Source organism: Lycium barbarum, chromosome 5 (genome assembly GCF_019175385.1).
Source record: "Lycium barbarum isolate Lr01 chromosome 5, ASM1917538v2, whole genome shotgun sequence".
In the NCBI taxonomy this organism is placed as follows: Eukaryota; Viridiplantae; Streptophyta; class Magnoliopsida; order Solanales; family Solanaceae; genus Lycium; species Lycium barbarum.
The window spans coordinates 18,181,435-18,253,523 of record NC_083341.1 but is presented as its reverse complement, the minus strand read 5'-3'; the positions used below and the strand labels follow the sequence as shown (position 1 = coordinate 18,253,523).

The 72,089-nt window shown below is 36.8% G+C and overlaps 2 protein-coding genes and 1 long non-coding RNA gene across 5 annotated transcripts; 1 reads left to right on the top strand and 2 right to left on the bottom strand.

Annotated features, from left to right (window-relative positions):
• Window positions 1–25,403: 25,403 nt before the first annotated feature.
• Window positions 25,404–28,303, bottom strand: LOC132639265 (uncharacterized). Its single transcript, XM_060355726.1, has 4 exons — window positions 27,578–28,303; window positions 26,991–27,197; window positions 26,255–26,750; window positions 25,404–25,486 (listed from the first exon to the last, which is right to left on the bottom strand). Exons 1-4 carry the CDS (start codon window positions 28,301–28,303, stop codon window positions 25,404–25,406), a joined length of 1,512 nt encoding a protein of 503 aa, XP_060211709.1.
• Window positions 28,304–47,275: 18,972 nt separating this feature from the next.
• Window positions 47,276–59,315, top strand: LOC132640616 (probable protein S-acyltransferase 12). Of its 3 annotated transcripts, none has more exons than XM_060357286.1 (8): window positions 47,661–47,800; window positions 53,094–53,290; window positions 54,153–54,405; window positions 54,958–55,049; window positions 58,020–58,146; window positions 58,265–58,350; window positions 58,514–58,579; window positions 58,951–59,315. In XM_060357286.1, exons 2-8 carry the CDS (start codon window positions 53,096–53,098, stop codon window positions 59,065–59,067), a joined length of 936 nt encoding a protein of 311 aa, XP_060213269.1. In that variant the 5' UTR covers window positions 47,661–47,800; window positions 53,094–53,095; the 3' UTR covers window positions 59,068–59,315. The 3 variants fall into 3 exon arrangements, with proteins under 3 accessions (XP_060213270.1, XP_060213269.1, XP_060213271.1); XM_060357288.1 differs by lacking the exon at window positions 58,951–59,315 and adding an exon at window positions 58,695–58,936; XM_060357287.1 differs by lacking the exon at window positions 53,094–53,290 and having other exon boundaries at window positions 47,276–47,800.
• A 1,116-nt stretch (window positions 59,316–60,431) lies between these two features.
• LOC132642349 (uncharacterized) lies at window positions 60,432–62,061 on the bottom strand. The gene is made up of 3 exons (XR_009583113.1): window positions 61,824–62,061; window positions 61,661–61,750; window positions 60,432–60,849 (listed from the first exon to the last, which is right to left on the bottom strand). It is a non-coding gene; the product is annotated as an uncharacterized LOC132642349 (long non-coding RNA).
• Window positions 62,062–72,089: the final 10,028 nt, after the last annotated feature.

Sequence of the window (72,089 nt, the reverse complement as noted above, 5' to 3'; positions counted from 1 at the left end):
TGTTAGTGCAATGAACCAAACACCCAATAAAAATAATCCCTGTATTACTAATCCCTACATTACTAATCTCTGCGTCATTAATCCATGTATAACTTGTCTTTGAGCCAAACGACCTTTACATGTTGAAGTAGCAGTTTACTATTTTTTTTTTAACTCCTTCAGGCATCACGATTCATGAGTAAAAACCTCTTGATTAACCATGAAACGAGTTTCAACAGTGCATGCTCCTAATCTTTGTGATATATGTTTGTATATTAATGCAAGGTATCTGTTAGTTGTTCAATTCTTATCATAAAGACTCTAATTAGCAAAACAAGAAAAGAAGCAACTTATCTATACGTTCCTTTTAGGGTAGCTGTAAAATATATCTATTTAATTTCTTTTTATATAAAAAGATGTAGTGTTTTGAGTATCATTTTCCACTTGCTCGAGTAATTTTGAAAGAAAAAGGCTCAAAACTAGACGACAGTTTTTCATTTTGTCTCATTTAGATCGCCACTCATTTCTTTTGTTCTCTTTTATCTGTCTTGAACTATACATAACCCAAATAAAATTCCTTTTTTGCTGAAATTTTGTTATTTAACATTTTAAATAAATATTTGCTTATTAAATTGACTCATTATTTCAATGTCATAGAATTTGAAAGGCAGTCCGCTGCACTAAGCTCCCGCTATGCGCAGACTCCGGGAAAAGACCAGACCACAAGAGTTTATTGTACGCAGCCTTACCCTGAGTTTTAAAAATAAGTTTTAGGAATTTTTCAAGTTTTCACTCACAAAAATGCCATTCCTTTTTCATGTCCAAACACAACTTAACTTCATACCCCTTTTCAGCTCAACTCCAAATAATGATTGAATGATTGAAATCCCTTGTGAGGATGTAACAACCCGAACGGTCGTTTTGAGTGTTAAGACCCCTGTTCCCTCAATGACACTTCATGTACGCTTAATATGTGATTTATGACTTGAGGGGATGGATGACACAATTCTCAAGGCATTAGGGTGAGAATCGGAGAAGAAAAACAGAAAACTAGAGGTCTTGAGAAAAAATAAACTAAGAGTTAACCAAAGTCAACATTCGTGGTAAATAGACTAGGATTCGAGGTTTGAAAGTTCCTATAGGTCCGGATGGAGATTTGTGACTTTGTTGGATAGTTTGGACGAATCCCGAGAAGCTCAGGAGTAATTTAGACACTTGTGTTGCTTACTAGTTGAAACACAGATTAAGAATTGGCCTCGGTCAAATATGTGACTAGACGGTCCCAGATTAATGTTTTGAGGGTTCCAACGAGTTCATAGGGTTTTTTAGGAGTGGTTTGCGCGTTTTGTTTGTATTTCTAGGGGTTCAAATGAGATTTGGAGGGTAAAAAACAGTTATGGCCTGTGTATATTTTATTTTGCTAGTGTGAGCGCAATCGCGCTTAAGGAATGGACCTTGGTTAGAGCTAACGCACTAGGACAGCGCAATCCCACTCAAGGATAAGGCGCAGGGCAGTGCAACTGCGCACAAGGGAAGGGCAAAAGCTAAATAACCTTAGGCGCTATTGCGCTAAGAGATTACCGAGTGGCCTGCGCTATCGCGCAACAGGCGCGCATTCGCGGTGTTAATTGGTGGCCACTTTGGGCGAATCGCGCAAAAAGTGTTTCAGTTGTTAAAAACAGACAGTGACAGGATTTTGAAGTTATTTCACCATAGTTGAAATTCTAGAACTCGAATTTGGGCGATTGTTGAGGCGTTCTTCTCGAATGGACTTGGAGTTAAGATTCTAACCTTTATTTTGATATCTCCACATGATTACTTTGGTTATTTAGCTTTTATACCCATGAAATTATTAGGAAATTGGGGATAGTTAAGAGGGTGTTAGTCTATGATTTGGGGATGGTGGATGATTTTTTAGATTCAAGACCTATGAAATATGAGTAAACTGATTTTGCAATATAATTCCAGATTCCACTCTGGGGCTCGAGGTTGAATTTTGAGTTGATTTTTTACTGGCTTAGTTATACGTCAATATGGGTGTCTATATATCATATATATGCTTACATAGAATTTATATTTGAATAGATTGGAATCGTTTGGAGGCGTTGTAGAAGGCAAGTCCATTTTGTGAGCTCGTACTTCGAATCTAAGGCAAGTTAAGGCTTTCTAGACTCTAATTGCAAAATATATTTTTGAATTAATAATTAATAAGGGGTGGAGCAAAGTGGGTCCCACACTCGTGAGGTGACGAGCACTTGTGCAGATATCAGTGCCATGTTATAGGTACTTAGTTGGTTATTTGATGACGTGTGTGATTTATTAATGATATCAGTGTTGACACCTAATTTTTGACCTCTCATAATTTATTTTAATTACCCAGAGTTCTTGGATATCAAACAGAGCGAAATGTGTATTATACAAGTCAAAATGATTTTATAAAATTATTCCGATAGTATTTCGCCATTTCATTTAGCATAATAACTTCAATAATATTATAAATCATTAGAAATCAATTTACACGTTTTATAAATTAATATGGAGAATTTGCTAAATTTAATCGAGGTAATAATTTAAAATAATTATTTATTTAATTATTAAATTTATCAAAAAAATCAATTAGCAAGCATTTTACTCCGTTTAATTCAAGAAATCTGATTTATTAAATGAATTAATCATTTTTACCTCGTAATTCTTAATTTTGCATAGTCAATTTGCATTTGTGCAATTTTTTGATTTATCATTATTAATCAAGTGTTTAATTGTGGTTAATTTCATATACTTACTATATGGTTAATTAGGGCTATAATTGAAATAATCAATTTGTTGCGTAATTCTGGCTTTGATTGAAATAGCCAATTTCCATGGTTTAAGTTCAATTGGGGTCATTATTACAAAATTAGCCTTTAATTGCTTGAATAGTTTGATTCTGGATTTAATTGGAATAGTCAATTTCATGGCTTAAGACAATTGAGGTCATTACTGCAAATTCAGTCTTTAATTGTTTGATTTAACTAAATATGTACATAATTGAAAATAGCCAATTCCATGGTTTAATTTCAATAAAGGCTATAATTTCAAATTAGAACTTTTTGCACAGTTAGCCGTGCCTTCATTGTGATTAATCATGATTAAGGATTTTTAAATCAATTCACCCCCTTAATTGTGGTTATTTATTTAAACAAGTGTTGAGCCTTCCTATCTATCTATATATATATATATATATATATATATATATATATATATATATATATATATATATATATATATATATATATATATATATATGTGTGTGTGTGTGTGTGTGTGTGTGTGTGTGATAGTTCCAAGTGCATTCGTGTTTTGATGATTGTTAAACTGTTTCATAACCAAATAAAGACCTCGTATGTGATCTGCTCTCTGTGCACCTTGCACTGTCGGCAGAGACAATTGTAAAGTTGTGCCACTCACTGCACACAAGTACAGCAGTGAGTTGGCCCATGCTTTAGGTCAAAACTATAAAGAGTGGTCTCTTTTCACCCCACATGCTCCCACTATATATACAGCATGATGGCAACATATTTAGCAGACTTGAAAACTTAATCTAAATCGTACAAAGCTGCCGACAAAAGTTCTCAAGATCTCACAAGTACAAAGTCACTACAAGTTGAAGAACCTGATCCAAACACAAGATTTAGTCTAAGTTCTTTACATTGTTGTGAGTCTTTGTTCGTTTGTACTTAAATTGTAAACCTACTCTTCTCTTTAAAGGAAGCTGTTTGTAGGTAGATCAAAAGTCTCAAGGATGCTTGTTGGAAATGTGTTTCCTCAAGCTGTTGAGTGGTACATTAGGCTAGGATTAGTCTAAATGTATTAGTGTCCTTAGCTAGAGTTAGCTAAGTGGAGTTGCTTGCAATCGGAGTATTGCAAGGGTTGAGGGACTATAAAAGTTAGTTCCTAGGTTGCAACTATTGTAAGGGTGAGCGATTATGGGAGTTAATTCCTAATTTGCAATAGTTTGTAATCGGAAGTTGCTCAGTTAGTGGAGTTGAAATCCTACTGGGGTAGGTCGTGGTTTTTAATCGCTTCAGCAAGGAGTTTTTCACGGTAACATCCTGTGTCCTTTACATACTGCATTGTATAAGGGAACTGGTACATAACTAGGTCCCTCCATACTGTGTTTGGTGAATGCATAGCCTACATCAATTGGTATCAGAGCAGGTATTTTCTAAAAGGTTAACACCTAGAAAGAATCTGTGAAATGGTAGCCCCACCAAATATGGAAGAAGGACAGTCATTCACCAGACCTCCCAAATTTAATAGAAAGTACTATGGGTGGTGGAAGACTAGGATGCACGATTTCATCATGTCTGAAGACTCAGAGCTATGGGATGTCATCTATGATGGTACCTATATCCCCGTTCACACAAATGAATACGGTAAAGACACCACTGTCAAAACGAGAAAGGAATACAACGAAGCTGACAAAACAAATTGAGGAAAAACTATAAAGCCAAGAAGAATCTCGTGTGTGGAATAGGACCGGATGAGTACCATTGAGTCTCAGCTTGTTTATCAGCCAAAAAGATCTGGGAAGCTCTACAAACTGCCCATGAAGGAACAACTTAGGTAAAAAAACTCCAAGATCGACATGCTCACCAATGAGTACGAGATGTTTAAAATGAAAGAGAGTGAATCCATTCATGAGATGCCCACCAGATTCACCTCCATAATCAAAAGCTTCACTCTCTCGGAGAAGTCATCACAACTAACAAGCTAGTAAGAAAGTTGCTTAATGTATTACCTGACTCCTGGATAGCAAGGTAAATGCTATCTCTGAGGCCAAGGATCTCATCAAATTGACAGTCGATGAGCTCATTGGGAACCTTAAGACTCATGAAATGAAGATGATTATGAAGAAGGAGGAAAAAAATGAGATAAAGAAGGAGAAGAGCCTAGTTCTCAAAGCTGCAAGAGGAGACTCAAGTGATGACGAATCTAAAATGGCCTATCTCAAAGATTTTACAAAATGATCAAGAGAAGTAGGGGATTTCCCAGAACAGGAAGCTCCAGTAGAAACTTCAAGGGAAATAACTACTTCTATCATATATATGGTGTTGACACCTAATTTTTACCTCATAAAACGTGTATTTTAATTTTCAAATTTCCCGAGTCTAAGACGGAGTAAGGATGCCCTTAAAAATTAAAAAATTAAAAATCCCGGGAAAATTGCAAAAAATTGACGTTTAATTATTATTTTCATAAAAATTAACAATTATAAGAAATTACGAGTTATTTACTTTCATAAATATAATTCAAAAGAAAATACGTATCTTGCTCCGTCTAACTCGGGAAAGTCGTTAATTAAGACGGCGTATGAATTATGGCTCATTTTTTACCGCATTTTTACATTTTTAAATATTCTTCGGAACTATATCAATATTAGACTTGTTTTAAAGTTAATAATTTAAATTTTTCGAGTTTTAAATTTTAATAAGCCTAAATAGTTATTTTTATTTAGTAATATATGTAGTTAGTCTTCATTATTTTTAAATTGGGAAAGGAGTGGTCCATTTAAATATTTTAAAAACTTTGAGAGGGGGGGGGGGGGGGGGTTATTAAAAGGGAGTCAAAGTTTAATAAAATAAACTTTCACCCCCTATTCCCTCATTTTCCCCACCCCAACTCCTCTTCTCCCTTCTCAGGCGATAATGGCGATTCCCTAGGGTTTCTTTAGCGATAAAAATTTGCAGCATTTCATGGCTGGTTCTCGCTGGATTTTTGAGGGCTTTTACCCTTTTTCTTGTCTTATCATCGTTCCTAGGTTTAATTTTGTGATTTCGCAATTTTTTGGGCTCGAATTAAGTCGTTAATTGGGATGTTGCTCAGATTCTCTGAATACGTGGTTGCCATGGGCGGAACCAAGAGTTCCTAGCCAACTTGTGCACCACGTACTATAAACAGGGGACCTAGGGTAATTTCCCAAAAGACTTTACAATTCGGGTACTACTTTAGGATTTCTATCCTATTTGTACAATGCATACGTTGGATGTACTGTTTTTTGTCCTATTGGTGACTAAGTGTACTATCCTAGTATTTTGCTGATTCATTTGATTTTTATTTGGATTTTAGGATATAAATTTGTTATACTTTGTGATATGTGTTGTTTTATGATTGGTAGTAGTACAATCAGTACAACTTGTTGATGAATTTGTTGAGTTGTTATTGAAAATTTGAATTTCTTTTTCGAATTAGGTTGAAATAGAGGGGAAATTTATTGGGGGATGGGCTTTTTTCCCAGGAGTTTTCCCTAAAACCTATTTGGCTACTCCTATAAATAGAAAGAGATGGCCATTAGAAGAGGAGGTTCCCTTTTTTTGGAAAAAACAGAAAAATCCTAAATTGTGAAGAATCATATATATCTCTCATTCCTTATATACTCCTAGATATACTACCTATATACAAAATAAAAACCTGTTGATATATCACTATTATCAAAAGAAGAACAATACTAATATATACTTTATATATATACTATTCAAAATATACTACAATATATGACAAAAATTCAAAACAAGGGCTGCTTTAAAGAATCTTGGGTGTTGGTGCTGAAGTTGTGATCCAATCTCTCCTACTTGATCTTTTGGTTGCCCCATAAAATGGTATTATCCTATTCTAGCCTTTTTCTTTATTTCCTATTTCAACTTGTTTGGGTGTATTGTCTGACTATGTTTGATTTCAAAGCTACTTTAAGTTTTCTATTTGAAGAATTTAGTATTTATATCTATTTATATATGGTTTTAAGTCTATTTTGATATAAGCCTTGTTTGGTTACTGTTTCATTAAAACATCAAGGCTGTCATGACATAATGTTGATATAATGAAGTTCAATTTTTTTTTAAGTAATTAACTATTGAGTATTAAGGTTTATTAGGTTAAAATGAGTTAGCTGTTAGCTTTGGGTATTGTTTACTGTCCCATTTGTTAGTCTTAAGAGGCTGGGATGATATCTTTCTATTTTTGAGACTATTTGGTTGTTGTTTTTGTAGCTCCTGAGTACCTTTAGTCCTGTTATGGTTATTTAGTTCACCTTCTAATTTGTTGGATGGTCATTAATAAAGTGTGGATCACTTGGTTTGTTTTATAGATGTTTGCCATATGTTTATCATCTAAAAACTGTTTAGAGTTTTAAAGTAAGCCTATGTTCTTGTTTTCATTAATTAGTAGTTAACGTCTAGTCTAAATGGTATCTTGAAGTGATATAAACATCTCTGAAATGGTTGAGTGATCATCAAATAAGAACTGGCTTCAAAAATGAACTTAAGACTTTACTCTCTTTTGGAAAAAAATGACTTGTTTATGTATACCTCTGAGGTTTGTTTGAATCTGCCTTGTGTGTTAATTTCGAGTGATCTTCTAGGATAATTTATGTTGGGAAAATAACTTAAAAACCTCAGAATATGATGCTCATACCTTTATTTATGCATATTTGAACTTGAAAGACACTTAAACCTCTGCTTGCTTGGTATTATGTGTGCTAGAACTTGTTTTCACTCTTTTGAGATTATTTTCTTTCCAAATTTGTAAAGAATGACTTCCCAATCCCGGATTCTTCTTTACTTGGCTTAAGTGACCTGTTAAGATCATAAGAAAGGGATTTCTTGCTTGCCTTTATGACTGTTTTGCCTTATTTGGTTGCATTTGTCATTCTTAAACTTGGCTAGACATCTGAGAGGTGGAAATGATCCTGTCTATTTGCTTGAAGAACACTAGAATGGTTAAATGTGGATTAAAGACTCTAAAAAATGGAAGAATTTATATAAGAATAGGAACTGAATAAGTCTGTGACTTGTTTAGTTGGTCCATCAGAATGACTTGAGTCTCTTTAGGTCTTGTGTGTGTATCAATCATTCATTTGAGTCATTCCTGATGTATCTTGTGAGTTTGCTTTGACTAGATAAGCTTTAAATACCCCTCTTCTTGCTTGCCAAACCATGTTTACACTAGAATTTAACCTCAAAATAAGATTCTGGAAACTGAGCACAGTGATAGTTTCATGACTTTCCTTCTTTATTTTCTCATGTTTGATCCTGCAACTTGCATATGCTATCCTGTTGATTGTAAAACTCTTGAGTATATCACTTTGAGACCTAGGACAGTGACATGAACCTCCTTTGAGACTTGTAATTGTTTCCATGTGAATTTTCCAATCACTTGTGATTTGCTTTGACCCTACTTGACTCATGTTTATTCCTAAGGATAGTCTTATATTCCTTCCTATTCTTGTGGATTTGCTGGTTCTGATTTGACCATATCTTACCTTTTAGTTGAACTTTATTTTGATCCTGTATTTGTGATTGAATCTGTTTGTTCAAATCCTGAAGTAAAGAAGAGGGCATAGCAGCTTAAGGCTCTCTCTTAATGTTCTCTATAAGACTGCTTGTATGTTGAGGCAATTTTTTGTAATTAGCTGAGCCTTTATGACCTTTGAATGAACTTAAACTAAGATATAGAGACCTAAGGGATCAGGTTAAAGTTGTACCCTGTAACACTGGACACTTTGAGTTTACTTTGGATTTGATGATCATGTTTTGTCATCCCCCGACTATCTAGATTGCTAAAAACATGATATAAAACTAGTACTAAGTCCTTTACAACTTGGTTTATGGCTAATGTATTTACAGTTCTTTGTGAAGATGGCCTTAAGTCATGTTTGGAAGATGATTTGTAATTTGAAGTTCTGAAAATTGCTTAAGTGTCATTACTGTTTTGAAAGTAGAAACTGAATGAGTCTTATGACCTATCAAGCTTGACTGAGTATTCTAATAGGGTTGAAATGATTTAGTATATAACTTGTAGGACCTTGAGATTACAAATTGTTAATATGGGAGTCAAAATAGGAACTTGTTTTGTTAAAATGGAGCCTAATCAGTTCTTAAATTCTTATGTGTGCTTAGTTAAAGTCTTAAGAGTTGAAATAACAAAAAAAAAATAGAAATCCCCTTTTGTTTTGACACTTACTCCTATTTTGAATCATTTAAGTCGTACAGGGATTAAAACGAACCTATTTTTGACCTTGAAGTGATAAATTGTGGCTATGTGCTATCTTGAAACTTGGCACTGTCTTGAATCCATTTGGTTGTTCTAGAGAAAAACTGAGTTTGTTATTTGCTAAACAAAACTAAAATTGTAAGAAACAAACCTGTTTGACTTAAAGATTGGGGATTGTGCTATAACTTGCAATTTTGCTTATTTTCCCAAGTCCGAAAATTTGAAGCTGAGTGAAATTCATTCTTGTGTCAAGACTGATCTTTATGATTCTTGTTAAGTATTGTAATGCAGCCTGAATTAGCAATTGAAGTTGAAATTATGAATTTGTTTTGCCTACCATTGATCACTAAGCTTACTTAATTAATAGACTACTAAAACTGTAAAAGTAGGACTTTAAACCTTTTGTGAAAGTGTGTGTTCTTTGGTTCACTTGATTGCTTGTTTTGGACCCTATATTTAGATGAAGTTCCTTTAATAGTGATTAAGACTTGATTAGTAAACTGGTCCTGGACAAAAAATGTACTTGGTACAGCATATAGTGTTTAGGGAACTCTGTGAAGGTTCAACTTTTCATTTACTTAGATTTAACACCATGAGGTGTCTCTGTTTGCTTTAAAAAATGCATTACATTTGGTTTTTTTTTTTTTTTTTTGAAAATTTAAAACTGACTTGAAAAAGATGAAGAGATTTTGTGTGTGAACTATTTAGACCATTTGTGTGCTTACTTGCCTCACTTCTCCCTGGTTGACTATTCTTTTGTTGTGACACTTAGAATCTGAGAATTTGTTTGTTTAAAAAAAATATAAATGATTGAAAAGATGCTAAGTCAAGACTGTAAACTAGTTGTTATTCTAGAAAATTGATTGCATGAGTTTGGAAAGAAAACTGTAAGCATTTTGGAAAGATGAAACTACCTTTGATTGTGTAGCTTGACTGCTTCTCTCAGTTTTATCTAGTGTGTGATCTCACTTTTAAAACCTCTATGATTCTATTTAGAACCCTCTTTGAATCTTGTTTGGACTGATATATTTAACTAATTAAGAAAGCTAATAGGAAATAGCTTAATTCTGTCCCCTTTCTTTTTTATGGAAGCTATTGTGCTATAAGAACACTTTTTCATGATCATCTAGATGTAGCTTTCTGTTTGGAATTGTTATTTTCTTTCATTAGGTTTATACTTGAAATTAATTGGAATATGTGTAAGTCTTTTCACTTGACCAACCCCTAAAACTGTGTGTAGTTGATGATTGCCTTTATTAACTCAAGAGGATGTTAAAATAGATTGAGACTTGAAATTGCTTTTTTTTTTAGAATCTATGACTACCTTACAAAACTAGTCACCTTTGGTTTGTTATAGCTTGACTTAACCTGTGCCTAGGGACTCTGTGTGCATTATTTTGACCTATTGGTATCTCTGAATACAACTGAGAATAAAGACTTGATATTTGAACTAGAAATGTTGAAAAGATAAACTGAAAATATTATTTTCAACTGTGCTCATGAAAACAGTGTATTAATCCCCTCAAACTGGAATTTTGAAAATATCTATTTTTTACTAAGAGTTGCTCTCATTTTAGACTAGATTAATCATGAGCTTCTTGACTTAGAAACTGCCTGATGAATTGGGTTTTGGGATGCTGATTTGCTTAGCTTAAACTATAGATCTTTTGCTATTTGTTTTACTGAAATATTGCTTGATTTACTTGCCTAAAACTTGCCATTTGAGAAGGTAAACTTGCGTACCTGTTAGTGTGTGTCATTGTTAGGTTTTGAGTATTTTCTGGGAGTTTGATGTTGTTTCTGGGTAGTTTTGATGAGTTATTTTGAAGGAAGAATATGGGGAACATATAGTGTATATGTAGCATATGCCTCCCTAAGGGGTTTTTCTCTCTCCATATGAGGTATATTAGGGGTATATCATGTATCTCATAGCCCTAACACTTGGAAAATCTTGAAAAATGGTATAGTATATCAAGTGGTATACCATGTACACTACTCTTTGACAGTTAGAAAATTTTTCAAGAAGATAAAGATCTGGGCTTGTTATTTGGGCCTGTCATTTGTGTTATTATACTTGGCTTATCATTACTAGCGCTTTGGGCTTATTCCCCATTTGGGTCATTTTTGGAAATTTGCCGTCAGCCAATAAATTATAATTCATTTTTTGGTTTTGTAATAATTATTGTAATCTCAATTTTTGTACTAAGTTTAATTCATGAATGTATACTAATATCATGCATACCCATTTGTATCCGAATCCATTCAAACCCGTTGGTGGGTCCCAACGGGGCCCACTAACGTATCTAAATCGAGTCAACCTTTTCCTTGGAGCAAAATGGAGCATACATTGGATTTAAGATGAACCCGATTACATAAATACCTTCCTTTTGGGCTTGGTCGGCCCACTCTCTCTATCTCTATTTAAATTGTGTACTTTAAATTGTTACTTGCATAATTATTGTGCCAATTGGAACTCTTATGAGATTGTCGTATTTTAAAGACACCAAAATGAATTTGCTACAAATTTAAGACTAATTCTAAGGCATTAATGCAAATTGGGACTGCTTTGATTAGAAGGACTAAAAATGCCAATTCTTACGAAATTAAGGACTAAATTGGACATTTATGAAGCCTGTGGACTTAGACGTATGGACTGATTTGGACTAATATTCAAAACTTGTGGGACTAATTGTGACTATTTAGACTTAGATTACAAAAAAAAAAAAAAAAAAAAAAAAACTTGACTAAAACTTGGCCAAAAAATAGAATAAAAATGGACTATATATGTAGAATACGATTAATGTATGGATTATAATAGTATGCCTAAAATTATTTTCCTAAAAACTATTTTCTATACTTAAAAATATTTTTTCAAAACTATTTTTTTGGGTGGACTTACGTAGAGTCCTACTTAGGTTAAGAGCCTTCAGGTATTAGCCTAAGTGTTCTAGTCCGACACCCTAAACGCCTAATCTTGGGCAAAATTTTACCACTTTTGTTTTCTTGAAACGTGATATATTTCGCATGAATGACTAAAATATTTTGTTGTGGGAATACAAACCGAAACAATTTTTTCACCATAAACAATTCATATCTATAAGGGCATATTATTAGAACCCATAGGTCAACCGTATTTTACAGATTCTTAATATCGGGGTGTCTAACACCTTCCCCGGGGGATTACCAGAACCTTTACCCATACTTTGGTTAGATTATGATTCTTTTAAAATTTAACCGTTTTGAATGAAGCCTTTTCGAACTGTTTTCCTAATTTCCTAAAAATTAGGTGGCGACTCTAAAATAATATCCATTTAGAGTACTATTCATGTAGAAGTATATTTTTTCCTTTTTTCTGGTACAATTGACAACCGTACTTCCCCGGAGTGCAAATACGAATCGGAAAAAATAGAACTGCTACATGTGGAAAACCTGGTCATTTTATGAAAGATTGTCTTCAAAACAAGCAGGACAGTTATGGCAGGACTGCAAAGTCCCCAACAGGAGTTTCAAAAGGAAAGAGACAGCTGATGAGATTGTAAAGCAAGCACTTGCAGCCTGGGGAGACACCTCAAGTGAGTCTAAGGATGAAAATGTCAAAGGGGGAATTGTACTGAAACCAAGGGTTCGAAAAATTTTCTTCCCTTTAGGTGAAGTAAATTAGAAAACTTTTTTGTTTTCATGCCGGAGAGTTCTTAACAATATTTATGTTATGAAAGAGTACGAAAAAAAAAATTCCTTATTTGATCGGATTAAAAAGAATTGCAAACCACGATCGAATCTATGGAAGCATTGGGAGGAGCCAGGGCTCCGACCGCGTGCCAGTTGAAGAATGAGCCGGTGACTCATAGGCAGTGGCTTGGTTAAGGGAACCCACTAGAGCTGTAGCGAAAACGTGAGATATCACATTGTTCGAGAAACCCTAGATGCTGTCGGAGTAAAGGATCGTCAACAAGGGCGTTCTAGTGCGTTGTAGATTCTTATCCAAGACTTGTATTATTTTATGCCATTTATTCTTCTTTAAAAAATTTTGAGTTAATAAATTCTTTTGTTAAAAAGGGCCCTAAGAGAATTCTATGGGACATAGATACCGATAGAAAATAAATAGGCACTCAAAACAAGTACATGTTCGAGAATCATTAAACAACTCCTTATCAATCTTGGAGCAACTGAGCATAAGTCAGACCTTTTACTCACGACTGAATCTGACACGAATGATGATGATGATGAGAACAAAGAGGTAAATTTCTTCGATATAAAGAAAAACCTGAGAGTTTACTCTTAAAGGAAACTCATATCACTATCAGGCGTGCTGATTGATGCGTATCACGCCCTGGTCGCAGAGACACAGGAGTTAAATCTTACTCTTGATGAAATAGAACCGGATAGGGAGGAATTATATGTGTTAGCTAAAGATATGAAGAATCAAGTTCACAAGACAAACCAACAAAATATCTTGTTAGAAAGTCAAGTGAGAAAGATAAGGAAATCTCCTTCAAAAGAAGAGGAGAAGTAAGCAAGACCTTCTTGAAGCTTGAAGAAGAGCTAAAGGAAGTAAAGCTGAACTGCTGAAACTAAAAAGAGTGAGCAGCTCAAGAAGGACTTAGAAAGGGATAAGTTCGGTCTTGACAAAACTCTCAAATAGATCTGGTTATCTGATGAGTTTACTTCCAGAAATGAGAGTAATGGAAACAGCAAAAGAGGACTTGGCTTTGTAGAGGAGAAGGCGCCTTACAATCTTCACTGCAATCATGTTTTCAATATGGAAAATTGTGCATGCAGACACGGTTGACAAGCTAATCACTTACCAGGAAGCCTACGAAACAAGGACTGAATCTGTTCAAACAAAAAGGAATTTTGTCAAGAAGGGAACGAGAGAGAAAGGAACATGTCCTCAAAAGAAAGGATCTCGAAGGAAGAAAAGGAACATGTTACCCGAGTGGGCTAGAAGGACTTTGATCTATCCTTTTTACAACTACAAAGGACCCAAGCTGGTTCGGGTTCCCAAATCCAACTACTGACATCCCCTAAAGGGGTGGGAGAGAGAAGGATCAGTCAACATATATTGATAAATCGTGATAGCTCCAAGATACAAGACTGAGGTCAAAAGGTCTCCCTTTCAAAACCCTTATAGCAGGATATGTATCGTATGGAGATGAGTTTCTTTTTATAAATGGTGCAGGAGGGGATCTCTCAATGGCTACAAAGGATGTTAGGTACATCGCTGGCAAGTATTTTTTGGCAATATAACTCACTTTTGTACCATTACAGGTATACATACATATGAGGATCAGGAGAACTTAAGCATAAGCAATTCTGCACAGTTCACAGTGATTGCTGATATATTCAAATTACCATTCAGAGACCTGGTCCCCGTACCTCAGGTCAGTAATCCATTCAGTACTCATAAATGTATATGAACTATGAAATTGGCAAATAAATTATTTGTCCTTTCCTCTTCCAAGAAATTTCAAAATAGTGTCTGTGCCAAATTGTCACTACTCACTTAAACCAATTTGTTGTCCTCTGTTACATCTATTCCAAAAGCGTCACCTTAGCCTCTTTAAAGGACATCCCTCTCATCCTATCCTCTCTTCACTTTCCCAAACCTTTTAAGCACAAGACTTTATTTGTACATCTCTTTCGTTCAATACTCAGTCTAAATTGCTCCTTTCTCTGTCTTGTTACCAAGTTATTGCTAAACATCAGCAATCCTTTTCAAGCCTAATAAAATAGACTCTTTCGATACAAAAAAAAAAACAAAGAAATAAACGATGGGTGAAAACAAGCATTTGCTTGACCATAAGCTGGAAGGTGATAGGAGTGAAAATATGGGTCTTCAGAGTCAAGAAGATAGGGGAGAAGAGGAACCCAGTGACCTATCATTTCTCAAGACAAGAAATATGAGTACAAGTGAGAGACCAGGTTCCTCCAAGAGGAGAAGTAGTAAAGAGAACCTACAAAATGAAAAGGTTCTTTTTGGGTGAGTTTTTGATGTCAAGATTGAGAGAAGAGCCAGAAATGAAGGATTTGATGGAAATAATGAAATTCCAAGAGTGGAGCTATCTCTTTGCTCAACCACCACCATGTGTATATGAAGTTGAAGTGGTTGAATTCTATGAGAAGTTGATTTGTATAAATGATAATGCTCTATCCCTAATAGTGAATTTGAAAGAGTTTGTGCTTACTGAGTTGGTACTTGGGGAAATCTTGGGAGTAAAGACAGCCGGACTGACAGCTATAGCAGACAAGAGATCTCCATATTTCAAAAAGGTCATCATCAAAGTTGCAAAGTCAGCATCAAAAGCTAATCTCTATAAGAATGAGCTTAAGCCTGAACATCAACTAATCTTCGAGTTTGTCAGCAAAGTGCTTTTGCCAAGGATGGAGAGACGATCTATCATCATGGTGGCATACCTGGTTCTAATGGAAGCTCTTACATCTTTTGAACCAATCAATTTGGTGTCCGTAATGATCAATAGAATAAGTAAGGTGGCGCGAATCGTGCAAGGAGGCCCTGGTCTCCCGTATGGATTTTTCTTAACGAAAGTTCTTGCGTAATTGAAGGACTATGTGTTCTCTCTGGCCACCTTGAAGGAATGTGAGTTTGTGCCAGGGCCTAGGTGCTAGAAGTCCATCCATCCTCTCAATTCTAATTGAAGCTCAAGAAGCGGCAAATGCAGAGATCAAACAACTCAAGGAGGATAATGCCCTTCTAAAAGCCCAACTGGAAGGTTCAGATCAAGAAGTAGAAGAAGAAAATGAAAAGCTACGGGCAGAGAGAGATTAGTTGAGAACTCAAGTGGACGTACTCAGAGATGAGATGATGAAGGATTGCCAAGCCTATAGAAATTGACCTATACTTGTTCATCCCCTTCAAGTCTCTAAACTGTCCAGAAAATCCTTCCTAGCCCCCATCCCTTTTGCATAAAATTGAAGTCACCTTTTTTCTGAATTTTGGCAGATTTGCAATAACTATCATTTGTGTATACTGAATTGATTACTATCTGCACTTGTGCTGATCTATCTATTGGCATACTGTTGTGTCCCTGTGCATTATTTCTAACTTGTTTTCCTCTATCTTACTCATGATTATATTGCCCCTGTGGCTCTGGGTTAATATATCTAAACTTCTTGTTGGCTGTGCTTTAATCTTTTTAATGATGCCAAAAAGGGGAATATATAATTGTGTAGTGAAAAAGTGACTGAACTAAACATGCGGTGATTAAGGGGGAAGACATTTCAGATAAATGATTGTGATGCTGTAAAACTGTAGAAAGATGTGCTAAGCAAGGGGGAAGAACTGGAGGATTGATATGTGATGATATTATGGTAATTTTTGTCTTCCAGTTGAAAATGTTATTATGTTGCTAACATGTTAGATGTGCCTTGACAATAATGGTCTGCTTCGCAGGGGAATAAGTGGAAATCTGGTTCTCAGGGGGAACATGTCTATGAGTTTGTCATCATCAAAAAGAGGAAAATTGATAGTTCCAAGTGCATTCATGTTTTAATGATTGTCAAACTATTTCAGAACCATATAGAGACCTGGTCTATGATTTGCTCTTTGTGCACCTTGCACTGTCTGCAGAGACAGCTATAAATCTATGCCACTCACTCTGCACAAGTATAGCAGTAAGTTGGCCCATGCTTTAGGTCAAAACTGAAGAGTGGTCCCTTTTCACCCCACATGCTCCCACTATATATATATATACAACATGATGGCAACATATTGAGTAGACTTGAAAACCTAATCTAAATCGTGTAAAGCTGCCGACACAAGTTCTCAAGATCTCTTAAGAGCAAAGCCACCTACAAGTTGAAGAACCTGATCAGACATAAGATTTATTCTAAGTTCTTTACAATGTTGTGAGTCTTTGTTCGTTTGTACTTAAATTGTAAACCTGCTCTTTCTCTTTAAAGGAGCTGTTTGTAGGTAGATCAAAAGTCTTAATGGGTGCTTGTTGAAAGTGTGTTTCCTCAAGCTGTTGAGTGGTACATTAGGATAGGATTAGTCTACGTGTATTAGTGTCCTTAGCTAGAGTTAGCTAAGTGGATTTTCTTGCAATCGGAGTATTGCAAGGGTTGAGGGACTATGGGAGTTAGTTCTTAGGTTACAAAAGCGTTATTGTAAGGGCTAGGGATTATGGGAGCTAGTTCCTAGCTTATGATGTAGTTGTAACCTGAAGTTGCTCGCTTTAATGGAGTTGAACTCCTACCGTGGTAGGTCGTGATTTTTAATTCCTTGAGCAAGGAGTTTTCCACGGTAACATGTTGTGTCCTTTACATACTGCATTGCATAAGGGAACTGGTACACAACCAGGTCCCTCCATACTGTGTTTGGTGGACTCATTGCCTACATCAATGTGTATACATATATATCATGTATATGCAAGTGTATACATATATTAAATCCCCTTCCCCTAAAAATTTTTGGCCTGGCCTAGTCCATAATGGACCAGACCCAGCCCACTCGCTCATTAAATACACATGCAGTACACAAATAGACCTCTAAGGTCTTATTTGCATAAGCTAAGGGTTTTACAAGGAAACCCTAGCGTCGCACTCACATCTCTCTCTCTCTCTCTCTCTCTCTCTCTCTCTTTCTCTCTCTCTTGATGTCACCGACGCCGAAAAATAACAAAAAAGAGGGCCCGCGTGGTTTCTATAGCTGTGGTATGGCTGAGAATGGCAAGAGCATTTATCGCTCTGCCATTACTCAACTATTTCCACCCAAGACCCACGCAAACACGGTACAATCCCCTCTTTTTTCTTCATTTTTTCTATGTTTACAACAAATAGGAACTGGATTCCTTAATTACATTTGTTTGTATTCATTTTTAAATGGGCTATTATCATTGGTTTGGAGAGAATCATGTGGATTGACCTTGTATGAGTCAAATCCGACCATTGATTCCTCCTTTACTTTCATTTTGGTCCGTTGATTGTTGTTGGGAAATTTGATTTTCCATAAATCTTTGAAGTCCCATATTGATTGGGAATTAGGTTTTCTGCCAATTTGAGGTTTTATATTAAAAAAAAAAACCCAACCCTTTACATTTCACACACTTTGCAAGCTTGATAAAAATCTATTTAAGCTTAAAAACATTCGATTAAATTGGGGTAAGCAAGTTTTCTTAAAATCCTGACCTGATTGAATACTAGTCTAAATATTTGTCTCTTTTATGTTTGCGGCCGAGTACTGGTGTGGAGGAGCAAGGAAATCTTCCCAAGTCCATTCTCGATTTAAGGCTGCACATCAAAAAGTAATTCGTCTCCCCTTTAGTTAATTTTAATATCTGTTTAGGTGTTTTAAGTTGTTCTTTGTGTGATTTATTTGTTTATTTACAAATTAATTATTATTTGTAGTTGTTTTAGTCGTATTATGCATGCTTAGTCTTAAACTAATCTTGTCTAGCGCTAGTTCTGTAATTACTTTATCTATTATGAAAGTTTAAATTAGGCTTGTTTGTTTTAGGTTTCTATTTGCTTACTTTGTATTTGATTAGTTATATGTTTAGTGTAGATTAGGTAAGTCTGCCTATGCACATTATCTTTTTCTATGATTAGTTAAGCCTAAATTAACTTATGTAGGTTCTATTTGATTAATTACATGTCTGTGGTTGCTAGATTTGTATGCTTATAATGATTAGCCACACACACTTAAGGTCTGTAACTTGATTAACTATGTTGTGCATCTTCCATCTGGCTAAATTATGCATCAACTAGTTATAGTTCACTTAATCAGACTCTAAATGCTAAACATATGTTAGTTTAGACCTGTTATGTTCATATGATAGTCTCATTCAAGGTCTTGTTGTCACTCTAATATCAGTACAACTCTGTATGTTTTTATGAATGCTTTCCAATCAAGATCCATGTTTAACATATCAATTCTGCATAGTCATGATTGTTGTTTTAGCTTGAAACCTCTCTGATAAGCCTAGCATGAGTAGGATTGCATGTCATAAGTTACTTTAGTTGAAGATTTATTTGTTTGACATAAGCCCCCTCACTCACCTAGAAGCATGTAATAACCTTAAGAAGATTCTTTCTTGGCTCTTTTATGTTGTAACTAGTTTAAGCCAAAGTTCATTCAATAATTTTATTAGTCTAGTATAGGGTAAACACACTTGTAATACATATATATATCTGAGTTATATGGTTTGACTTGGATTTATTTTAGTGCTTACATATCTTAAATTTTGCATATTACCCTCTGGTTTTTAAATCAAATGATTGACTTCTATGCTATATAATATGAATATTTGTTTGCTAAATTAGTGCGTTCAATACATGCCTCCTGTCAATCTGTGGTGAGAACTATGGTATGAATGAGGGTTCAAAAATGACAATTAAAGTCTAATATACATATGTTTTGTGGTTCTAGGTTGTTTGTCCAAGGCTAAGTGTCTAACTATGTGCAAATCTTCCTCTTTTCTATGTATTTGAACATGATCTCCCTTTCTGAGTGTTGGTATGTACCTTAAATGCACCACATGAACTAGCAGTGTACTATTTCCTTTTGGAATCTAGCCTGAACTTAAAAAAGCTGGTATCCTACTTGCTTGTTAATTACTTGTATTGAAACTCTTGACTGCATTCAATTGAGTCTGTCAGATTTCTTGTGACCTTATGATTAAATGTTTGTGTATGCTACATATTAAGTCACTCTTTGAAGGTTAAAATGACATGAAATGCCTTAATGTTTCATACAATGCATTTGATGGTCTATTCGTTTCTGCCTTCTGCTTTTGCATACCATGTTGCATTTTATCTTCTTCTGCTCTTGGTGTTGTCTCTATACCTTTGACTGTAACCTTAAAATGTTAAGTAGAAGCAGATACACCCCTCTCTGAATCTAGGTGTTGATTTCTGTTTAAATATACAAAGGATATGCCTGAATATACCAGGTATATACAGTTCTGTATACTTTAAGTGTATAAGAACTTGTATATTTGGTATAAACATAGTATATCACTTGCATAGGCTCAGAATTGCTAGTTTTTTGTGTCTTGAATTGGGCCTATCTCCCTATTTCTTCTATGTTGGGCTTTTCTTTTCACTGATGCTTAATTGATTCTATTTGGGCCGCAATCTTTGGCTACCATTACCTCAACTTGTTTTGTATTTGTCTGAGTCTCTTTTGCATTATATGATTCTGGGTTGAGCCTTTTCATGATATGTGTCAATTACTTGAATGTATATCAGTGCATGTGTGTACTTATGATTATGATTAATTTATGTTAAGTGAATGACTAAGTTCAGAGTACTCTCTAACCCTTAATATTTCCTTTCCCCTTTGTGTGGCATGTGAAAAACGCCGAGGACATTTGGGCCGTCACTTCCCACTTTTGAAACCTGTTAGGCCCAAGGCCCAACTCTTATTTATTTGATCGAGTTTGGAGATAAGGGAGGCTAATATTTGCATTTGAAGGCCGACCTATTGGTGAAAATAGGTAACTGGTGGGGTTAGGTAGGCCCACCAGCCTAACTCTCCTCTATTTTTATTTTTATTATGTGCAATGTATTTGTAAAACACTTGTATAGTATTGAAACCCCTATGAATGTTAGAACTTATGAAACATACTTAGTATTATTAGGAAGTCGCCTAAATGTGCATTCGTGTTTTGATGATCGTTAAACTGTTTCAGAATCAGATAGAGACCTGGTTTGTGATCTGCTCTCTGTGCACCTTGCACTGTCAGCAGAGACATGTGCAAAGTTGTGCCACTCACTGTACACAAGTACAACAGTGAGTTGGCCCATGCTTTTGGTCAAAATTAAAGAGTGATCTGTTTTCACCCTACATGCTCCCACTATATATACAACATGATGGCAACATATTGAGCAGACTTGAAAACTTAATCTAAATCGTGCAAAGCAGCCAACAAAAGTTCTCAAGATCTCACAAGAACAAAGTCACCTACAAATTGAAGAACCTGATCCAGACACAAGATTTAGTCTAAGTTCTCTACATTGTTTAGAGTCTTTGTTCGTTTGTACTTAAATTGTAAACTTACTCTTCTCTTTAAAGGAAGTTGTTAGTAGGTAGATCAAAAGTCTCAAAGGGTGCTTATTGGAAGTGTGTTTCCTCAAGCTGTTGAGTGGTACATTAGGCTAGGATTAGTCTAAGTGTATTAGTGTCCTTAGCTAGAGTTAGATAAGTGGAGTTGTTTGCAATCGGAGTATTGCAAGGGTTGAGGGACTAGGGAGTTAGTTCTTAGGTTACAAAAGCGCTATCGTAAGGGTGATGGATTATAGGAGTTAGTTCCTAGATTATGATAGAGTTGTAACTTGAAATTGCTCAGTGTAGTAGAGTTGAAATCCTACTGGGGTAGGTCGTGGGTTTTAATCCCTTGAGCAAGGATTTTTCCATGGTAATATCTTGTCTTATGTACTTACTGCATTGCATAAGGGAACTGGTACTCAACCAGGTCCCTCCATACATTGTTTGGTGGACGCATAGCCTATATCAATTGGTATTAGAGCAGGTTCTTTCTAAAAGGTTAACACCTAGAAAGGATCTTCATCATGTCTAGTTCACTAAACCAAATAAAGAGAGAGTACATCACATGTCCTCTAAGATTCAGTGCAGAACACTATGACTGTGAAGGCTAGAATGGTAGACTTCATCACTGCTGAGGATCTAGAACTGTGGAACATCATTTGTGATGGTCCTTGTGCTTTTTCTCACCAAAGCCATACTCTGCGCCAAGACCAGAGAGCTAAGAACATTCTTCTTCAAAGTTTTAGATCAAAGGAGAACAATATGGTTTCTTCCTGTAAAACAGCAAAGGAAATCTAGGAAGCTCTTAAAAGTACATGTGTTGGAATTGACAAAATCAGCACAAAGCTTGGATCTCTTAAGATGAAGGATGGAGAGACCCACTCAAGATCCAGAAAGAAGAAATAGCCTTGATGATGAGAATAAGAGTGAGTCAAGCGATGATTACTTAGAAATTGCATATCTCACTCACAGATTTCAAGGAATCGTTCAAAAAAATGATGAATCTTTGAAGAGAAGGAGTAATAGTAAAGATCTCAAGGATAACTCCAATGAGACAACTATGGGAAGTCAGAAATCTGTCAAAAAGGTAACAGAGAGAAGGGCAGCTAAGAAATTGATGAGGGAGGCCTTAACTGCATGGAGCGATTCAATGAGGGAATCTGAAGATGAAGTTGACTCGAGTAATACACCTAAGGGTGGAGTCAATTATGAAGCCTTAATGAGTAACTTGAATCCTTGTTTCCTAAAAGAATCAAGGACTTGCTAAAGAAAAGAAGGATTTAATTGAGAAGTTTGACAATACCGAACAAGAGAGTTATGATATAGTCGTCAGCATCGTAGATCTACAAGATCAAGTGGAAGAAGTTACCAAGGAAAATTGTATACTAAACGGCCAGATCAAAGAGCTGATGAATACAATTTATGGAAGGAATGAGATAGAAAAAGGAGATCAGGTAGGGCATAAAGGTAGACAAGAATGTGAACCCCAAAAGATCAGCAGTCTCAATCATCCTCAAAATGAAGATACTTCCAAAAAAAGGTCAAAAGAGGAGGAACCTGGTCCGCACCAGAAAAAGGAAGACGTACCTAGTTTATAAGGAGGAAGCTCAAGCTTCAGTCGTCATCATCCTAAGGGACCCGATCTGATACGGGTTCCCAAACGGAGCCAGTAGTTTAGTTTGGAGACCTGGGTGAGAAAAGGATAGTCAAAAGGTAGCATATGAAGTGTGGTTACTCAAAATCCTTTTGAAAAACTTGAAGAATGTCATCTCACTCAAGGAACTCTGAGGGGAGTGTGCGCTTTTGAAAAACACTCTCCTATTATATAGAATCTCCTTGCTGCTAAAGAAAATGCAACAAGGTTCACAAAACTCAGGGAGAAGTTATTTCTTCATGGATGCTGAGTGGAGCAAGCACAAAGGGACCTAGTCCCCGTGACTCAGGTTAGTAGTCTTTCTAATGCTTTTATGTGCTAAATTGCTAAAATACCATGTCATTAAAACTCCTCTCGCCCTCTTTTCAAAACTTAAGACCAAACATTACATCCTCTCCTGAACCGAACTGGTTTGCAAGAAAACTATAGTGATCCCTGTTGACATCTAATTTTCACCTCATAAAACGCGTATTCTAATTTTTAAATTTCTCGAGTCCAAGACGGAGTAATGATGCCTTTTAAAATCTTAAAAATTTAAAAATCCCGAGAAAATTGCAAAAAATTGACGTTTAATTATTATTCTGTAAAATTGACAATTACAAGAAATTATGAGTTATTTATTTTCATAAATGTAAGTCGAAAAGAAGATGTGTATCCCGCTCCGTCTAAATTCGGGAAATTCAATAATTGAAACGACGTACGAATTACGGTTTGTTTTTTACCGCATTTTTTCACATCCTTAAAAATTATCCGGAACTCTATCAATGTTAGGGTCGTTTTGAAACTAATATTCTAAATTTGCGAGTTTTAAATTTTAAATTAGCATAAAATAAGTATGTTTTAAAAAAAAAGGGGAATGAAAGTTTGTAAAAACAAACTTTCACCCCCCCCCCCCTCTTCATTTTCCTTAGCCCGACCCTCCCTTTCTCTTTTCAGGCGACAATGGAGATTAGGTTTCCGATTTTCATTAAGCCATTTTCATGGCCATTTGTCACGACCCGAATGCCGCTAAGTCGTGCGGGCACCTACTATATCCCACCTCGGTAGGAGAACCCTTCCCTTAATCAGTTATACCGCAATAATTACTAAATAAAGCGAAATTAATGAAGAGTCTAACATACATTATAAATACCATGTGCGGAATTCCCAATTCTAAATACCACCCAAGGAAAATGGTCAGAAATAGTACCAGAGACACTGATTAACGTGTCTGAATAATACATGAGTCTCAAAACTAGAAATACTGTCTAAGGATCAAAGTAAGACAAGTAGTAAAGAAGGAGTCCCAGGGGTGGCGGACTCGTCCAATAAGCTCACCCTAGCAAACTCCGCAGATAGCCTCGGGATCAATGTCGAGGTGCAGAAGTGGTACCGATCTCGTACTCTGCACTCTAAAAGAATGCAGTAAGGTAGGGTCAGTACAAACACAAGTACTGATAGATATCATAGGCCGACAACAATTAACTAACATATACACAGGAAGAAACTGAAGAATAGACATGCTTGCAATCCGATACAAGTAAACATCACAATCCAATATATCAGTACAAATATAGAAGGACATGTACAGAAATACAAGGCATAAAAGGATGATATGAAGAATGAATACGCAACGCAAGGCAATACAATACAATACAATGCAATGCAATGCTCGTACACACATGCTATGGCGGTGTAGATCGTCGCCCAACAGCCATGACCCATGGGGGACCCGCGAATTCCATGTACCACTCTCACGATCCCGGTAAGGACTTCAGGCCTCGTTTACGCTCACGATCCCGGTAAGAACCTCGGGCCTCGTGTATTCTCACGATCCCGATAAGGACCTCGGGCCTCGTGTACTCTCTTCCTTATCATCACATCCAATCAATTCACAACACAACCATATAAGGCTACAAGCCAACAAATCAGTCAACAATACCAATGAACAATCGAAGTCTAACTAAAAAGGTAAGCCATAACCTACCTCGAAGCCGAACGAGAGCCATGAACAATCAAACTTGAGCTTTACCCTTCCGGAACGCTTCTGAACGATCGAAATCTAACGATTAAATATTCTATGTTAATAAATTACAATTCCATCGACAAATAGGCTCACAATTCATAAATTCTACACACACATTTTTAGGACTAGGACTCGAAACCTTCAATTACCCCAAAATCTTAATATAGGATTAACATCTCACTTTCCATGACGCAAATACCACGAGTTTAAAGGTGTACATAGAATCCAATACCCGAATATTCAATTACTTATATCCAAAATATATAAAAAAAAATGGAACTTGCTAACCTAATAACTACGACCGAAGATGAAACCATAAGCAATTTTGAGAGTAGTGTTCGCGAAACCAGAGACAATTTTTAAGAACATTATTTATCGACCCTTAAGCCATTATACATGAAACCATAATCATTAGTCATTACTACCTCATAATTACTATCCATTATTTATCAAAAAATTTTACTCCCTCCGTAAAATTTTGAAACCAGTAGAACCCAAGGTAGATAATGAATTCAATCCCCTCAATAGTATTAAAATAATATTTCTCCACAATGGTACACTCCATATACGTACTACATGAATTTGCTCCCCTGAATAATATTAAAATAATATTTCTCCACAATAGTACACTGCATATACTTACTACATTGACAAGAATGGTACCGAGTTGCATGAAGTAATTCAGATTTTAGTTTGCTACAATGATATCTCAAAAGGAAATGGCTATAAACCTAAGGTACAAATTCACCAAACCACTGGAACTGTTCAAATTCCAGGGCTACTGAGATCTTTTTGCGGTCATTTGTCAAAAAAACTAGCCCAAGTAATAATAGCAACAATTAAAAACTATTTATGCATCCACCAAATTTCTGAGTTTACAGTACATAAATGCCCCGCTATGGAAGTACTGCATTACTCAAACAAACAAAGAAGATGAAAAAGCATCCAAACGTGTAGCCTACTCATCAACCTAATGATTACTTTTTTTAAACTACTACTAGTATAGCAATTTAATTCCATGGTCACGTGAATTGGGTTGAATAATTTACCTGCAATTGGTTATGTTTTCCCTTGTTATGCAGAGTTTGTGCGCAGTCTTGTATTTTTCAACTGCTCCTAGGCTTCTTTCTTTTCTATGCAGTTAACGAATTTAGACTCTATGTAGTAGGTCTTCCACGGATGGACCACTAAGGAGAAGTTGTGTGGGCCTAATCTGATTATTTATCACAGTAGCTTCCTTAATTCATTTATTCCCTTAACCACTTCGTGTACTTTAATATTTACCCACTCCATCAAATAATATATTTACCAACTTATACCTTATATGGGTGCAAATAATATTCCTATGAATAAACTATTAACACACATTAAGTAAGTATATATACAAAATTTTACCCGTCAATTAAATAACCGAGTCACCTATCACCGCAAGCTTTAAACACCAAAATAGGGCCACCGGAAGGATGTTTTAGGAATATTAGGTCTAAAATTGCTAGACGAAAGAATGGGTCGTTACACCAGATACCAATCAAGCAATCGCTCGTCCTCGAGCGAACAAAAGAAACTTGGTGAGAGGTAATACATGAACCGCCAAATAACTGAGGGTATCTACTCCGCATATCTGCCTCGGTCTCCCAAGTAGCTTCCTCCACCGGACAATCCTTCCATTGAACTTTCACGGAGGCTATTTCTTTGGTCCGCAACTTTCTAACCTGCCTATCTAATATTGCTATAGGCTCTTCCTCATATGACAGATTCTCATCTAGCAACACCGAATCCCAGTGAATGATATAAGACCAGTCTGAATGGTATTTCTTCAACATAGAAATATGAAAAACTGGATGGACACCTGACAGGCCAGGTGGCAAGGCCAACTCATATGAAACCTCGCCAATACGACGAAGGATCTCAAATGGGCTGATATACCTGGGACTCAACTTATCCCTTTTCCCAAATCTCATGATACCCTTCATGGGTGAAACCTTCAACAAGACTTGCTCCCCCACCATAAACGCCATATCTCGGACCTTCTGATCCACATACATCTTTTGTCTACTTTGGGCTGCCCGAAGCTTTTCCTGAATAAGCTTCACTTTATCCAATGATTCTCTCAACAGATCCATACCCCATGGTCGAACCTCAAAAGTATCAAACCACCCGATAGGAGAACGACACCTCCTCCCATACAAGGCCTCAAACGGTGCCATGTCGATACTGGAATGGTAACTATTGTTGTACACGAACTCAGCTCAAGGAAAAAATTGGTCCCAATGACCACCGAAATCGATAACGCAAGCTCTCAACATGTCCTCAAGCACCTGGATAGTCCTTTCGGACTGTCCGTCAGTATGGGGATGAAATGCAGTACTAAGATCCAACTGAGTACCCAATTCTGCCTGCAAGGTCTGCCAGAAATGGGAAGTAAATTGAGTGCCTCGATCGGACATAATAGAAATAGGAACCTCGTGCAACAGCACTATCTCACGAATGTAGATCTTAGCCAACCTCTCCGCATTATAAGTAACCTGAACCGGGATGAAATATGTGGACTTGGTCAACCTATCCACAATGACCCATATGGAGTCAAACTTGCCTAAGGCCTTCGGAAGACCCACAATAAATTCCATGGCTATCCTCTCCCACTTCCACTCGAAAATGGGCATCCTCTGAAGCACGCCACCGGTCTCTGGTGCTCATACTTAACCTGTTGACAATTTCCACATCGAACCACAAAGTATGCAACATCACGCTTCATTCGACCCCACCAATAGTGCTGCCTTAAATCACGATACATCTTGGTAGCACCTGGATGAATAGAATAGCGAGAGCTATGAGCCTCCTCCAGTATCACATGAATGAAATCACCGACCCGAGGAACGCATAGCGGTCCCTTTATCCTCAAAACCCCCTCACTATCAAGCACAACCTCCTTAGCCTCACCTCGCAACACCTTGTCACGAATCTTACATAACTGAGGGTCCTCAAACTGGCTAGTCCTAATCTCCTCCAAGAGAGAAGACCTCGTCTCAAGACAAGAAAATACCCGACCCGAATGTGAAAGATCCAATCGGACAAGACGGTTAGCCAGAGTCTGAACCACCATGGCTAAGGGACGCTCAAACACTGTAAATCTCGCCAAGCTACCTATACTCTCCGCCTTGCGACTCAAGGCATCTTTCACCACATTCGCCTTACTTAGATGGTAAAGTATGGTAATATCATAATATTTTAGGAGCTCCATCCATCTACGTTGCCTGGAATTTAGATCTCTTTGAGTAAACACATGCTGCAAACTACGATGATTAGTGAACACCTCACAACGGACCACATATAAATAATGCCTCCAGATTTTCAAGGCAAAAACCACTGTCAACAACTCTAAATCATGCGTAGGGTAGTTCCTCTCATGAACCTTCAACTGTCTAGAGGCATAGGTGATGACCTTGCCCTCCTGCATCAACACAACGCCCAAACCAATACGAGATGCATCACAATAAACAGAGTAGTCCTTGCCCTCCACGGGCAGTGCCAAAATCGGAGCCGCAGTCAACAAAGCCTTGAGCCTTTGAAAGCTCTCCTCGCAACCATAAGACCATTGGAAGGGAACCTCCTTCTGAGTCAATCTTGTCATAGGGGACGCAATAGCAGCAAACCCCTTCACAAACCGGCGATAGTAACTGGCCAACCCCACAAAGATACGAATCTCGGTCACGATCGTGGGCCTCGGCCAATCTCTAACTGCCTCGATCTTTTTTGGGATCAACCATGATCCCCTACTTCGTCACCACATGGCCCAATAATGCCACCGACTCCATCCAAAATTTACACTTAGAAAATTTTGCATAAAACTCCTTCTCTTTCAACAAACCAAGGACAATCCTCAAGTGCTGCTCATGCTCCTCCTGCTCTTTGAGTACACCAGAATGTCATCAATGAACACAATAACGAAGGAGTCCAAGTATGGCTTAAAAATGCCATTCATCAAATTCATAAAAGCTACGAGGGCATACGTAAGCCCGAAAGACATCACTAGGAACTTGTAGTGACCAAGCGAGTCCTAAAGGCCGTCTTGGGAATATCTTCGGCCCGAATCTTCAACTGATGGTAGCTCGACCTCAAGTCAATATTTGAAAATACAGAAGCACCTTGAAGCTGGTCAAATAGATCATCAACGCGAGGAATAGGGTACATGTTGATAATAGTCACCTTGTTCAGCTGTCGGTAGTCAATACACATCCTCATAGTACCATCTTTCTTCTTCACAAATAGCATAGAAGCACCCCAAGAGGAGACACTCGATCTAATGAATTCTTTGTTCAGACGATCCTGAAGTTGCTCCTTCAATTCTCTCAACTCAGCCGGTGCCATCCTATAAGGTGCAATAGAGATAGGACGAGTGCCCGGCTCCAAATATATACAAAAATCGATATCACGATCGGGTGGAATACCTGGTAAATCGGCAAGAAACACCTCTGCAAACTCACAAACCACTGGCACCCACTCAAGAGACGGGGAATCTGCACTAGTATCACGAACATGCGCTAAGTAAGCTAAGCAACCCTTATCCACCAGCTTTTTCGCACGAAGGTAGGAAATAATCTTTCTCGGGGCAGGGCTAGGAGTACCCCTCCACTCTAATCTAGGAACCTGGGCATGGCCAAAGTAACAGTCTTGGCATGATAGTCCAAGATGGCGTGATATGGAGATAACCAAGTCATGCCCAATATAATGTCGAAGTCTAACATGTCCAGGATCATCAAATATACCCAAGTGTCATACCGCATGAAAGTAACTAGACAATTTCGATAAACTCTATCAACCAACACGGAATCCCCAACCGGAGTAGACACATATATAGGCAGGTCAAGATGGTCACAAGTCAAATCCCAACCCACAAAGTGATAAGTAGACACATATGAATAAGTAGACCCTGGATCAAATAAAACCGAAGCCGGCCGACGACGAACAGAAATAGTACCTGAGATCACAGCATCTGAAGCCTATGCTTCTGGTCTACCCGGAAAAGCATAACACTGCGCGCCACCCCGGCCACTCTAAACAGACTGTACCCCACCCCTGGAGCCATGAGTACCACCTCTCCTGGACTGGTGTCCTCCGCTCGATGACTGAAAACCACCGCGACCTGAATGAGCACCGCCCCACCCTGAAGAACCACCCCAGGTACCAGTAGACACCGGAGTCCTTGGAGCCTGAAACCTGGAACCCTGCTGAGCCCCACTCTGTCTAGCACGAGAGCAAAATCTAGACATGTACCCCGAATCGCCACAACCCTAGCAAACCCTAGGCTCGGAACACTGATGAATGGAGGCTGAAGATCCGGAAGGGCTCTCACGGGCAGCTGACCTAGAAAATGAACCTCCCTGAGACTGGCCAACCCCATATCCACCCTGCCTGGGATGACCACTAGAAGAAGTCTGCAAAGCTGACTGCACCGGACGACTTGGGACCAAATGATAGGACCTCGAAGACTGACCCCCACTGCGGTAACTAAAACAACCACTATACTGCCCCTGATAACGAGCCTTCTTCTCACTCGATCCTCCCTGAGCTCGGACCTGGGCAGCCTCAATACTAATTGCATGATCAACAACCTTCTGCCAAGAAGCCTCAGGAGTCACATGCTGAAGACAATGAACATGAATATCAAGAGAGAGTCCATTCACAAATATACGGACCCTCTCCTCATCCGTCAGAATCATATGGGTATCATACCTCGCCAAAAATAGAAACCTAGCCTCATACTCGGCTACAGACATCCCCCTCTGCTGAAGGTGAGTAAACTCCTCCTTACGCTGCTCTATCAAGAGGCGAGGTACATACTTGTCAAGAAAAAACCTAATGGAACTGAGCCCAAGTGAGAGGAGGTGAACCAGCTGGCCTTCTATCCACATAATACCTCCACCAAGTCTTCGCATCATCGCAAAGCTAGAACGTAGTGTAGTCAACTCGGGTCTCCACAATACCAATTTGGTATAGACTTTCATGCAAATCTACAATAAACTCGTATGTGTCCTCACCCCGGGCGCCGTGAAACCTGGGTGGCTCCATCTTCAGGAACCTCCAAATGAGCTCATGATCACGATGAGTCAATGTCTGTACAACAAATGGCCACGGAACGCCTTCGGGGGCACAAAATCCATCCATACGCGGGGTCATAGCAGCGGCAGGCTGCATCCCAAGAGTCTGTCCCTGCTCCGGAGTGTGCAGACCCGTTTGAGTGTGAGAACCTCCAGTAGCAGCACCCCCAGCAGTCCGCTAGCTCTCCAAATGAAGAAGAATACGGGCCAACGTATCCTGAACCGATGGGTCTGACATATACTAGGGGTGAGTCTGGGCTGGCCCCAAACCTCCCCCATCCTGCTCCTCAACCTCGGGCTCACGCTCAGGAGATAGCGAGGGCGCCCATCTCTGTCCAGCTGCAGGAGTCTTGTCCCTGGCTGGTGCAGCACCGCGACCTCTGGCACGGCCACGACCCCTAGCTCGTCCTCGACCTCTACCTTGAGTGCCGACCACAACAATGGGCTCGGGCTCAACATCCCTCACATGACCAGCTCGTGTATTCATCACCATCTAAGAGAGAATAGAGAGGAATCAGATAATTCAAGTGTTCGAGATACCAATCAGAATAAAGTAGCACGAAAGAATCAAGAAAATTGAGGTTTCCTAAATGCCTTATATCCTCTTGCAGATAAGTACGGAGCTCATCGTACCCATCCACAAGACTCTATTAGGCAAGCTCTTGTACTTATAGACCGGGTAACCTAGGCTCTGATACCAACTTGTCACGACCCAAATGCCGCTAAGTCGTGCGGGCACCTACTATATCCCACCTCGGTAGGAGAACCCTTCCCTTAATCAGTTATACCACAATAATTACTAAATAAATCGAAATTAATGAAGAGTCTAACATACATTATAAATACCATGTGCGGAATTCCCAATTCTAAATGCCACCCAAGGAAAATGGTCAGAAATAGTACAAGAGCCACTGATTAACATGTCTGAATAATACATGAGTCTCAAAACTAGAAATACTGTCTAAGTATCAAAGTAAGACAAGTAGTAAAGAAGGAGTCCCACGGGTGGCGGACTCGTCCAATAAGCTCACCTAGCAAACTCCGCAGATAGCCTCGGGATCAATGTCGAGGTGCAGAAGTGGTACCGATCTCGTACTCTACACTCAAAAAGAATGCAGCAAGGTAGGGTCAGTACAAACACAAGTACTGGTAGATACCATAGGCCGACAACAATTAGCTAACATATACATAAGAAGAAACTGAAGAATAGACATGCTCGCAATCCGATACAAGTAAACATCACCATCCAATATATCAGTACAAATATAGAAGGACATGTATAGAAATCCAAGGCATAAAAGGATGATATGAAGAATGAATACGCAACGCAAGGCAATACAATACAATACAATGCAATGAAATGCCCGTACACACATGCTATGGCGGTGTAGATCGTCGCCCAACAGTCGTGACCCATGGGGGACCCGCGAAGTCCATGTACCACTCTCACGATCACGGTAAGGACCTCAGGCCTCGTTAACTCTCACGATCCCGGTAAGAACCTCGGGCCTCGTGTATTCTCACGATCCCAATAAGGACCTCGGGCCTCGTGTACTCTCTTTCTTATCATCACATCCAATCAATTCACAACACAACCATATAAGGCTACAAGCCAACAAATCAGTCAACAATACAAACCTAGTCCATCCCAACTTCGTACCCGAAAGCGTACATGCTTTCTCCGACAGTATCTAACTATACATATGTTTTGCTAATCGAAGTCTAACTAAAAAGGTAAGCCATAACCTACCTCGAAGCCGAACGAGAGCCACGAACAATCAAACTTGAGCTTTACCCTTCCGGAACGCTTCCGAACGATCGAAATCTAACGATTAAATATTCTATGTTAATAAATTACAATTCCATCCACAAATAGGCTCACAATTCATAAATTCTCATATATATATATATATATATATATATATATATATATATATATATATATATGTATATACACATTTTTAGGACTAGGACTCGAAACCTTCAATTACCCCAAAATCTTAATATAGAATTAACATCTCACTTTCCATGACGCAAATACCACGAGTTTAAAGGTGTACATAGAATCCAATACCCGAATATTCAATTACTTATATCCAAAATATATAAAAAAAATGGAACTTGCTAACCTAATAACTACGACCGAAGACGAAACCATGAGCAATTTTGAGAGTAGTGTTCGCCAAACCAGAGACAATTTTTAAGAACATTATTTATCGACCCTTAAGCCATTATACATGAAACCATAATCATTAGTCATTACTACCTCATAATTACTATCCATTATTTATCAAAACAATTTACACCCTCCATAAAATTTTGAAACCAGTAGAACCCAAGGGAGATAATGAATTCAATCCCCTCAATAGTATTAAAATAATATTTCTCCACAATGGTACACTTCATATACGTACTACATGAATTTGCTCCCCTGAATAATATTAAAATAATATTTCTCCACAATAGTACACTGCATATACTTACAATATTGACAAGAATGGTACCGAGTTGCATGAAGTAATTCAGATTTTAGTTTGCTACAATGATATCTCAAAAGGAAATGGCTATGAACCTAAGGCACAGATTCACCAAACCACTGGAACTGTTCAAATTCTAGGGCTATTGAGATGTTTTTGCGGTCATTTGTCAAAAAAACTAGCCCAATTAATAATAGCAACAATTAAAAACTATTTATGCATCCACCAAATTTCTGAGTTTACAGTACATAAATGCCCCGCTATGGAAGAAGTACTGCATTACTCAAACAAACAAAGAAGATGAAAAAGCAGCCAAACGTGTAGCCTACTCATCAACCTAATGATTACTTTTTTAAAACTACTACTAGTACAATAATTTAATTCCATAATCACGTGAATTGGGTTGAATAATTTACCTGCAATTGGTTATGTTTTCCCTTGTTGTGCAGAGTTTGTGCGCAGTCTTTTATTTTTCAACTACTCCTAAGCTTCTTTCTTTTCTATGCAGTTAATGAATTTAGACTCTATGTAGTAGGTCTTCTACGGATGGGCCACTAAGGAGAAGTTGTGTGGGCCTAATCTGATTATTTATCACAGTAGCTCCCTTAATTCATTTATTCCCTTAACCACTTCGTCTACTTTAATATTTACCCACTCTATCAAATAATATATTTACCAACTTATACCTTATATGGGTGCAAATAATATTCCTATGAATAAACTATTAACACACATTAAGTAAGTATATATACAAAATTTTACCCGTCAATTAAATGACCGTGTCACCCATCACCGCAAGCTATAAACACCAAAATAGGGCCACGGGAAGAATGTTTTAGGAATATTAGGTGTAAAATTGCTAGACGACCAAATGGGTCGTTACACCATTCCACGGTTAATTCTTTAGGGGTTTTGTTCCCCTCTCTGTCTTAAGGCTATTATCAGTGTTAGTTTCATGTTTTACTTGTATTTTAGTGCTTAATCAAGTTCCTAATGGGATGTTACCCCAAAATCCTCCGTGTCATAGGAGCCATGAACAGAAGCCTTCGAGCTTGCTATTATCTTGAGCACCATGACACTAAATGGGGGTATTTGAGGGGAAACTCCCATTGGATACGGTTAAAAGGGACCTAGGGTGATTACTCGTTCAAATTAAGTATGATTTTGGGGTTTCTATCCATTGTAGTACGTTTTTTTTGGATTTTTACCTGTTAGTTTATTATTATCGTTAATTTTCCATCTTATTTGTTTTATATAGTGACTAGGCATACTATTCAGTGACTCCCCTTAAATTTACAGATTTTGAATTAAGTTTTTAGTACAAATGGGTTGGATTTTTGTTTGTATTGTGAGGTGTACATCTCCTTATTGGATAATGGTACTATTTGTACAATTTTGCAAAAATCCCTTATCCAATTTTTCCTGAAATTTGAATTTTTTAAGATTTGGGTGGGGGGGATTTCTGCTTTGAGAGACATACCCTACCATTTCTACCCTGGAACCCTTTGAATTTGCCTATATATAGAAAGTCTTGTTATCATTCTAGGGGCCAGATTTTCATACCTTAAAAGAAATACTAAGCATATTATCCTATATACTACAATACACAATAGAGAATACTAAGATACATTACTCTATAACCTATACTACTTAAAGATACAAAACTATTTTCTCTAAAAAATTGAAGAAAGGTATTAAAGGACTTGGTTGGTGTTGAAGCTTGGATTTCAATCCCTCTTTTGATCTTTAGGTTTCCCTATAAAAAGGTAATATCTTTATTCTAGCTTATTTCGTTCCTATTCTAGCTTAGTTATATGTATTAATGTTGTTTATGGTTGTTTAAAAGCTGCTTTAGTTAATGTGTTATTGAGTTTATTAAGCTACTGTGTTATAATGTTAATATAATGATCTTCAAAAGATTCTAAGTAGTAACTACTAGGTAGTAAGGTTAAAAAAGATGAAGTAGGATGTTAGTTTTGGTCCCTGGTTATTGTTACATTGGCTATTTAAGGTTCTGAGGCTTTATTTTTCATTTTTGTGCGTTTGGTTGTTGCTTTTATGGATTTTGTGGATTCCCAGTCTTAATATGATTGTTTTAGTTCATTTCTGAATAATCTTTAAATGAGATATAGATTACCTATTTTTTAATATAGATGGCTGCCAATCTTTTGTCTAAAACTATCTTGAAAACCTGAAAATAGGGATTGTGTTTCCTATGTGTGTTGTTTGTAGCTAAAATCCACTTTAATAGTGTTTTGAAGTAAAACGAACACCCTCTGAAATGACTGAATGGTTTTCAAAATAGAATAGGTTTAAAAAATGGAAGTTGAGTCTATGTTTCCTTTTTGAGTGAGTTTGTTTTGTACACACCTTTGAAACTTTAGGAGTTGTATATGTTCTAATCTTGTATGTCCCTTTTGGATTGATTTAAAACTAAAAAAAATGATTATGAAAATTTGAAATGTGATTGTGTGTTTCTGTGCTGTCTACACGTATTGAAATAGAAGGCATTAGGCCTTTATTTGCTAGCCTCATCTATTTTGAACCTGTCTTCACCCTTTTAAGATTGATTTCTTTCAAAAAAAAATATAGTTTTTATGACTAAATGACTGTCAAAACTGGAAAAAAAAACCCTGTGTGCCTTTGTGACTGCCCTGCCTCATTTATGCATATTTTGTTATCTCTGAATCATTTTTTAGTCTTAGAAAAAGGTAAAAGAAAAAATGATTCTCTTAACTTGCTCTGTGAATCTTGAAACTGTTAAGTATGATTTGAAGCCTCTAAAACTAAGGGCCTGTCCAGAAGATATGGACTTGATGGATTGATGACTTGTATAGTTGTTTTTGGGATAGTTTGGGTCTGGTTTAGTCTTGTGTGTATGCTATTTACTCCCCTAAGTCACTATGTGATATGCTTTAAGGGTTTGCCTTAACTAGGTAGACTGTAATCCCTTTTGCTCACCAAATCATATAGAAGTTAGGAATATAAGGAAAAACTAAAATTTGAACCTTTAAAAGGAATTTTGAAACTAAGTGCAGTGATATTTTAGGACCTTCTTTCTATCCTTTCCTATGTTTGATCCTGCAACTTGCATATGTTGTTCCCTATACATTTTTTTCCTATACTGCTCTTGAATACACCATTTTGAGACCTATGAGAAGTAACATGAACCTCTCTTGATCACCTTGTGAACACTGAATCATCTTTGTGTATTATCCTTAGTTGTATGCTTGACATAGACTGCCATGTGCTTACGATTAAAAGGAACAATCTCAAATAGACCAAGATCCAATTTCGAGTCATTTCTTGGTGAACATGATCTGCCATAATCTCTTCGATCCTTTCATTTATGTGCCAGAATAGAGAGAGATTTGGTAGGAAAGTCTGTTTATATTGTTGGGCCATACTAGGTCCCTGAGAATTAGTTTAAGACTAAACCTTTCCTTTAGGATTTTACCTAAGTGCTTAGAGCTTGTGACAGTTGCTATAGCCTAAGTTCATGCTTTGACTTGCACCACTGTTTTAGACTAAGTTTTTTAATCAAAATCTCCCTGTCTGAAGCTATATAATGAACTTGTTAAAAATTGGATTTTGCTATGCCTAGTGTAATGTTAAAAACTGAAATCAAAACTTCTTTGCAAAAACAAATATAGCACCCACTCACTTGTACCTACTTTTGTAATCTGTTTATGAATTTTTGTTGTTCACATACATGACTTCCCACCTCTATTTGTTTCTTTGTTGTGAACCCATGATTAAAATGATTGTTTTGAGCCTAGGTTGGTATCATGAACCCATTATGACAATAGTGTAGGCTTTTGGGGACCTGCGATTGCTCCTAATGAGTTTTCTACTATTGTGACTTGCCATGACAATAGTTAAACCATGTTTACACCTAGGAAAGCTTCATGTTCCCTTTTACTTTCTTGTGAGCTTGCTGGCCTTGTCTTAACCACCCATTATACCTCAATTGGATCTTGTTTGATCCTACCTTTGTGTCAAACTTATCTGCTTAAATTCTGAGAATGTAACTAAGTTGAAAGCCATCATTTTGAAACCCTGCAAATGTTTTTTCTATGGAACTGCTTATATACTGAAATGACCTTTGATATTAACTAAGACCTTTGGGACCAAATGCTGGAGCTTAAACTAGAATTCAAGGACTTAGGGAACATTAGGTACCTGTGTTTTGAATCTGATTGATACCTAGATTTGTTTAAGCTAAAATTGGCATTAAAATGACTTTCAACATTAAAAACTTGCCCCTGTGACCCTTGGTGAGTGGTGAATGGGTTCAGAAAGGTTTTCTAGCACTGGTTTTGGTTTTCTGATTGGCCTAAAAATGAAACCTTGACTAGATCATTCATTACCCTGTCTATATTAACTGGTGATTTCCTAAAAAGAGCTAGAAATTAAGATCTTAAGTACGATGATTATGGCATTTGCCTTGTCTTTTATCATTCTTGTGTCTATATTGCTTCCCCTTGCTGTTTCATTTGTTGTTGTTGCTTGTTTAGCCATTTTGAAGCTTGTCATGCCCCCTTGTCCATGCCATTGCTGTCTTCTGAGTTATGACATTTGATATGCCAAATTATCTGCCCTGGCATTACTCAAAACTGCTTGATTTTCTTCTTTTTTTCTTGCTAAATGACTCTGTGACACCCTTGTTCTGTGTTTTTAACTAGTCCTAGAACTGGTTGTTTGTTTTGCCTTACTTAATAGTTAAAACATCAAGTTGAAAATTGTAGGATTACTGGGTAGGTTTAAAGATTTTCTGTGTGATTTAAGTAAGTTGTTTGAGGGTTAATATCAGTCGAATATATATTGTATATTGAGGTGTATAGAGGTTATGCCCTTTCATGGGTTTTTCTCTCTATATTTATGAGTATATCAGTGGTATATCATGTATACCCTAACCTGACACTTAGAAAAAATTGAAAGAAATGGCTTTGGGCCTGCCGCTTATATTCTGGGCCTGTTGCTTTTAGGCCCTTCTGTTACACCTTGGAAAATTCCCCGTTAGCATACAGTGAACAGGCTAGCGAAGAGCACGAGGTATACAATGATTCGGATAAGTAAGAAATAGCATTTGATGATCTTAATCGAGATTCAAAGACATTTGACCAAAAGAAAGAAGCTTGGTAAAGAAAGTAAATGATATGTTATGTGTCGGGTAGGAATTTTGGACGACGAGTTAATGATGGCATAATGATGTCTTAGAAACGAGCAATGACGTCCCTTAGATTGGTATTGAGGTGTTAAACAAGTGTCAAGAAGGTTCCATAAGGATCGGAGATCAAACGAGTTGACGAGAACGAAAACGGAACAACTGGGCACTATACGGCCCAACATACGGACCGTATAAAATATACTGGCCATATGTTAGGCCGTATATTTAGCCAAGGGGGCACCACCTACTGGACCAAACATACGGCCACACATACGGCCCGTATAAAAGGTACGGACCGTATGTTGGTCTGTATAAGTTGGTCGGGACAGCTTTCAATTTAATATAAGGGACCCTTTCTCATTTCATTTAATTTCATTCCCACTCTCTACACTTCAATAAAGCTCTAGAACACTCTCCAATATTCATCTACGAGAAATCAAAGGGAATCAATGATCAACTACATCAAAACCATGAAAACAAGGGTATGAAACCTAGTGAAAGTCATCCAAGCCAAGAAATCCCAAGAGAAATGAAGTAGGGTTTTGGTGCTAGAAGAGTATTCCCATTCAAGGCTTGTTCATCCATCATCTAAGGTAAGTTTCATGACCATACCATGTTGTTTAAGGTATTGGAAGGCTAAGACACTTGAATTGTAGAAAGACATAGAAAATGGATCATAAATGAGTGAATAGTGTCATTGTTGAATAGTGGTTGGGATGAATGATGAATGTTGGTATGTTGTGATTGTGAATACGTTATAAATGACATTTAGACCATGGAATAAGTATTATATATGATAAAACGCGATAATGAGCTATAATCATAATTGTGGAGAAATTGAAGAGAAATGGTGAATTGTGGTAAATGTAGATAAATGATGATTGTTGGTTGCAATATTGTGAATGTTGTTGTGAGCGTTTGGGAGTTGATATAGAATGTGGGGAAAATAGTAGGAACAAAGGAAATGCTGCCCAATTTTCCCTAGAAATAGTAACACGTTCTTATAGCCGATTAACTAATGTTAATGCGAATTCTCTTGAAGGTAAAAACGTGAGCATTAAAGAAGACCGAGCAAGAAATAGAGTAGTTAAACGACAAAGGTATGTGAGGCTAGTCCTTTCTTTCTATGGCATGAATCCGATGGTATGATTCTCCTTTCTCTCCATGAATTCTCTATACATACCGGAAAGTCAAGAGTCTATGATCATGAATAACTATATGAGATAAGAAATATGACATGAGTCCAATGATGATGATGATGAGCTTGAGTCTAAAGATTCTAGAGTTCATGATATGACGTCCCAATAACGCTAATGATGTCGTATGTTGTATACACTCACCTCATACATTATTCCCTTCGAGGTGAGGCAGAATACCATTAAGTCAAGTATGTCATGTATTGTATACACTCACCTTATGTATGGTCCCTTCAAGGTGAGGCAGAGTACCATAAAGTCGATGATGTTATACATTGTAAACACTCACCTTATATACTACCTCCTTTAAGGTGAGGCAGAATGCTTGTGAATGCTCCATAATGAAATCGGGGGATCACGACCTTACGTCACCCCGATAAAGTATAGTTGTCCTTGAGTCTTCATGCATGTATTATGATGAGCATATTATCATGAGCATACTATGATGAGCATATTATGATGAGCATACTATGATGAGCATATTATGATGAGCATATGATGATGATATTACACCGTACCTATATGGTCGGGCAGATATACACACCACTATAGTGGGCAGCTTATACCCCGGACGCAGGCTAATGTTATTGATTATCACACCGATCCGATATGGACGGGCAGCTTATGCTTATATATTTATGCATATATGATATGATGATGAGTGTGAGTAAGTCAGCATGTGTTATTTCTTTTAAGAGTCACAGTCAGTTACAGATTGCTTTTCATTTGATGCCTCCTCATTTCATTGATGTTTCATTATTGTTTATGCCTCTCATACTTAGTACAATGTTCGTACTGACGTCTGTTTTCTTTGGACGCTGTGTTCATGCTCAGAGGTAGGCAGGGAGGTGATCCTGATCCAGACTCATAGGAGCTAGCAGCTGATTTGAGAGCACTCCATTGTCCGGAGGTGCTTATGATTATTCTTTTGTGTACATGTATATTTTGGGCATGACGGGGTCTTGTCCCGTCCTTACGTCTAGCACTCCAGTAGAGGCTCGTAGATACGCAGTGTGGGTTATATGGTCTCACGAGATTGCTACTATGTATATATATTATTTTGATGGCCGAAAGGATTATGTATATAAAAGTATTCGTGTTTTAAAATGAAAGATGATTTCCTTACAATTTGAGCATGAATTTGATAAAAGAGCGTTAAATGAGTATGGTGAGTAATAGAACGAGCGGTGCTCGGTGGTTAGCCCCGGGTACCCGTCGCGGCCCCTAGACGGGTCGTGACACCTTTTTATTTGAGATAGCTGTTGTTTGCGGTTCATTGTATATTAGGCTTGGCCCAATGAAATGTTGTAATTCATTTTTGGCTATGTAATAGTTGTATGCTTTAATTTTGTTGTCCAAGTTTAATTTGTGGATGTGTTCTAATATTGTGTATACCCGTTTGTATCATTGTCCACCCAAACCCGTTGGTGGGCCCTAATGGGGTCCACTAACGTATCTAGATCAAGTCCGCCCCAACTTGGAGCGAAATGGAGCATACGTTGGAATTAAGACGAACCCGAGTGCATAAATATTTTCTCTTGGGCTTGGTTGGCCCAAATTCTCTATCTCCTTTGAATTACGCATTTTTAGTTATTATTTGTGTAGTTATTATGTCAATTGGGACCCTTATGAGATTGTTGTATTTTAAAGTCGCCAAAATGAGCTTACTACAAAATTAAGACTAATTTTGAGACTTTAATGCAAGTTGGGACTGATTGGACTAAAAGGACTAAAAATTGTCGATTTTTGTGGAATTTGGGACTAAAATGAACATTTATGAAACCTGTGGACTTATGACATATGAACTTTGGGACCAACATTCAAAACTGATGGGACTAATTGTGATTATTTAGACTTAGGCTAAAAGAGTAAAAAATTGACCAAAAGCTTAGAAATAAAAGATGGACTACATATATGTATATTATATGGACTATAATAGTATATCTAAATTATTTTGGGTGGACTTACGTAGAGTCCTACTTAGGCTAAGAGCCTTCGGGTATTAGCCTAAGTATTCTAGTCTGATACCCTAAATGCCCAATTTTGGGCAAAATTTTACCACTTTTGATTCTTGAAATGTGGTATTTTTGCATAAATGACTAGTTTTCATTTGCGAAAATATAAACAAAATTATTTTTATCGCAACCAATTTATATCTACATAGACATATTGGTAGAACCCGTAGGTAAACCGCAATTGAGCGGATCCTTAATATCGGGGTGCCTAATACCTTCCCGGGGGATCACCAGAACCCTTACCTAGACTATGTGTAGATTAGGTTTCTTTTAAAATAATCATAAAATAATTGTTTTGAATGAACCCCTTTCGACTCGGTTTTTCCTAATTTCCTAAAAATTAGGTGGCGACTCTAAAATAAGTCCATTTAGAACACTATTCACGTAGCAGTATATTTTTTCCTTTTCCTGGTATGATTGAGAACCGTACTTCCCTGGGATACTTTCCTTTTTAAATGAGGCAAGTGCAAACACGAATCGGAAAAAATACGACCTGCTACAATCCCTCCTCTTCTCACCAAATCTTGCCCTTATCAATCATGTCTATCAAATGAATCTGCCTCTTAAGCTGTCCCAGCCATGAACAGTTCTTCCTCACTCTTTAAGAACGCATTTCCTTTGGAACCACAGTCACCAAAATCCTCCACACCATCTCCATCTTTGAAAGACCAAAATTTGTCCTATGCACGCTTAGATTCCCTCACCACTAGTCCCTCTACAACTCAAAATGACCAAACTCACGAAAATTCAGTATGCTAATCCTTAAATCCTGTTCCATCTGGTAAACCTGATTTTGACGAGAGCGATCAAAACACTCTCTGCTTCCAAATTCCTCCAAACAACTGAGATAATCAATCCAAAGAATGATGGAGCAGAGGTATCTAGCAAAATAAGGGATTCTGAATGTGTAACTACTAAGGTCCAAAGTTCTGCTGCTGAAAAGTTGAGCTGTCAGGGCATGGGTGACTCTAAAAATACCAGTATTACTGAGGGAAATGGCATTGCAGTGGGAATTTTAGGTAACCCCATCTTCTTCAGTTGGGTTAAAGACGCAGAGGGCTCTATCTTAAATGTAGATGGTAACTTAGCAAAAAAAAAAAAAGAGTGGGACACTGTCAAATATCTTAGAGAGTGAAGTGGAAATTGTGGTTAGGTGGGTTGATGCCCTGCAAGCTGCGAGGGATGATGAAAAGGTTAAGGGGTAAGGAATTAAAATTGGACACATGCAAGAGGGACCTAGTCTCTAAACTCCAGGAGTGTTCGACACATTCATTCGTCGGAGCACTCCTACCTCAATTGAAATTCTAAACCCCTCTAGGGTGATAAAAGATAGCATCCTTGTGGTTGTGCCCTTAAAAGCCCCTTTTTCTGAGAAGGCAAGAGAGTCTAACAACTCCGTTCTTGAAATAGATTCTGATGAGGATGTATAGAGTAAACAAACAGTCAAGGAGAAGAGCATGGGCCGACCTCCTAAAAGGTAAAGGAAGCAAAGCAAGCGAGTATCACTGTTCCTCCAAAAAGAAGAGAAAGATACAAGATTTGAATGATCAAAAGCAAATCTCTGAAAGGAATGAAAAGGTGCTGCTTGGAAGAGTATCAAAAGCAAATCTCTTAAGAACACTTCAAAACATTGCAACCGTTTTCTTTTGGTCTTCTATATGGACTTAAGGTTATTATGGGCATTAAAACGACCTGGACAGAATCACTTTCAAAACTGGATTCAAATCCGAGATAAATTAGAAGCTGAAACTCAGATTTTTCAAGTAAAAAATGTCTTTCTGGATGACTTGTATAGACTTGGACAATTTTCATAAAAGTATTTCTGGGCCAAAAGCCTAAACATAAAGGGACAAAAACAAGATGAATTATACTTGGACAAATTTTGAGACACGATGGTTTTGGTGTGGAATATGTTTGACATATATGAGATTCAATGGGACTAAAATGGACTTAATAAATTTTTCCTTTCCATCATATACTTATATTATAAAAGGGAGATGTACTCTACTTATTTTCTTATATATGTAATAAAACTTATAAGAACTAAACTCATATCATTAGGACCAAACTAGCAGTGACTCTACTCGGGAGAAATCTCGAGTGTGTCTTGGTCCTGAAATGATGTGAGATGAACACTTATATGGGTTTTTGAAACCAAACCCCCCCCCCCCCCCTTTTCTAAGGGGACATTTTGTCGGTCAATGATGCTTGTTGAGTATATGTTTTCCTCGTACTCAAACTACACTTGGTGCACCTTTATGTGTGTAGAGTTAGATTTAGCTATCAGTGATGCACGCAAAGTCGTTTGAGCATAGAACTTGCTGATTTGGAGCTTTCGAGGTGAGTTGTTTGGCTGATTCGCAGCACCAAAATCCACTCTATCTTTATCTTATTTATGTCTTTTCATTTCAAGACAATTGTACTGGGATTTATCATAATTGTAGAGGCTCATGTACTGATGACATAGGTCTTGGGATGTATTTATTATTTTTCGCAGTTCTTGAGTATGAGATTATGATTAGGACTTTGATATTATTCTCACTTTACTTTTCCGCTTTAATAATTGAATCACGAGCTTAAAAATTAGTTTATGGGTCACCTACTGTGTTAGGTTTAGGTTCCATCATGACTAGTTAGATTTTTGGATTGTGACAACTTGATATCAGAACCGTAGGTTCACCGGTCTTATAAGTACAAACAATGTTTAGTAGAGTCTTGTGGATCGCTATAGAGACATCTGTACTTATCTTTGAGAGGCTATATGAGACTTAGAAAATCTCTATTATTTCATTCCTTATCGTGCGTACTTGATTCAACTTGGATTCTGAGCTTTTTTGTTTTAATCTCTTACAGATGATGAAGTTATGATCGACTGCGCCGGAGAGCAGGAGCCCACACATGCTGCTAGGGCAACTACACGAGGTAGAGGCAGGGAAAGTGGTAAAGGTAGAGCATGTGTTGCAACACTTGCTAGAGGCCGAGCACCGACAGCTGCTCAGGGCCAATGCTAGAGCCGTATCTCTTGAGCCAGGAGTTGTTCATGAGGATGAGCCGATTCCAGCAGGTGAGATTGAACTAGTACAAACAGCACCTAGATTCATTGCTATTCCTGTGCTTCAGGACACTTTGGTGCGTATGTTGGGTTTCCTTGAGAGTATGGCTCAGGCGAGCATGATAATTGATACCTGTCACTTCAGATGATTCTCAAACTGGGGCGAAGCTTGGACTCCCGACCCAGCAATTGGTCCAGGTTTTGAGCTAAGGAAACAGATGTGATCGACTATTGATCTATATACTCCCTCTGTTTCTAAATAAATGGTGTTTTCGAGTTTTTAAATTGTTTCAAAATAAGTGGTGCTTTAGGATTTCAAGAAAAATTGATATTATCCTTCAAAATTACCCTTATTTACATAATCAAAAATCCTTAATTAGGTTTTTTTTTTTCTCTAGGCATTTAATCATGGGTAAGTTAGTAAAAATATTCTTAATTTTCTAGGAGTGAGCACTTTCTTAAGGGGTGCGCATAAGCTAAAAAAACAACACTTGTTATGAAACAGAGGAATTATATTCCCAATAAAATCCACAAACAAAAGCAGCAACAACCCTTGTTTGCAAACTCAAATCCAAAGTACAATGAAAGAGTTAGGTACACTTCATTCTTCAATAATCAGCACCACTTATACCGGATGTTGGAATTAGCTTTTGCTTACCGAATGCATCCTGGACCTGTCACTAAGGTAAGGTGGGCATTCGGTATTCGGTTCGGTATTTCTAAATTTCGGGTTCGGTAATTCGGTAATCGGTAATTAAAAATAGATACCAAATACTGAACCAAAAAAGTTCGGTGCGGTTCGTAAATCAAACTTCGGTTCGGTAAATTCAAGTATGGTATTCAGGATTTACCATTCAAAAGAGAATGATCAATAATCTACTATACTAATTTAAAATGAAATGTCCAATGCTCCGTGAAAAAAGCAATCCAATGTTTCGTACATAGTTTTGGAAGCAAAATATGTCATGCAAAAGTGCAGTGCTGTTAATTGTAGCATGTCAAAGTACAACATCTCTTTAACAGCAGTAAGCAAACATTACCATTTACCAGAAATAAAAATACTAAAATCAACTTACAAAAGAAATGTCTACACACTTCCAAGTAGATCTAACTTAAGACCTTTCTTGTTTTGATTTAATGAGGACTGCCTAAAGACTTTGCTCAAAACCTAAGCTCTTGATGGACAAGCATGTGGCAAGCATCACTAAAAGTTTAAAACTAGACGACTGCTTTACGAATCAGAAAACAACAAAAACTAAAAGATCTATTCCAATGGCTAAATAACTAACATGAAGGAGGAAAGGTATAGTAATGTTGATTCACAACTCGCCTAGAATTTTATACTTTTATTTCGGTATTCGGTATTTACCGAATTACCGACCGGTATAATTGTAAATACCGAATATCGAAACCGAAATTCCGAATTTTATATTTTTATTCTCGAAAACCGAACTGAAAACTGAAATACCGAAATAGCCAGTTCGGTTCGGTAATTCGATTTTCGGTGTTTTATGCCCAACCCTACTTGTCACATGTGATGTGACACACACTCTATCTTTTGTCATTGTCTTTAGATAAATTAATCATTTAAAATACGTTTCTCTAATTATATATATTAATCTCAATACGTTGCCAAAAAAATAATCTCAATACGCCTCTATTAATTATATATGTTAGCCTCAATAAGCCGTAAAATTTTAGGCCATTTCACTTGATCTTGATAGTTATACTTACAAAACACACAAAAAGATTTTCAAAATTTAAGACAAAAATATATAATAAGACACTTTATCATACTTTACTAGCAAGTTTAAACTCCCATTTAGCCATTAGTTTTTTTTTTTTTATTTTTTTTTTTCAAAAATATTTTGAAAACATTATTTGGTTATAAAAGTGATTAGTTTTTAGCAGACTTTAATTTTTTTCAAGTTCCAAAATACGAAATATACTATTTTTTAAAAGTTTTTTACTCACAAAGCTTCAATTTCTTTTCAATCAAAATATATGACCAAACATAATTTTAATTTCCAAAAATCATTTTTCATCTCATTTTCAAATTCTTTTTTGTTTTTAAAATAAATTTCAACCAAATCTTAGCTCGCGTTTGGCCATAGATTCCCAAAAAAAATTGAAAAACTCGATTTGGGTGAAGTTTTTTAAGTTTTGAAAATGTGTTTGGTCATAGTTTTTCAAAACATATTTCACATCATGTTGTTTTAATAATAATTGCTAATAACACACTTACTAGCTACTACAATTCAAATTACAATACAAAAATTATCCGTGCAAAAAAAAAAAGTAGTAACTAGCTATTCTTTAATATAATTTTCTCACATTGTACGGACAATCTTCACTTTATAAAAGAGACGATTTTAATTATGGAAATATAATAGATACAATTTTAATGAAGGAACATGTCAGATAAAATTAATAGGACATAAATAGATGTTTTTTTATAAAATATAAAAGTTTGGAGTAGTTTTTAAAAGTTTTGAAAAAACCAACAAATAGATCTTGGCTCAAAAATAGGTTTGAGCCAGAATTTGACAATTTAAAGATTTAGTTTCAAAAAGTTTCAAAATCTGTTAAGATTTCATAGCTAATTACAATCTTGAAAACGAGAGCTTAGCCTTTTCTTTTTGTTTCTGGCCTTGTCACAGTGCAGTCAAAATTTTAATTTTAAGTTAAGAAAGAGGAGTGAGCGAGCGGTCTTTCTTTCCCTGTCGTAAAGCGAAAAACCGACAACGACAAATTAATCTCATCCGTTTTCCGGTGAGTGGCCGGCGATCTCAATCTGCACAAATTCCGACAGATAATTAAGTCGAGCTGGCTTCTTCACATATCTTGAGACGTTTTTTCCCAGCTCGATCTAGAAGAGCCACGTCGTTACCCGGTCTACTACTTCTGCCTCGAACCACTCGTACTCATTCAATGGATCTCAATCCTTTTAAGTTATGCTCTGGACTTAAAGTCCTTGGCTATTTCATGATCCTTATCGTTTTTGCTATTGTTGCGCTTTCGTACTATGCCGTTGTTGTTCTTACCTGGGGTCCTCATCTCCTTGATGGTGGCTTCACCTCATTCTTATCGTTTGTCATTATTATCACCTTTCATATCCTTGTAAGTTCTTTTCTTTCGCCTTTTTTCATTCGTCTCTATTTACTGTAAATAAAAGAGTGAATGCTGTCACTTTTGAATCAGACAAAGATATTTATGTGGTTACAAGAAGAAAGTTAAAAGGAAATGTGTCATTCTTTTTGGGACCGACTAAAAAGGAAAGTGTGTCGTATAAATTGGGATAGAGGGAGTAGTTAAATCATGGCACAACTCCCTCACTGCCTCAAGTTGTATCAATGAAAATTGACCGTGGAAGACGATTTGAAAACCAAAGCTACTAGTAAGGTTGCTCGCTTTAGGAGGATACCCGTTGATAATGCTTCTCTCACACAGGATAATATACGGAAAAGAAAGTTACCAGTTTCCAAAAAATATATATATACAGAAAAGAGGCTTTCAACTATTTAAGGGGTGTTGAGCAATTCCTCAATGCCTTTTATGGGATGAAATAGGTAATGTAAAGAAGAATGTGTTAAGAGAATTAATTTAGTTATAGGTTACAAAGTTCTAGATTCACATAATTTGTTTAGGTTAATAGTATAAAATATATTCCTGATTTTATCATAATTAGGAATTGTTGACTGACTAATCCAATGGGGTAATATTTAATAGGAATTGTTGACTGACTAATCCATGGGGTGCCTGGTGTCTCTCGCCAACATAAGTATCAAGGGAAGTCTATCAATCCATGTTTAGACTGATGAGAAGAAATCATCTAGTATTTTTGCTTCTACCAGGATTTGAATCCTAGTAACCTATAGTCATTCCAGTTCCATTGACCACTAAGCCATGCCCTTGAGGGGTCGTTTGGTAGGAGGGATAAGTTATCCCATATAGATGGGATTGGGTGGGATTAGATGGGATAACTAATCCCACCTTCTATAAGGGATTACTAATCCCACCTTTTATCCCATATAAATGGGATTGGGTGGGATAACAAAGGAGTTATCCCATCAACCAAACATGGGATAATTTCAATCCCATGGGACTAATAATCCAATCCCATCCTATCCCTCCTACCAAACGACCCCTGAGTGCCTAACTATCGAAGCCTTGATGGGCAAAGTTACTTGAATCCTTTGCTAGTGGGAGATATTTGGTGGAATAGTCGAGGGGTGTTCAAACTGGCTTGGACGCTACCATTATATAACAAAATACTCCTTATAGTACACTTCATTAATGTTTCTTAAAATTCATTTCTTTAGAATAAAAGAGTTAATGATAAAAGCACACCTGTTATTTTAATCACCTTTTTCGTGAATTTCATACCCTAATTATAAGTTGTTATCGTGAATTTCATACCCCAATTCTAAGTTGTTCTCTTTTCCTACTGAACTATCACCATCTATTTATTAAAACACCCCGCGAAGCCGACTAGGCCAACTATCGGCTGGTCCCTTTCTAGTTGAGTAGATGGTGATAGTTCCTGCAGGAAAAGGAAACAACTGATAGTTGAGGTGTGAAACTCGCCAAATAGTGATAGTTCAAGTGTGTTTTTGACCATTATTTCAAATAAAATGTTGCTCTTCTATTCTTTTTTGTTTTTCCTGCTATGAGCATATGTTGTAGGACTAGTTCATAAGCAACACCTTTTGCGTTACTACGTAAAATGCTACTACTAATAAAGACGAAATTCATAATGAATTAAAAGGTAATATAGAAAGAAGAGAACATGGTAGATGGATGAAGAAAGAGCCAAAGAGTCTGAAAAGAAAGGAAAAGTAAGGGGGGAACGGAAAAAGAGAGGTAGATAAATGAGAATTGAGATAGCAAGAGCGCTATTAATTCTTTTTGTCCCTATCTTTATCCCAAATTTGACAGGCTCTAACACAACATTGAGATGAGAGTTAGAATGTTTATTTGATTGGTGTCAATTAGGAAATCAGGGCTCTCAATGTGTACTCCATCACTAAGAGAAAATAAGAAAAGATATCTTATACTTGTTCCTTCTTACTATCTCCATCTCAAATTGAACATGCATGACTCTGCTACATGGACCAAAGTTGCCAATGTTTACTCTGTGCCTTTAACAAGATCATGTTGGGCTGACAAACAAGACCCTGCGCTATTCTGAAATAGTACGAAGGAAAAATTCTTGAAGTGGAGCAATGAGACTATGCAACATTTTGTGTTATACTGCTGTCCAAATTGGATAACTCCCTTTGATTAGTAGAGATTAGGAAAGAAAGGTTAAATGGATTATTACATTAAAGTTTGCTAATATATGTTTCCTTTGGTGTTCTACAATATGAGGTAGGCGTTTCTATATAAGATTGTGAACATTATTTAGAGACGGTGTAATAAACGGACAAAGTGTACGTTGGATTAGGAATAGAAAGAATTGAAGAAGCTGGAGTTCACATCAACTACGGTTATGGGGATCATAAGTAGAGGAAGGCCATACCTAATTGTTTACAAATGGAGCTAAAATTGTAAGCTAGAAGGCAAAAGGTTCAAATATCTTAGATGGAGGAATGGAAGTAGAGATTCATTGGGAAAAGTTTATCGTGAAGATGGGAGTATATTTCCCTACCCACCACTAATAGAAGTGGGGGTATCATAATTTTATTATGAGATCAATGATGGTGGTTGTGTAAAGATATTGTACGTGGTTCTCACTCTATCTCTGTTATTTCTCAAATATTATTATTGTTTCTCAACAATTTCTTGGGTGCATATGGATACAACAACAACATACCCAGTGATGGGTGCATATGGATGAATGCAAGAAATGAATAGAAAGGCTTGTTTTGAGCTTTTCGTAGTAAAAGAGTATAGTTCTACCTTGGTTTGGTGATTTTAATGTCTCTAGATTCTCATGAGTAAGAATGGGAGACATAGTCCTGCTATATAAAAGACATCTGATAGTTTACCCAATATATTGAGTCAATTGATCCTCCTTTATTTGCAGTTATACTTTGAAAAAATGAGATGCATGCCTCTTGGCTGGATAATACCCTTCCAGAAAAGCAGTTTCAGGAGCCCTCTGGTACAGTAACAACCGTTGAAGCACCTGGAATCTGTAGCTCAATGTAAAGCCAAAATGATTGGAAAATCTGTTTTAGGAGAGCCTGCAATGACCGGGAAATTGAATGTTTGTCCTCACTGCTGACGGAATAGATGGGGTAAAGACACCATAGAAGTGTAGATGCTACATTGTGGTCTCGGCAAAGGGATGGCAATTTTATAGTTAAATAATGGCACAACTCCCTCACTGCCTCAAGTAGTATCAATGAAAATTGACCGTGGAAGACGATTTGAAAACCAAAGCTGCTAGTAAGGTTGCTCGCTTTAGTAGGATAGCCGTTGATAACGCTTCTCTGACATAGAATAATATACGGAAAACGGGAAAAGAGGCTTTTAAGTATTTAATGGGTGTTGAGCACTTCCTCAATGCCTTTTTAGTTATGAAGACCATCTCTAATCATATATGGGATGAAATAGGTAATGTCAAGAAGAATATGTTAAGAGAATTAATTTAGTTATAGGCTACAAAGCTCTAGATCCACACAACTTGTTTAGGTTAATAGTATAAAATATATTCCAAATTTTATCATAATTAGGAATTGTTGAGTGACTAATCCATGGGGTGCCTGGTGTCTCTCGCCAACATAAGTATCGAGGAAGTTCATCAATCCATGTTTAGACAGATGAGAAGAAATCACCTAGCATTTTTGCTTTTACCAGGATTTGAATCCTAGTAACCGATAATCATTCCAGTTCCATTGACCGCTAAGCCACGCCCTTGAGTGCCTAACTATCGAATCCTTGATGGGCAAAGTTACTCGAATGCTTTGCTAGTGGGAGATATTTGGTGGAATGGTCGAGGGGTGTGCAAACTGGCTTGGAAGCTACCATTATATAACAAATTACTTCATATAGTACACTTCGTTAATGTTCCTTTTAATTCAGTTCTTCAGAATATTATTGTAGGTGGTTGTGGGCTTTTGTAAAGGTATTTATAGTACTCCCTCTGTTTCTATGGCGGCGTGTGACTGGATACGAAATCTACGAAAGAAAGAAAGACTTTTTGCACATACCAAAAGTACCTTTAGAGCTTTGACAATTTCTTTTTTGATGACAAGGGAACCCGCAACCGGTACCCTTCTGGTGCGCACAGGTAAAATCCCGCTTCTGTGCAATAGCAAACCACACAGAAGAGATAACCCGCACTAGGCAAACCCCGTGTGATGAGCTCGACCCAGAAGGCAAATCCCTTGCTTTTTGTAGGCAGGGGGTTTCGAACCTGAGACCTCCATTATGGAAGCCTCATGCTCAACCAACTGAGCCACCCTTGTGGGTAATTGGTAAGTTCAAAGTGAAGAATTACCAAATGTAGAAACGTGTTTTTTTTTTTGGACAGTGTTCTTTCTTCCTTTGTGCCTTTCTTCACTGAAGTGCTTAAAGCGAGCACTTTAGGGCTTTTGATGATTTTTGCCTTTGAAACCATTGCATCCACTATTCCACGGCAGTGTTCTGACGATGTTATGCAGATGATTGTTCCTTCAACAATAACTTTTTGCGGCATACTTGACTTGGTTTTTCGGTTTTGATGTGCAAACTCAAGCTGCTTTACTACCCTTGAATTTGCTGGGCGAGTCAAAAGTCGAGAGCATTAATTAAGTTATATAGTAGAATGTTCTAGATTCGTTCAGTGTGTTTAGGCTAATAGTATTCTTCCTAATTCTGTCATAATTTGGAATCTCAGCCTTTAGGTCATTTCAGTTGTTAATTAACTTCTGTTATTTAAATCTACTTTATGTCTAGTAGCTAAACTCTTATATGATGAACTCTCAGGTATATTATCTACAATCAATTCAAAACAAGTTCTCATTTTTTTCTCTCTATTTTCTGAGAGTACAAGAACTCTTTTGGTGTTGAGCACAAAGGAACAGGAGATTAAGAAGATATAAATCACAGTTCTAGACTGTATCTTGTAGATCTTTTGGGAAAATAATCAAAGATGTACTTTCAATTTCAAAAAAAAAAAAAAAAAAAAAGATGTCCTGAAGGCAAAATGGAATTTATACATAGCGTGTAAGTACAAGTGTTTGTAAGTAATTGCTATGTGGTACAACCTCAAGAATATGTCTGCATTGGCTATATACCTCTTTTTTCTTTGAGAAGGTTAAGATTTTTTTATATAGAGCACAAATATTCCGCCACCAAATTACATAATCAGTTCCTTTACATAAACCTCTTTTGTACTTATCACAGTGCTGGTTATTGCTATTACTAAAACTTTTGCTTACTTATGTGAAAAGGTAGTAATAATCCATGACATGCGAATTTGCAGAGATGAATCTCATGAAAGACTTTGTCTGTTTGTCATATATGGAAGAAGTCAATCAAGACAATTTTTTTCTTAATTTGTCAACCAAGACAAATTTGAGAGGTAATTCCATCAAAGGAGTACAGATTGAAGGATATACTTCAGAACATTTACCTTTGAGTGGAGTCAGGCATTATCTTCCTACAAGCTGTAAACGAAAGGTATAGATCAAATCGAGATTGGAAGAGAAGTTGTTATGTGACACAATATGCAATTTTAGTAGTCAAGGGTTAGAGATATTTGAGCAAGTGCTTAAATTTAGTCCTTATTTGCAAGAGTAGTGACTACTTGAATGACCCAAGCATGAGACATACATCCTCCAATTAGCTTACCTGCTCAAGTGTCAAGAGAATATGCGGAGGGAAGTTTGAAACTATAGTTCCTTGCTACTGAAAGAGATAAATGATACAACAATGTCTTGTATGCGTCTCATACTTGCTAAACTCTGAAGCATTCAACAGCTTTAACGAACCATCCATAGTGTGCTTGCGTTCATGTCTTTGAGCATTCCCATCCAATTCACAGATCTCTGAAGCTGCAGTCTGCAGTATTGAAGTACTTAATATAGCTTTGCTGAGCTATTTTGACTCCTTCATAAGATCCTTGATGTTCTATTAACCAGATTCAAGAGCATAAAACTTTACTTTGCCTATCGTGCTCGAACAACTCATTAATAAACATGTCTCCAGGCAATTCCTTATTTGTTCAGAGACTTCCCTTTTGCTGTGCTCACAAAGTTCATGAATAATAATAGATGAATCAGTTATTTCCCTGTTGTGTAGAAACTGCACTTTTGCTAACTTTGATATGCCTGTAGTTGCAGATCATTCGTGCATCTCAAACATGAGTTGCATTTGTTTGAAATTGAAAGTTCGCAAGAGGAATGCCTAGTTTTATACTTTGTTTGTACGCATGTTAGCAGGAATTTCCTAGAGGAGGCATCATTTTATTTGGAGGATTGTTACCTTCAATTCAGTATTTGGGTTTAACAAGCCTAATATAAAGTTGTAATTCATCTTGCAGCTTGTATTGCTAATGTGGAGCTATATTAAGGTAGTAATTCAGGACCCTGGTTCTGTCCCAGAAAACTGGAAACTAGTATCAGAGCAGAACATAGAGGAGGGTAACTCAGTTGCTTTGTCTGATTATGCATCAATCGAGAACCCTACTTCAACATTATCAACTGACCAGATAGAAAGAAGACAGTCACAGTCTAGAGGATATTGCAGTAAATGCCACAATGGCAAGCCACCACGTTGTCATCATTGTTCTGTTTGTACGTGCTAGTCTAATTAACTATTTGCTTATATCCAAACTACGATTGCTCAGATAAGGTTCTCCTCTTGCAGAGCAAGTATAGGTTTCAAAATGGGTAAATGGATTATATATTATTTGTTTAATTCTTCACCCATGCCCATTTATACTGTGCAAATTTGTGACCTGTTTTATCTATTTTCCACCTCTAGCCCAAAGAAATAGCACATACTGGTGCAATACACCGTAGGATTTTTATATTATCTGTATGGCATATTTGGTGTTAGATGAAAGGTTTATTGTCGTTTTCATTTCTCTTCTCTATATCAGTGAACATTTCTCCTGCCAAAGTCTGGTTGATTTTAGGTGCATAGTTTGTCATGAAGTAATGAGCATGGTGATTTCTATCTCTCATTACTATGTCTTAGAAGTGTCACATGATTATTTACATTATTTTATCCCTAAGACCTTTTGTTCTATGGCTATCCTGGCATGTCTCAGTTTGCAGTAATTAAGCACTTACATGACCTAAAACCAACATCTGCTGAACTGACAAATCTATTATGTCCTGTAGGTCAAAGATGTGTTCTTAAGATGGATCACCACTGCATATGGGTTGTCAATTGTGTTGGGGCTCGCAACTACAAGTTTTTTCTCCTCTTTGTGGTATGGAGTTAGTTTGTAATATTTTGCTTAGTTTTGTAATGCTTTTTGCAGAAAAATCAAGAAGATATATACCTGCAGTCTTTTCTTGCCCGTGAATGAGGTCCTGAAAATGTTAATATCCTAAATATGCGGAATCTAAAGTGGCTGCCTTCTTCTTGCTATTATTTGCTAGCGTTGTTCTTGTTATAGTTGTTTCATTCGTTAAATTGTCTTCAAAGTAATCCTAGACCGAAAGTCGATGCAATTTTGAACCACGTTCTTATGTCCATTTGGGATTTTCTGTTTCCTCCACATGCTTTTGAGTTTTGCCTACTACAATCCTGGTGACCCAAATTGACTTTAAGACCTTTTCATGAATTTGGTGTGAAAAATAAAAGCTGCTTTCTATAACAGCTCTGTTGACTTTTGAGCATGAGGATTGAAGTTATGATATGACAACTTAAATTGAGTATCTTTTCTGACCTTGCAAATCAGTAAGTAGTAAGTGTACAGAAGCCAATTTATGTCATTCAATCAACTGTAATTCCCCATTTCAAACTAGTTGGAGATGGTTATATGACTCCTTATATCCAGTCTGCTCTTTTGGGCCCAATCCTTTTCAATACTAGTAAATAATTAGTCTTTTAAGGCGAATTAAGTCTCCTTCAAAAGTAAGGATTCACTAATTCTCTCAAGTTTCCAATATGAGGTTCACTAAATCTCACACCTTTCCAATAAAATTGAAGGTTCACAAAATCTCACATTTGCCATCACTGACATACAATTCTCTTATTAGACCAAAAAGCTTTGGTAAAAAAAGGGGCAATCTTTTTTTCATTGATGAAGAGTCTTTCATTAAAAAGCATCAAAAAGATGCATAGCAAAAATCCAAGATGAATAGCAAAAGATACAAGAAAAAGAGGAGAAAAGGCCATAAATAGTCCCTTATCTATGGGAGTAGGTCTAAAATGGTCCTGTAACTATATATTTACCGGTTTTAGTCCTTTAACTATCCAAAAACTTATCAAATTTGGTCTCCATCTATTGTTTTATACAAACAGTGTACAAACTCATAAATCTTCGTGAGATTAATCGTTAAACCATTCCTCAAACCTATATTTGTCTCTCCCTGCTTCTTTTTCCTCAAGTTCATTCTTTAACCTCAACTTTTTTCCTCAAGTTCTCTCTCGCGTTTCGTAACCCCACTGCTTCGGTTAAAACCGACCCAGTCCGTCTGTTTTGTTAAAAAAAAAAACTGACTGTCTCACATCGATTTTTTTTTTTTTTTTTGAAAATTAAAGGGCTTTACCACTAGACCACTGATATTTTTTGTTCATATACTTACATTGATTCAATTTATACTGTTTTTTCGCTCTAAAAACCGACAAACTCCGTCTCCATCGGGTTTTTTATAAAAAAAAAAAAAAAACCGACTGACTCCATCGGTTTATTTTAGAAAATAATATAACAAATAATTATATTTTTTCACGCATTTTTGTGCAAAAAATAATCGACGCAGTCCGTCGGTTTTCTTAAAAAAAATGATTTAAAAAAATTGTTGAAAAAACCAACAGAATTTGTCGATCTTTCCGTCGGTTTTTTCATAGGTTTTTTTCCGTCGGTGTTTACCAGTTTTTTAGTAGTGTTTGAGAAGAAGGGTTACAGAAATTTTGTGCCTGAGTTTGTCTTTTCGAATTTTAGAGACTCGAGAGCGACATCAGTGCCAGAATGCTCTTTTTTTTTTTCTTTTTTTTTTTTAACAAGAGGAACTTGAGGAAAAAATAAGCAGGGAGAGAGAAATATAGGTCTGAGTAATGGTTTAATGATTAATCTCACGAAGGTTTATGAGTTTATACGTTGTTTGTATAAAAAATAGATGGAGACCAAATTTGATAAGTTTTTGGATAGTTAAAGGACTAAAACCGGTAAGTGTATAGTTAAGGGACCATTTTAGACCTACTCCCATAGATAAGGGACTATTTATGGCCTTTTCTCAGAAAAAGAGTGTGCTTATGTATAGAAAAAGAACTATGTTAAAACTAAGGGGCAGACACAATCCAAAAAGTGATCGCAGCTAGATACAGGGGCCTGATTGAGTATTTGCGTGAAATGGGACGAAGGGAGTATTCTCTTCTTTATTTCTAGTGTCATAGGCATATCTGTCATGTGCTCGATCAAAACATCACTGTATTTACATGCATGTCTATTCAGATATTGATAAAGATCCGTTAATCATTTGGGATTCTTTGAATTTGTCTTCTTAGAATTTAAGTTTTGTTTTTCCATTATATGCACAAATGATGTCGATTGTCTCATTTTCATGCACTTTTCTTAACAGGATGGTCCTTTCACCAGTTTACTTTACTTATATATCTACCATCACAAACTATAGATTAATATTAGTATTGTGGCAAGCATAAAAAAATGCATCCAAGGTAAAGCTTAAGATCATTATGACCTGTCAATATTAGAGGGATGAAGTCGAGCGATGGAAGCTAAACAACACCTTTTGGTTTTGTTTTCTTCTTCTTATAGATGCTATGGCCTTGAGTTTCTTGATGATATGGTTACGGAATTGTTCTTAAAAGTTTCAACTATAACACAACAACCCACTATTTTCTTCCAAAATTCATATGTTGCACTTTGTTGTTGTCCTTCTGGTATCTCCTTTCTGGTCCCAACCCAGAGGCACATGTCAAAATAGAGTGACATGCGTGTCTGAAATTTAATAAGTTAAAATGACATGGCAGATTCATATTTGTCATTTGTTTGTGTTGGATTTGGATATGAGTCTGCTCTGTCCGTCACTCATTTGTGTTGGATCCGAATATGAGTCTTGGATATTTAATGTTTGGTCTCTGTGTTTCTAAATATAGATGTGTGTGTGTTTCCTTTCTTGTTGGAGCTAAGGAGTTTCTTCTTGAATTGGATATCATCAGTTACCACCTATCTTTTGCTTTTCTAATTTTGTGCATTTGAGTATCCGTGCAGATGTACACATTTTTGACAACAACATTGGACACTCTTGTACTGCTGCCCAGTTTTATAAAATTCTTTCGGCAAGCCATGAATCATTCATTATCCCCTGGCAATATTGCAGTCATTTTTCTAGTCTTTGGTAAACAGTGCCTACTATCTTGTGACTTACTCTTGATTGCTATATTATCCTTGTCTCTTACGGATTTGACTTGATTGCTATATTATCCTTGTTTCTTACGGATTTGACCTTGATGCAGTTCTCAATCTAGCATTTTCACTCAGTGTTCTATGTTTTGTAATTATGCATGCATCTCTTCTCTCAAGCAACACCACTTCGGTGGAGGTATGTCAAACCTTGTTATTGTCCATTATATGTCAGTTTTAATGCTTCTCCGTCAACTCTGGGAATGAATTGACCAGAGATGGATAGGAAAATAGAAAAAAGGAACACAAACAAAATATGTTTCCATTCATAGTTATCACATTGTTGTCTGTCTGTGTTTTAGGTTTATGAGAAGAAAAAAACTATGCAGTGGAAGTATGACCTGGGCTGGAAAAGGAATTTTGAACAGGTGAAATGCAATTTCTGCTCCTATATTTTTACGTTAATGCATATTTTAGTGCAACCACTTGAAAGGAGAAACGGTTATTTTTTAAACAGAAAGATATTTTTTTCTCTGGCAGCAGGAATTAACGGGGGTGACCGGAAGGGGGAAGCTTAAATAATTTTTAAGAGCATGAATTTTAATTTCTTCGATCATGACGAATAACATAATCAATTATGCTGTAATAATTATGATATGAGAGTCCTGTTATCAAGCGAGTACAGTATTCTCTACAATTGATGACTTTGTTAATATTTTCCGTCCTTGAAATGTTGTTATAGCAATTGGTGAGAATAATTTGGTTTAACCCATATGCTTATTAATGGTATCTTTTAAAGGTTTTTGGAGCAAATAAAGCATTATGGTTTTTTCCATTGTTCTCAAAGAAAGATTTGGAGAACATACCGGCACTACATGGACTGGAATTCCCGACACGTTCAGATGCTGAAGAATGAGTTCTTATATAGGGATGTACATAGAACTTTGTATCATTACACCAGACAATGCAACATCAGAGCAGGCAGTTTCCTAGTAATGTACCATCAATTAATTGATTGATATTTCAAATTTATATTAGGAGCTTGTGGGTCTATGTTATTAATATGTAAAATGTTTGGTCTATGTTATTAATATGTAAAATGTTCTGTAACATAATTCTGAAATATGTCTTTGTATGGAAGCACAATTTGTTGTTGGTGGTAAACTGGTAATATCCGAGATTATATATATACTGGGAACTTCAAAAACTACAATCCGACCACAATTTTTATAAGTACATCTCTTTACTCACAATATAGATGAAGATTGGATAGTGAAATTACCTGTGTGGTGTGAAAAGGTGATTCTTGACAAATCCGAACAATCTAAATGTTTTTGGATGTTCATACCAGCAATTAATGAGTGGAATCTACTCAAAACCATTTATATCTTTTGGGATATGGCCAGCCCAGGTCCTTAATAGGCCAAAGTTTACTAGTATCTTTTGGGATATGGCCAAACCAGCTTTCGAGTAACGTAAGGCCATCACAAGACTACGTTACGAGTCATTTGGTATGGTGTATAAGAATGATGCCTAATATGGTGTACTAGTAATGCTAAGATTACTTCTTATACGCTGTTTGGTTTGGTGAAATAAAAAAAACATGTATTCATAATTTTTTTTTAAAATTGGTTGTTTACAAAAATATCCTCCAACTTAGTAATTGGAAAATGTTTTGAGAGATTTCAAGGGCGAATATAGGTGCTAAAAAAAGGTCACGTGAATCCATGATCACCCGATTACACTCGATATATGTATAATTCTTAAAATATATCTAGTATCACCTTTTGAAACTCATGCTACAAAAAGCTTAGTGGTGCACTTGCTTGTAAGTTGAGTTATTTACCTAGAGATTCAAGGATCAATCACACTTAATGTACAATTTTTTCCTCCTTTTTTGAAGTAATGAACTCATCTTTTAGAAATCCTAGATTCGCCTCTATAACATATAGGTTGAAAATGTGTACCAAATAAGGGATTAGTAATACCACAAGCTATGACCCCTTAAAGTTTGATATTTCCTATCTGTTTTACCCCGGGCCAGTTTTACTCTAGTGGCTTTTTGTCCTTTTTTTGATTTCTGCTACTATCGGTCAACCAAAAAAGGGGGAACACTGATCAAAACCACAAAAAGTCAGCTACTTGAACCCAAACTTATTCCATCTACATGCCTGTGGCGATAATCACTAGCTCATCACTCCATCCAGTATCTCTAATTAATGCAATTAGAATAAAAAATAGACAAACAATAAATTCATGCAATTCCTTTTTGCGCTCAAACATGTGTTTTTCATAACAATGACGAATAACTATATGAAAGGCAAAGCTAAGAAATGAAGAAGAGGTGGCTTGGGTCCCCATCACGATGAAATCTCAAAGATTACCCCGGCCTGTCGGCCAAGGCTATAAACTCGTTGAACACATCAATGTAGATCTCTGAACGTCCTCTTGCAATAATCTTTGACCACCACTTCGTTAAGCAAGAAAACAACGATGGGATCACTGGGCACAACACTTTCAACCATACAAACAACTGTTTGCTTCTATTAAGACAACATTATTAAATTCTATAACCAGCTACTCAGAAGATCCCTTTACCAAAAGATGACAATAGAACGCCTTTTTTACGGGTGCATCATCTCCAAGAGGTGTGATGACAGATTGCAAGAGAAAGACGACGGTGATAAACAATGGGTTGCTGAAAAAAGAAGACAACCTTAGAATTAGTAAATGGAGAGACAATTCTTTAGCATGTTCAGTTGGGCTATCAACCGATTAAACAGAGCTATCAATTTTAAGATCAACAGCTTCTTCTTTACAATGTGCCTTAACAAAAGACACTGTATGCATCGTCAGAAGGACTTGGAGCTTATTTAGCCAAGTTTATAACCTTTTCCCCCTCTTCAAATGGAACATCACTTCAGATTGTTCTGGAGAAAAAATGAATGGGACAAATCAGGTAAGGGATTACTTGCCTTGAAAGCTGCGGTTAAATCATCTAGCAATTTATGGTGTTGGCCTTATGAAACACATTGGTTCATATACTAATCAAAGGGCATGAGAATATTTCCATTCTACAAGATATATTAATGAATCTAAACATACCACACCAAGAAAATGTGCTATACGTGCATCCCAATCTTTTTTATGCAAGTAAGGGAAGAAGTATCGAATGCAGCCATTATTTAATCTTTTAAACAATATCAGTTCTCAGTACACATTTCTTGAGGAAGAAAGCTTATATGTTCAACAAGGATAGGTAACATAAAACGGGTACCATGTTGAGGTCTTTAACATAAAATGAAAGGACTGGATGAGATATACTAAATTGCTCAGAAAACCTTTGCACCTATTTGTCGTCCCCCATCATCACGACTCTCTTTCAATTCTTAGCCATTTACAAGTAGGTTTTAGAAACAACAAGGAATAGAATAAGCAAAACCATTAAGAATAATATGGTTTAATGTTCCAAAAAACGATGATTTAAATGAAAACACTGCCTTTCTTACCTGATGTATCAAATTATCTTCAATAGTAGCTGGTGCACCAAAGCTATTACTCACATCAATAAAAGTTGGAAGCCCACCGGTTATTAAACCCTGAAATAATAGAAAGCTCTGGGTACATCAATGATTAAGAGAATTGAACAAGTACAGTAAAATGAATGCCTACCTGCATGCGGAAATTTCATATCTCGAGTCTTTCCTGCACTCAATATAGCACTGAGGTGTCTTAACTGATAATAAGCCAGTTGAAAAGTAGTACAAGTTAGTTGATCCAACTCAAGTTTTAAATGACATAAAGCACATTAAGCTATATGGAAAAAAGGAAATAGTGTTTCCTCATGTTTAAAAAACCCATCTTGAGTTGAATAAGTTTTATCACATAAAAAAATGCAAAAGATCCTTTTCTTTTTAAAGGATAAGTGAGGACACAGAAGAGCGAATTCGGCACAGTTCCTTGAAATACATTATTTGAAACTTATTTGATCGTAATAGGACTTCACCATTGCTGAAGTCTGTGAATTAGCTATCACGGATATACTGAGAAGGCAAAAATCAATTTAGTAACACTCCTATCTTATAACAGACAACATAAATGGTTTATGACCGGATGGTTATCATAAATTAGGTATGCCACAAAGCTCTACCAAATAACGGATTAAGGGTGCAGGTTATACTGAAAGCAGGAGGGTCTGCAGAAGCAAAAAATGAAATTGAAGTCTTCCAATTGACATGTGTAACAAGCTTTTCACATTTAGTCGTTGCAAATTAGTACTTTGCAGATCAACAATAGCTTTCAAGTTCTTAGCAGGCAAACCCAGCCGACATGCCAGCTTGTGCAGCACTTGCACACTGTCCGTCAACTGATTTTTTCTCTGAAGTCTAAATACGAAAGAATAGTGTCACTACTACTAGCAAACATAATGTTGATCAAGAAACATTACCAAGTACCAAGTACTCACCTTCAGGTACTCATAGCAACAAAAAAGTGCATAACTACTCACCTTCAGAAAAGGTGCTCAGAGCAACAAAGTCATACCAATTACCATGATAGTATAGGCGACATATCACTCTTTACGACAGAGTCCACATTTGCTTTTTAGCTTTGGATTTGCCTAAGCAGGTGGTGGTTCATGAGATTAGTTTGTCTTGGATCTATAGGCGGAGCTTTCTATTTTACATTGAGTGATGCGATAACCATCGCTGTGTGGAAAGTCATGGGCAATTTTCGGACTCAAGATGCAGTATGGGTTAGGAAGTGTTGTTTCACTTAAAGACGGGTCTTAGGCTACACAAATGAGTGTGATTTTGGTATGAATTTGACTCAATTTTAACCAAACAAATTAAGATGTTGAAGTTCATACTAGTGGAAACGCTAGCTATAGATTTAGAGACAAAGGGATCCAATGATCTGGTGATGCAGCTGGAGATTTAAATTAATGGAGCAGATATGTCAAGTTTGAAGGAATCTAGTAAGTTGAGTAACTTCACGATTTTGGTATAACAAATTGTTAAAACAGTAACAAAATAATATAAGAAATAAAAAAGTGTTTATCTTCTATTAATTTATGCATGCAACGGCCCTGTTCTAACCAAAAGGTTTGATTTTGATTTGAAGTTGAGTTCAACTTTATGTTTTTGGTATGGCCCCCAATTTTGTTAATGATGTATCAAATTGTTATAGTAATAACAAAATGTTATATATAACAAATTATTATATCAATAACACACACTGTTATAAAACGTAACAAATTGTTTTAACAAAAACAAGCTGTTATAAGATGTAACAAGTTGTTATAACAATAACAGAATCGTATAAGTTATAACAAATTGGTAAAATAATAACAAAATGTTATAAATAAGAATAAATTGTTATTTTTTATTAATTTATGCGTCCAACGGCCCTGTTCTAACCAACAGGTTTGATTTTTGTTTGAAGTTGAGTTCAAATTCACTATTTTTGGTATGAATTTGACTCATTTTTAGCCAAACAAATTGAGATGTTGAAGTTCATACTAGTGATTGCGTAACTTTTCTAAAAGAAAAAAATTATATAACCAAATAAAATGAATATAAGGCGATAGAGGCCAATCGATATCACATCTAGCGGACTGAAACAATCATCGTAACGGACTGATAATATTTTAAGCTGACAAATACTAAAATTGTCGGTGATTAATATGTCTTTAAAAAAACCCGAGTCTTAGGAGTTGACATGTATTGGCTGGAGAATCAAAGTGCGCCAAACCCATGTCAAGGCCAACTAAGGTTTGCCAAACTCTTAAGACCACGAGTCTCATCCGGCACTATAAATCAACTCTTATATCGCTTTTGTTTACTATAAAACATTTTGTCATGGGGACATTTACAGAAATAGGTCACTTTTGTGTCACTCTTACACTTTTTGCTCTAATAAGAAACTCTATGTTTTTTAGCCTTTTCGCCAAACAAAATGTGTTATTTCTGTAAATTTCCGTATTGCTATTCAAATCGGTATAATTGCAATGACGTAATTGACCACTAACCCACCACTTTGTTATTTAATATAGTATTATCATTTTATTAGATAATTTAAAAACATTTACAATAATGAAATGGTCGACTAGACATCATTTTGTCAAATTGTATGCTAATATATAATTGCCCAATAGCAAATAGGTATTTATCGTTACCAATTTTCATCATATAGTCACCAGTATTTGTCGGCTCATATTTCGGTCCGTTACGGGTAATATCATTTACCTGAAGTACTTTGAAACGGAAGTTGCCTCTACAGAGCAGCTATTGTAGATGATAATCCTCCAAGTGAATGCTGGGATAAAACGACTCTACAGTATAACAAGAGATAATATATAAACATTTGGTCAGGGTCCTAAATCCCCACCTAGACCTTTAAACAAATATAGGCAGTAGAGAGCTTCTTTAATTTAGGAGTGATTATCTAATTTTCAATACAATTCAGTGAAAGTATTCAAACTATCTCAACATTATATAAATTCTATATCGCACTATTTTGTGTTCAATTTTCCTTAAGTTATGAAAGGTGCATCCAAGAGGATCGTTAACACTGGAGAGAGTACCATACTGGGCAAAAACAGTAACATGAGCCTTCATTTGGACTGGAAGCCAGAGGCTTAACCTAGTCTAAATATAGAAACCTGTTGTTTCCTCTGTGACTTGAACATTACAATCTATTTTCATGATTTTATTTCTTTCATTATCCTAGTTATATCAGTGAATGTTCTTTTTATTTTAATCAATAGAATTAAGCAAAAATTCAATGAAAGATTTGCTGCAACGGAAAACACGAAATCATCTGCATACAATTGAGTTCATTAGTCAGCAGTCAGCAAAATACTTCTACCTCGATTTCAAGACGAACATCAGGTTTGAAACAAAATTGCACGACGTGTTATGAATGAACACTCTCAGAATAGATCAAACTAATATATATGGCAAATAGCAAAGTGAATGTGTTTTACCTCACAACTAGAATCTTGGATGTCTTATACCTCACAACAATCTTCTTGGATGTGTTCTACCTCATGGCTATCTTGTTGGATGTGTTCTACCCAGTGGCTAGCTTCTTGGCTGGGTAAATTACATGTTCTTGACAAAATGAGATGTGACTCGATAAGTACAGTTATCTGAAATTTGTTAATTATAGTAAGGATTTTCTTACCTGATCGATTAGGCAAGATAGCCTTTATATGGAAAAACAATCAATCAACATACCTAAGAGTGATGCAAGAGCCTCTTGTGCAGCTTCTTGCTCTGCCTATTTCTTAGGGCGTAGAGCTGATCTGGATGTATATTGGGAACCACCGAAAATGATTTTCGATATGAACCTCAGTTCATGATCCGAACCCATCTTAACCGTGCTAGAAACTGGGCGCGCTTTACCAGATTTTTGTGCATACTCGTGAAGTTGCTTCTTATACATCATCGCTCTGTATCAAACCAACTTCTCACACCGATTAGTACTATTCTCAATTAGATGTTCCAGACTTCTATAAAGCTTGAAAAACACATTATGAGAATGCATAGACAAAGGTTCTTGAAAAAACACACAAACATGAGAAATCTATATGGCATCAGACAATTAACAACGAACGCCAATTAAAGAGTACTAACAACGAACGCCTAATGCGAGTATGAGAACGTTCGTTGTTAGTAGTTGTTAATTGGGCGTTCGTTGTTAATTGTCTGATGTTGCCATATAAATTTCTCAAGTTTATGTGTTTTTTCAAGAATCTTTGTCTATGCATTCTCATAATGTGTTTTTGAAGCTTTATTGAAGTCTGGAACATCTAATTGAGAATAGTACTCTAATCACGTGAGAAGTTGGTTTGAAATAGAGCGAGGATGTATAAGAAGCATGAGTACGCACAAAAATCTAGTAAAGCGCACCCCGTTTATACCACGGTTAAGATGGGTTCGGATCATGAACCGAAGTTCATATCGAAAATCATTTTCGATTGTTCCCAATATACATCCAGAACAGCTCTACGCACTAAGAAAGAGGCAGAGCAAGAAGCTGCACAAAAGGCTCTTGCATCACTCTTAGGTATTGATTGATTGATTGTTTTTCCATATAAAGGCTATCTTTCCTAGTCGATCAGGTAAGAAAATCGTTACTATAATTAAAAAATTTGAAATAACCGTACTTGTCGAGTCACATCTCATTTTGTCATAAACATGTAATTTACCACGCCAAGAAGCTAACAATGAGATAGAACACATCCAAGAATGACATGAGGTAGAAAACATCCAAGACGCTAGCCATGAGGTAGAACTCATCCAAGAAGATTGTCGTGAGGTAGAAGACATCCAAGAAGATTGTCGTGAGGTAGAAGACATTCAAAAAGCTAGCCGTGAGGTAAAACACGTCCACTTAGCTATTTGACATATATACTAGTTTGATCTATTCCGAGAGTGCTCATTTATAACATGTCGTGCAGTTTTTTGTTTCAAACCTGATGTTCGTCTTGAAATCGAGATAGAAGTATTTTGATGACTGCTGACTAATGAACATAGTTGCATGCAAAGATATGACTAATCTCTTTGTAAAGTAGAAGATTCAGTGTTTTCCTTTTCAGCAAATCTTCTGTTATACCCCATTTTAACCGGGTTGAAATTAGAGTACAACATATTGAAGATTCCTATTTTGCTTATTTTAGGAGTCGCCACCTAATTGATTTCAAGGTGAATTAGGGCACCTAATTATTAACTAAGGTAAAGCTAACTAAACCTCCGTTAATAGTCTGCTTAATCAGTGTGATTCTAGGTAAGGGTTCTATATTATCCTAAAGGGAAGGGGTTAGGCATCCTTTAGAATCCGTTAACTTACGGTTATCCGGCCAAACTTAAGTTAATTAATTAATGCTAAATAAAGTTCTTTGAATTTTAAGAAAAAGGGCTAAGAAAGGTTGTTAAGGTTTTAAGGAAAATATAAGAATGTTGCTTAAAATAAGATTTAGAGAAAATATAATAATTTGCATAAAAGAAGACTTTAAATAATTTTAACATAAGAAACTGAAACCTAGGGAATTAAGTTTTGGTTTCCCCTTTAAATTTAACTACCCGTTACTACTAACATTATCCCCACTAATCCGCTAGGATTCATCTAATGTTAAGAAAACGAAACAAGGCAAAGCGTTAGTCATTCAATACCAAAGCAAAAATGCACAACGGAGCATAAAATAGAGGAGGAAAGGAATTAAATGGATCGGCCCATTTCAGGCCAATTGCTGTGCACTGTTGCTACTGTTATGGGCCTCGGCCCAGAATCGTTTTACACAGCTGATGGGGCTGACTCGATAGAATGTTTCGTTGGGCTTTAGCCCAGCATCGAATGCGGAAGAAGACGAGTTCCTCGGACTCGCACGCGGTGGTCATGCATAAAAACGAAAGGAAAAAGATTAGTATGTGATCGATAAATATGGCTAAACATATAAGATACAGACTCAAAACAGATCGATAAGTTAAATATATATATTGTGTATATTTAAGTATATATACACAATTTAGCCAACACACATTTATGACACATGAACAAGGCAACACTCAATATAAACTGAATCAAACAGCGTAATATTTATTGGATTATTCCTATCACACACGATAACTAGCATCCGATAGACACAGAACATGCTACAGAGATCTACTTCCTGACAGATTAATACTTCAAACAAATAACAGATTAATAGTTCAAGCTGCTCTGAACTACACTACTATACTTGAATCATAGACATAATGGGATAAAGACTAGCAGCTAAATATACATGAAACTAACACTTCAAACTACCTTAAAACATTAACACGAAACATGGAGGCAAATCATTTAAGCAGCTAACATGAGATCATACTGTTGAATACTAACCACTATATTAAGCGAGAAATCGAAACAAACGAGCAAGAATTAAAACACACATAAGAAAACGATAAAATTAAAAGGAGATGGAGATTACCAACTAAACAATACAATACGGCTGAACCCGAAATAATGCTAAAAATCTAATGCGCCTAAACATGCTTGCAACCATTAACGAACATAACTAAATAAGAACGACAACCAACACACATAAGCAGATATTGAACTAGTAATTAAAAGCTACCACAATACCATCCTAAAACACAGATAAGCGGGGAAACAACTACAAATTCAAGATAACTAAAAAAGAGAAGCTTCACTGACCTTCTTCGGGTGCAGCGAAGTGGTTGCGGAGGGTTTCCAATCTACTCGAACACTATCAAATCCAAGCTGGCGATGTTCGGATTCAAAGCAGTACCAAAGCAAACGAAAACAAAAATTGATTTGGGTATTCTTGACCCGATATGCAGAAGTAAAGTTGATGTACTATTATTGCTTAAGGGGGATTTTGGCCGCTGAAAAACCCTGTTTCTGAGCTTGCGATGCTCGGATTCGCAGCAGCAACCAGGCGAATGAAAACAGAAAAAATTGATTTGGGTATTCTTGACTACTAAAAACTAATATTTTTAAGGAATTCAAGGCGGCTCAAACTTTAATTCTTGGGGAATTTCGTGACTCAAAAAAAAGCCTCAAGGTTCTTGGGGGTGTTTCCGAAAAAAAAATCCCCTTCAAACGATTCAAACGCCCCTATTTATAGGTTTTGCTTTGCATTGTGTTGAATAAAAAGAGAGACGCGTGGGGAACAGAGGGAATGGGGGTGGCCGTGAGCGTGGGGAACAGGAGAAGGTGGAAGTGGCAGAGGCAACGTGGGGGGAGAGAAGAGATGGGAGAGGTGAGCGGCGGTGAGGAAAAAGTATGAAACCCTTGGGTTTCATATTTTATTAAAAGGGTAGTTGAGCCGGGTCGGGTATAAATTAAACGGGTATGGGCTGGTCCGTTTGAGTAATATTTGGGCTGAATCGGCTGAAAATATGGGCTGGGCGGATGAAAAACATTGGGTTGCTTTTTTATGAATTGATCAAAAAAATAGTATGGGTTGATTGGGCTACTACATTTTAAATAAAAGACCTATTTAAATAACTCTATACTAAAGTGTGTTAAGATATTACTTAATATAAAATATGCAATTATTAGTGCCCAGACAATAAAATTATATGTCGTCGTAATAGCCGTGCAATAATATTTCGAAAGTCCACAGTAAATAAACACTATTATTTAATTATGTGGAATAAATGCAATGCGTATGCATGAGGTGGTAAAAATGTTGAAACGCCCATTATGATAATATTGGTAATAATAATAATAACAAAATAATAATAATAATAATAATAATAATAATAATAATAGTAATAATGATAATGATAATAATAATAATAATAATAATAATAATAATAATAATAATAATAATAATAATAATAATGGTAGTAGTAACGGTAGTAAAAGATAATGACAGAATAATGAAATGCCGGTATTAATAAAAGCTAATAATTATAGTAAAAAATGCAAATAATTATTTTTTAAAGTTGCCAAAATATTAGAAGCGAAAAATAGGTATTTCGGAGGAAAGGTGGGACAAAATTGGGTGTCAACAACTTGTCCCTCTTTGCCCGGTAATGATGAAAGAATTTTCGGGCAAAGACGTTGACTTAGTAGCCTATTTTGTCCCGGTTAAAGGATTTTGGAGGACTAAGGGTAAAGAAAAATTTGAGAGGATTACGGCCGAACTCCGGTCTCCGAGTTGCCTACATATCTCGGGCTGCATGAGGATCAGGCCGTGTGTAGTTCTGGGATGACTACGACCCCTATGAATAACAAATCCCGATTGGTGCGAATCTTTGCAAAATATTGCCCCAGTGTCGAATTATGATGGCACTGGGTATTATGGTAGAACTCGAAAATTCTACTGGAATGTGAGCGGGATATTTGGAGTTGGAGGCGAGTGTTCCAGGTAGATCTTTGACCCTTGTCGGGAAGTCTGCTTTCTTTCCCGACGCATTGCCCCAGTTCGCTGCCGAAGAAATAGTTCCACGTTGCGCTAGAGCTCCTGCGAAACTTAAAACTAGATAAAAATAGTCAGTAAAAATAAATATCGAAAGTAAAGTGATGCAAAATAAGCCCATAAAAAGCTGCAATGATTTAAATAAATGATAGCCTTTGCTGAGGCTAATGCAAATGAGATTCTAGGCCGATGATTCAAGAGAATGACGCCTTTGGCGATGATTAATGAGGCCTTAAACCGGATGGGCTATTTAAGCTGAATGATTCATGATAAATAAGGCTTTTAAAGTTGGCATGATGAATGCGTTCGCAGGGTAGCTGAAAGTAATAGTGCAATGCATGTGCGATGCGTTTGCGAGCATTCGCAAGGCATTTGAAAGTAATAATGCAATGTATGTGCGATGCGTTTGCGAGCATTCGCAAGGCATTTGAAAGTAATAATGCAATGCAGGTGCGGTGCGGTGCGTTTGCGAGCATACGCAGAGCATTTGAAAATAATAAAGCAATGCAGGTGCGGTGCGATGCGTCTGTGAGCATATGCAGGGCATTTGGAAATAATAAAGCGATGCAGGTGCGGTGCAATACGTCTGCGAGCATACGCAGGGCATTTGAAAATAATAAAGCAATGCAGGTGCGGTGCAATGCGCCTGCGAGCATACGCAGAACATTTGAAAATAATAAAGCAATGCAGGTGCGGTGCAATGCGTCTGCGAGCATACGCAGGGCATTTGGAAATAATAAAGCGATGCAGGTGCGGTGCAATGTGTCTGCGAGCATACGCAGGGCATTTGGAAATAATAAAGTGATGCAGGTGCGGTGCAATGCGTCTGCGAGCATATGCAGGGCATTTGAAAATAATAAAGCGATGCATGTGCGGTGCAATGCGTCTGCGAGCATACGCGGAGCATTTGAAAAAAATAAAGCGATGCATGTGCGGTGCAATGCGTCTGCGAGCATACGTGGAGCATTTGAAAATAATAAAGCAATGTGTGTGCGGTGCAATGCGTCTGCGAGCATACGCAAGGCATTTGAAAATAATAAAGCAATGCGAGTGCGGTGCAATGCATCTGCGAGCATACACAGAGCATTTGAAAATAATAAAGCAATGCAGGTGCGGTGCAATGCGTCTGCGAGAGCATTTGAAAATAATAAAGCGATGCATGTGCGGTGCACTTGCGAGCATTCACAAGGCATTTGAAAATAATAAAGCAATATATATGCGGTGCATTTGAAAGTAGTAATGCATGTGTAGTACGGGGTATTTGATAACAATAGGAAAAATTTGTGCATCGATACGTTTGAAAGAATTTTCGCAAGACTCAAGCATTAATTCATTGCAAATCTTGAAAATTGTTGATACTCGAGAAGCATAATTGTTATAAGAAAGCTCAAACCGTTCGACGTGCCATCCTTGCAAGGCTGTACATATTTTAGCTTCCGCAACTTGGAAATCTGCATCCAAAGAAAATTTGTAAGTTTTGGGAGGGGGTTGATTCGCGTTGACTTTGTAGATCTGGCTCTTGGCGCTTCATGCCTCCAACTTTGTCTGGACTTGTAACCTCCACTCATTCTTAAGTCTTGACCAACTAATAAAATGATCTAATTGAAAATCATATCATTTCAAAATAAAATATGCATAGTAAAATATGTGTATAGTGATAAATAATTTCTGCTGAACTTGGAACTGTGACACATTGTGAAACAAAGCGAATGCCTTTTTTCCGAAGTTTTCCTCTGTCTGCTGACCACAACTCTTCACATCTCTCGATGTCGCTTGTGATGATGCCCTTAAAAATTTGTCCCAGTTTCTGTCATAGGACGGTGTGGGACTTTAAAAATGACGAGACCGAGCCTGACATAGGCTGCCTACTTATCCCACTAAGGGAATCAGGTCAAGCGTAGTTCAAATTACAAGCAGAAATAAAATTGAGATTTTCTAATAATGTGACCGAGGCCTATGTGGGCCGCCTACGTATCCCACCATGGGAATCAGGTCAGGCGTAG

Bases quoted from the DNA above. Each gene is read 5' to 3' on its own strand.
- LOC132640616 (XM_060357286.1), top strand. From the start codon at position 53,096: ATGAATCTCATGAAAGACTTTGTCTGTTTGTCATATATGGAAGAAGTC. The intron at 53,291-54,152 runs GTATAGATCAAA...TTCATCTTGCAG, and splicing joins CTACAAGCTGTAAACGAAAG to CTTGTATTGCTAATGTGGAG. The intron at 54,406-54,957 runs GTACGTGCTAGT...TATGTCCTGTAG, and splicing joins TTGTCATCATTGTTCTGTTT to GTCAAAGATGTGTTCTTAAG.
- LOC132639265 (XM_060355726.1), bottom strand. From the start codon at position 28,303: ATGACAAGATTGACTCAGAAGGAGGTTCCCTTCCAATGGTCTTATGGT. The intron at 27,198-27,577 runs GTTTTGAGGATA...ATCCCGGTTCAG, and splicing joins TTGTGCTTGATAGTGAGGGG to GTTACTTATAATGCGGAGAG. The intron at 25,487-26,254 runs GTATTACCTCTC...TACTTGGGCTAG, and splicing joins TCAGTTATTTGGCGGTTCAT to TTTTTTTGACAAATGACCGC.